Source organism: Chiloscyllium punctatum, chromosome 6 (assembly GCF_047496795.1).
Source record: "Chiloscyllium punctatum isolate Juve2018m chromosome 6, sChiPun1.3, whole genome shotgun sequence".
NCBI lineage: Eukaryota > Metazoa > Chordata > Chondrichthyes > Orectolobiformes > Hemiscylliidae > Chiloscyllium > Chiloscyllium punctatum.
Genome location: NC_092744.1, coordinates 127,566,795 through 127,638,883, shown reverse-complemented (window position 1 = coordinate 127,638,883; position 72,089 = coordinate 127,566,795). Strand labels below are relative to the sequence as shown.

Genomic DNA, 72,089 nt, shown 5'->3' with positions numbered 1-72,089 from the left:
TGGAACTTTTTTCCAGTGTCTCTTTGAATAACACATTGTGCAACTGGCTAGGGACATAACTATCTCAGAGCGACCGTTGTGTGATGAAACTTAATGAGTAATTCACCTGGGGAGATCCTCTGGGAAATTGTGTAAAGTGCAGTTTAAAGAAATATGGAGTTTTAAAATGAATCACAGAAAGGACAAGCTACATCTGGAAAAAAAAACCAGCCAATGATATGAGTTTGAGAGGCGAACTGAACAAGATAAACTGGCTTACCAGACTGAAATATGTGTCTGTAAATGAACAGTGGAAAACATTTGAAGAAACAGTGTAAATCAATCAACAAAATGACATTGCACTGAAATAGAAAATCCTCAGCAAGAAATTCCCACCCATCCTCATTCAGGACAAAATGGATCATATCAGATTATGAGGCTTAGACGATTACCACAAAGTACTCAACATCCTAAAATGAGAAAGAGTTTAAGCAGTAAGTGTTATAAGGTTGCAAAGGGTCTGCTACCGGGGGAGGGCAATGTGAAGAGGAATCTTTTTCAGGCTTTAATGACACGAGAGGAAAGGGGAGAGGTGAAGGTGCTGGAGGTGGTGAGAGTGTTACAGAGTGTGGCCAGGGCCTGAACGGTGTTACAAAGCCAGTACGGATTGCTGCAGCTGGAGGGGTTTGCAGAGGTAGGGAGGGACATATCTATTTTTATTTACTCGTTCATGGGATGAGGGTGATTGGACCAGCATTCTTTGCTCCATTGCTAATTACCCAGAGGGTAGCTCAGAGTCAGCCATATTGCTGTGGGTCTGGAGTCACATGTAGGCCAGACCAGGTTAGAATGTCAGATGCCCTTCCCTAAAGGAGGGAGATACTGAAAAGACAGGGGCTGGTTTCCCTGGTGTGTCGGAGGCTGAGCGGTGACCTTATAGAGTTTTACAAAATTATGAGGGGCAAAGACTTTTCCCTATGATCGGGGAGTCTAGAACTAGAGGGTATGGGTTTAGGGTGAGAGGGGAAAGATATAAAAGAGACCTAAGGGGCAACCTTTTCACACAGAGGGTGGAACGTGTATGGAATGAAGTGCCAGAGGAAGTGGTGGAGGCTGGTACAATTGCAACATTTAAGAGGCATTTGGATGGGTATATGAATAGGAAGGGCTTGGATGGATATGGGTTGGGTGCTGGCAGGTGGGATTACATTGGGTTGGGATATCTAGTCGGCATATTGGGTTGGACAGAATGGTCTTTTTGCATGCTGTACATCTCTATGATCCTATGACCTGATAAGGTCCTGGGGATTTATCCACCTTGATGCATTTTAAGACATCCAGCACCACCTCCTCTGTAGTATGGACATTTTTCAAGTTGACACCATCTATTTCCCGATATTCTATATCTTCCATGTCCGCCCCACAGTAAACACTGATGTAAAATACTTGTTTAGTATCTCCCCATCGTCTGCAGCTCCACGTGCAGGCTGCCTTGCTGATCTTCAAGGGGCCCTATTCACTCCCTAGTTACCATTTGTCCTTTATGTTTTTTATAAAAACCCTTTGGAATCTCCTTAAAAATATTTGTCCAAGCTATCTCGTGCCCCCTTGTCGCCCTCCTGAATTCCCGCTTTAGTACACTCATATTGCCGTTATACTCTTCTCAGGATTCACACTCTCTCCAGAGATATGTTTACTCCTTTTTCTTCACTGAAACCTCAATTTCTCTCCTCATCCAAACTTTCGTACACCTATCAGCTTTTCCTTTCACCCTAACAGGAATACTGTACACTGTCTCTGGACTGCTGTTTTAATTTTTAAAGGTTTCCCAATTTCCAGTGATGAACGTTTCATTCTCTCAAAATGGAAACTCCCCAATTCCTGCATCTCATGAAACCGCCGATTAAAAATAATGAGAAAATAAAGAACTTTCTAAAGGAAGGCTTTGATGAGGCGAGCTCTGCTCAGTCACGTAGATCTGGAGGTTACCACATGCACGGAGAGTGCTTTCTACCAGAGCAGCACCAGGTCAGTGTCAGGCACAAAGACAGAATGGGCAAATAGATTCACATCTGAACTCACATCTCCCAGCCTGGCAACCTGAATCTGTGTTCAGCCATTCTGGAGAGTTATGCAGATATCAGAAGTATTGCTGTGGCAAATAGAGGTTTCAGTAATTTTGAGATAAGATACTAATAAAGGAGGTTACAGAGGTAAGGAGAATTGTCTGGACTTGAAGAGGTTTCCCAGTTTACGAGTGTTGGAGGGATTGGAACAAGTTATCAAGATAGGGAGGGTTTAAGATTGAAGGATTCCGCCGAAAACATTTACAGGGAGAAAAACAGGAATCTTGACAGTGTGGAGGAACAGAAGAATCTTGGGGTCCACGTCCATTGATCCCTCAATGATGGTACTCAAGCTGATAGCCTTGCTCAGAAGGCATGTGGTGTGTTGCCTTTTATTAGCAGGGGGATTGAATTCACGAGCGACGAGGTTATGCTGCAGATTTATCGATCCCTGGTGAGACAACACTTAGTATATTGCATTCAATTCTGGTTGCCTCATTATCAGAAAGATGTGGAAGCTTTAGAAAGGGTGCAGAGGAGATTTATCAGGATGCTGCTTGGACTGGAGGGGAGATCTTATGAAGAAAGTCTGAGGGAGTTAGGGCTTTTCTCATTGGAATGAAAAAGGATGAGTGGTAACTTGATAGAGGTGAACGAGATGATGAGAGGCTTAGATAGAGAGGATAACCACATACTTTTCCCATTGCAAAATTGGAAATGATGAGGTGGCATAACTTGAAGGTGATTGGAGGAAGATTTACAGGAGATGTCAGAGGTGGGTTCTTTACACATCGTGTAGCAGGTGCGTGGAATGCACTGCCAACAGTAGTAGCAGAGTCCGATACATTAGGGACATTTAAGCAATTCTTAGATAGGCAAACGGATGATAGTAAAATGTAGGGTCTGTAGGATAAAAGTTCAGAACAACATTAAGGCCGAAGGGCAGGTGCTGTGCTGCACTGTTCTCTGTTCTAAATAGGGAGGGTTACAATGGCACAAAGAGGTTTCAGAAAGCTGGAGAGATGGGATCTGAATGAAGAGACTCAAACAGGAAGGGTTGCTAGGGTTGTCGAGGGTAACAGAGACAGCAAAGGTTTGATCTGGAGCAGACGACCTAAACTGGGAAGGCTGTGGGGACCGGAGGTAGTTTCACAGGGATGGAGGACCACAGAGCCACAGGAGGTTAGAGCGCTATAGGGCCTGCAGGAATTCATGGAGATGGGGAGTTTGGGAGGGATGAAGCAGTTTACAGGCACAGGATGTTGGTAGAATGGGGTGTTTTACACAGACAGGAGTGTTTTAGGTGAATGGAGCAGATTGTGGGAATCAAGACGGTTTTATAGCTTAGAAGAACACACAGAAATATGGAGGTCAGTCGTGACTGAGAATGTTTATAGTTATAGAAAGTGTTAGGTTCTGAAGGTTATTTAGATATGGAAGGTGTGGATATTTTTACAAGGAGATAAGGACAGCCAGTTTGGTTGGAGACATTTTCACATATAGGGAAGCATTAGTAACCTCCTGCAGGTTAGTCAAAGTGAGAAAGTTTGTAGGGGAGGGTGGCATTTACATAGTTTGAGGTGTAAGAGCTGGAGAAGATTATGGAGATGAGTAGATGGATGGAGAGACTGGAGGAGCTTACATTGACAGGGTGGGAGATAGCCACGGGAGGATGTTACACAGATAGTGAGTCTTATCGGAACTGGATCAGGAGAGTAACAGCCATTGGAGTGAGTTCTACAGATCATGACTGCAGCAAGGATCTGAGAGGATTGCAGGGTCCCCACAGATTGATCGTGTCTTTCGGGATGGAAGAAGATATGGATAGATTAAACCCAATGTATTTTGTTTTCTTTTTCCTGAACAGAGCCTCAATAACCCTCAGCAGACAGGAATCCCGAAACCTGCCAGTTTGTCCCTTCACCCAAACAGGGATATATTGGCCCTGGATTCTTAAGATCACACTTTTAAAACCCTCCCGTTGGCCAGTCATTCCTTTTCCTTCAAACAGACTCACCCAATCTATGGTCATCATAATGTGGAGGAGCCGGTGTTGGGCTGGGGTGGACAATGTTAAAAATCACACTACACCAGCTTACAGTCCAACAGGTTTAATCGGAGGCACTAGTTTTCAGAGCACTGCTTCATCAGGTGGTTGTGGAGCACAGTCATAAGGCACGAATTTATACCAACAGGATAGCACTGTCATGGAATGTAATATCAAACACATTTAGTTTCAGCCTTTCACCTTTTAGGATGATCACCTACACCTTGTGCTTTGAACTAAAACTGTTGGACTGTAACCTGGTGTTCGCTGATTTTTAATTCACAAGGTCCTGCTAATGGCCCCAAACCTGGCCCTGCTTCACTTTAAGGCCTTAATCTGTGGACTTGTCTGATCTTTTTCCAAAGCTATGTTAAAATGAAGACAGTTGCGGTCACTGGACCCAAAGTGCTCTCCGACTGACTATTCAGTCACTTGCCTGACCTTGGTTTCTGAGAGAGGTCCAGTGTTGCACCCGCCTGAGTAGAGTTAGGCCTTGTTAGAGGTACATCTTGATTTATGAAACTTTCTTAGAAACGTTTGACAAATTGAACTCCGTATGGGCATTTTACTCTGTGGGTGGCCCAGTCCATCCAGGGGAAGTTAAACTCGCCAACCTATACTACATAATTATTTCTATCGGTATCTGCAATCTCTCTACACCTCTGCTCCTCTAGTATTGTCTGTAAGTACTGTTGCCATCCCCTCCCTTATCAAAAGTCCAATCCCCCTCCTCACTCACTTGTCCTTCTATCAATCCTGTAGCTTCTGTATCCTGGAACACTGAGCTGCCAGTCCTGCCCTTCTCTCAGCCATGTTTCTGTTATGACTATAATATCCCAGTCCCCAGAGCTTATCCATGCTCTGAGCTCGTCTGCCTTACCAGTCAGGCCTCGTGCATTGAAATAAATGCATGTTAAACCAGAAGACTTTTCCCTCCCTTGGCTGTGCGCCAGGATATCCAGAATAAGAAACTTGTTCGCGGTGGTTGATGCATTTTCCCCCGACTGGCCAATGGTACCTCTCTTACTCAGAGTCCCTGCCTATCTAGTTTAAACCCTCCCCGAGTAACAGTAACAAATCTCCCTCGCAGTGACCCTGGTGTCCCTCTGCATTAAGTAAAACCTCTTCCCACCTTGTACAGGTCACCTCTACCGCAGAAGAGATCACAATGATCCAAATATTACCACTCCACCAGCTCCTCACCCACACATCTATCTAGCCTATCTTTCTATTTCAATCCTAATCGGGGCATGTGGCACTGGGAATAATCTGGAGATCACTTCCCATGAGGTCCTACTTTTTAACGTCTTACCTAACTCCTGCTACTCATTTCACAGGACCCCATCCCATTGCCTAAGTCTGTCATGTGGACTAATGAGCACAATATCCTCTGGCTATTCACCCTCCCCTTCAGAATATTCAGTAACCGTACAGGGACATCATTGACTCTCGCACCCTGGAGGTAGCACACCATCCTGCGGTCACTTCTGCAGCCACACAGTCTCCTGTCTGTCCCTCTCACAACTGAGTGTCCTATCAGTATCACTACCAATAGAGAGGATCTGGCAAACATATACTGGGAGGACTACCTGCAATTGGGTCTAAATTTGGAAAGTGGGAGTATGTTAAAGTGATGCAGTGAGAATTCAGGCCCAGTGTGTTCATGATGAGGGAATAGTAAAGGCAGAAAGTCCACCGATTACTGATCAAGCGATATCATGAGATTGATAAAGAAAATACAGTGCAAGAAAACCAGGTGAAGCCATCCAAAAGTATAGGGACTGGAAGGGGGTCCTTAGAACTGAGGGGAAAACAATGACCATAAAATCTCCTTGTCAGATACTATTCAAGAAAAGTCACAAGGTATATTATCAGTATAGTTAGAATAAGAGAATAAGGGGAAAGAGTGAGGCCTACGAGAAACCAAAGGGACAATCAGTGCATGGAGCCAGAGGAAGTAGGTGAGGTCTTCAATGAATACTTCCCATCTGTATTCACACAGGAGAACGGCTTCGTAGCCGGGGATTTCAGTTGGGATGGTAAGGCTCTAGAACATATTAAGATCGATAAAGGGGAGGTATTAAATGTTTTCACAGGCATAAAGGTGGAGAAATCCCCAGTGCCCAATAAAATGTATCCTATGGCTGCTATGGGGGGTAAGGGAGGAGATTGCTGGGGCACTGGTGGATATATTTAATACTTTGCTGGCCACAGGTGAAGTGTCAAATGATGAAGGATATCTAGTGTGGGTCCTTTGTTCAAGAATGGCAGCAGGGGTGGGGAGAGAGGAAGGACGCGTGGTGGTGGGTTTTGATTGCATGAAACATCACAGCAATACTTAGACAGGACATTCCTGTGGGATCACCCACTGTGTTGGAGGAACTGTGAAATAAGAATGGGTCATCACTTTGATACGAGTGTACTGACCCTGAAAAATCCATGGCAGACTGAGGAACAAATATGTCGGGAGATCTCAAATATCAATCATAATAAGAAGAATGTTATGGTCGGGGTTTTGAAACTTTCCAAATCTAGATTGGCATTGCCACTATTCAACGTTAGGAACGGAGAAAGTTCGCAATTGAATTCCAGAAAACCCCCAAACAGTATGTAAATGTCCCAACTGGAGAAAGATGCAAAACCTGACCTCCCCTTGGGAAACAAGGTAGGGAAAGGGACTGAGGTATTTGTGGGGGAGCATTGAGCCAAAGTGAATCCAATTCTATTAGTTTGAAAACAGCGATGGCAAAGGACAGGCCTGGTCAACAAGTTCAAGTTATGAAATGGGGTCAGCCCAATCTTTATCGTATCAGCCAGGAACTTTCAAAAAGGGAAAGGGAGGTCAGGCAAGTGAGAGTATTTTTAAAGTGAGATAAAATGAGCGATCAGCGCCAGCATGTTCCTTTTTGTGTGCTGGTCAATGCTGACAGCATTCAGAAACACTGGCTGTCTATTGAGGTCTGGTCAAGGAAAAGGGGCCACATGTCATCTATAGCCAGCTGGATCAAGGGAATCCCTGAGGAGAATAGGGGCTGCAGGAATATACTTTGGGTGGAAATCAGGAATGGAGGAAGTGTGAGGGGGTCGGAGTGATGGTGATGGAATTAGTGTCAGGGGGTCAAGGTGACAGCGATGGAACGAGTGACGGGTCTAAGGATGACGGAGATGGAGTGAGTGTGACGGTGTCATGTTGATATTGATAGAGTGAGAGTGAGTGGGTCAGCATAACAGTGATAGAGTAAGTGCGAGGGGTCAGGACGATGGGAATGGAGTGAGTGTGAGGGTTTCAGTGTGACAGTGATTGAGTGAGTGTGGTAGGGTCAGGGTGATGGTGATGGAGTGTGTGTGAGAGGGTCCGGGTGATGGTGTTGAAGTGAGTGTGAGTTGATCAGGGAGATGGTGTTTCTGTGAGTGTGAGGTGGTCAGTGTGACCGTGATGGAGTGAGTGTGATGGATTCAGTGTGATGGTGATGGAGTTACTGTGAGGCGGTCAGGTTCAAGGATATGGAGTGATTGTGAGGGGGTCAGGGTGACCATGATGGAGTGAGTGTGAGGGAGTCAGGGTGACGATGATGGTGTGAGTGTGATGGGGTCAGGATGACGGTGATGGAGTGAGTGTGAGAGGATCAGTGTGATTGTGATGAAGTGAGTGTGAGGGGGTCAGGGTGACGGTGATGGAGAGAGAGAGAGAAAGAGAGAGAGAGAGAGAGAAGGTGCTGCATGCAGCAGTGAGAATGGTGGAGCATGAGCCTGGTTCGGGGGTCGGTGCTATAACAGATATACAGTGACTGTGAGGTAGCAGAGAGAATACAGTGACCCTTATCCTGACAGGGCAGGGAAGGTTATTGATGTTTGTCCTGTGTTGCTGGACATTTCTTCAGGGTGTGGAGCTCAGAACATGCTCGGTGGGTCTGGTGGTGTCGCCCCCTTTGGGAAGAGAATGGTCCCCCTCTGTACTAGCCCATCCACCAGGACCTCCGTGCCCCTATTGACAAACCGTGGTGTAATTGCCCCTTATCTGCCATGCTCAGGGTAAACTGTGCAGGGCAGCTCCAAACTGAGAAAGCTTATCTCTGTGCCCTTTGGCGTTTTAAAGTTGACAACAGTGGCAGGGATCACGGAATATCCAGGGGTATCTGGACAATGGTGAGTAGCTCCAGCCATGATGGGTGGGAGGATCGGGCTGGTATTGAATGAGAGTGACACCATGGGGTTGGGGGAGGGGGGGGGTTAGTGAATGAGGTGAGTTTGTTAAGATAGCACCAGGAAATAGCTCAGCCTCGTGCAGACGATCCCTCTGTCACACTCGGGAAAATAAAACAAAGATAAATTATTGTTAGAATCTGTCAATTAGTCACAGATTCTGCTGAAACCAATTCCAGTTGCAACTCACACTTACTCCATCACTGTCACCCTGACCCCTCACACTCACTCCATCACCGTCACACTAACCCAATCACACTCACTCCATCACCATCACCCTGACCCCTCACACTTACTCCATCACTGTCACCCTGACCCCCTCACACTTACTCCATCACTGTCACCCTGACCCCCTCACACTCACTCCATCACCGTCATCCTGACCCTCTCACATTCACTCCATCACAGTCACCCTGACCCCCTCACACTCACTCCATTACCGTCATCCTGACCCCCTCACATTCACTCCATCACAGTCACCCTGACCCCCTCACATTCACTCCATCACAGTCACCCTGACCCCTCACACTCACTTCATTTCCATCATTCTGACACTCTCACACTTACCGTCACCCTGACCACCCACACTCACTCCATCACTGTCACCCTGATCCCCTCACAATCACTCCATCAACTTCACCCTGACCCCCTCACATTCATCCCATCAGCGTCACCCTGACCCCCTAACACTCACGACATCACGGTCACTCTGACCCCCTCGCACTCACTCCATTAAATTCACCCTGACCACCTCATACTCACTCAATCACAAACACCCTGACCCCCTCATACTCGCTCTTTCACCGTCACACTGACCCCCTCACACTCACTCCATCACCGTCACTATGGCCCCTCACGCTCACTGCATCACTGTCTCCTTGTCCCGCTCATTCTCACTCCATCATTTGCCACACACACACACACAACCACACACTCACTCCATCACATTCGCCATGACACCCTCACACTCACTCCGTCACCCTCACTATTAAACCATCACAATCACTCCATCACCGCCACCGTGTCACTCTCACACTTAATCCATCACCCTCACACACTGATCCCCTCACACTCACTCTATCACGGTCATCCTGACCCCCTCACAATCACCCCATCATTCTCACACTGACCACTCACACTCACACAATCACAGTCACCCTCACCAGCTCACACTCACTCCATCACCCTCACCCTGAACCCCTCACACTCGCTCCATCACCATCACTTTTACACACTCACACTCACCCTGTCACCATCAGCATGACCCCCTTACACTTACTGCATGACTGTCAACCTGACCCCCTCACACTCAATCCATCACCGTCACCCTGACCGCGTAACACTCACTCCATAACCTCACCCTCACCCCCTCGCACTCAGTCTATCACCATCACACTGATCCCCTCACACTCCCTCCATCACCGTCACACTGATCCCCTCACACTCACTCCATCACCGTCACACTGATCCCCTCACACTCACTCCATCACCATCACACTGATCCCCTCACACTCCCTCCATCACCGTCACACTGATCCCCTCACACTCACTCCATCACCATCACACTGATCCCCTCACACTCAGTCTATCACCATCACACTGATCCCCTCACACTCCCTCCATCACCGTCACACTGATCCCCTCACACTCCCTCCATCACCATCACACTGATCCCCTCACACTCCCTCCATCACCATCACCCTGACCCCCTCGCACTCAGTCTATCACCATCACACTGATCCCCTCACACTCCCTCCATCACCATCACACTGATCCCCTCACACTCCCTCCATCACCGTCACACTGATCCCCTCACACTCGCTCCATCACCATCACACTGATCCCCTCACACTCCCTCCATCACCATCACACTGATCCCCTCACACTCCCTCCATCACCGTCACACTGATCCCCTCACACTCCCTCCATCACCGTCACACTGATCCCCTCACACTCCCTCCATCACCGTCACACTGATCCCGTCACACACCCTCCATCACCGTCACACTGATCCCCTCACACTTCCTCCATCACCGTCACACTGATCCCCTCACACTCCCTCCATCACCGTCACACTGATCCCCTCACACTCCCTCCATCACCGTCACACTGATCCCCTCACATTCCCTCCATCACCGTCACACTGATCCCCTCACACTCCCTCCATCACCGTCACACTGATCCCCTCACACTCCCTCCATCACCGTCACACTGATCCCCTCACACTCCCTCCATCACCGTCACACTGATCCCCTCACACTCCCTCCATCACCGTCACACTGATCCCCTCACACTCCCTCCATCACCGTCACACTGATCCCCTCACACTCCCTCCATCACCGTCACACTGATCCCCTCACACTCCCTCCATCACCGTCACAATGATCCCCTCACACTCCCTCCATCACCGTCACAATGATCCCCTCACACTCCCTCCATCACCGTCACACTGATCCCCTCACACTCCCTCCATCACCGTCACACTGATCCCCTCACACTCCCTCCATCACCGTCACACTGATCCCCTCACACTCCCTCCATCACCGTCACACTGATCCCCTCACACTCCCTCTATCACCGTCACACTGATCCCCTCACACTCCCTCCATCACCGTTACACTGATCCCCTCACACTCCCTCCATCACCGTCACACTGATCCCCTCACACTCCCTCCATCACCGTCACACTGATCCCCTCACACTCCCTCCATCACCGTCACACTGATCCCCTCACACTCACTCCATCACCGTCACACTGATCCCCTCACACTCCCTCCATCACCGTCACACTGATCCCCTCACACTACCTCCATCACCGTCACACTGATCCCCTCACACTCACTCCATCACCGTCACACTGATCCCCTCACACTCACTCCATCACCGTCACACTGATCCCCTCACACTCCCTCCATCACCGTCACACTGATCCCCTCAAACTCACTCCATCACCATCACACTGATCCCCTCACACTCCCTCCATCACCGTCACACTGATCCCCTCACACTCCCTCCATCACCGTCACACTGATCCCCTCAAACTCACTCCATCACCATCACACTGATCCCCTCACACTCCCTCCATCACCATCACACTGATCCCCTCACACTCCCTCCATCACCGTCACACTGATCCCCTCACACTACCTCCATCACCGTCACACTGATCCCCTCACACTCCCTCCATCACCGTCACACTGATCCCCTCAAACACACTCCATCACCATCACACTGATCCCCTCACACTCCCTCCATCACCGTCACACTGATCCCCTCACACTCCCTCCATCACCGTCACACTGATCCCCTCAAACTCACTCCATCACCATCACACTGATCCCCTCACACTCCCTCCATCACCATCACACTGATCCCCTCACACTCCCTCCATCACCGTCACACTGATCCCCTCACACTCCCTCCATCCCCGTCACCCTGACACACTCATACTCATTTCCTCACCGTCACCCTGACCCCCCCTCACTCACTCCATCACCCTCACAGTAATTCCCTCACAGTCGCTCCCTCACCATCACCCTGACCCCCTCACACTCACTCCATCACCGTCACCATGATCCCTTCACACTCACTCCCTCACCATCACCCTCACAAACTCACACGCACTCGATCACTGCCACACTCAACCCCTCTCACTCGCTCCATCATTGTCAACCAGACCCCCTCACATTCACTCCATCGCCCTTACCCTGATCCCCTTACACTCACTCCATCAGCGGCACCCTCACAAACTCACACTCACTCAATCACCGCCACACTCAACCCCTCACACTCGCTCCATCACCATCACCCTGACCCCCTCACACTCGCTCCATCACCATCACCTCTTCTTTGAGTCCTAGTGGTCGCAGTAGTCTGGCTGTCAGTTCCAAAATGTTCTTGATGTATGGGAGTATGACTAGTCCTTTGGGTCATGGCATGTCTTCATTCCGTTGTCTTTTCCTTAGGCATCTGTGGATGAAATTGCGTGGAGTTTGACCCCACCCCGCAGCTCACCAATACGATAAACAACACACTGAGAAACCTACATAAAGAAATGGACAGATAACCAGGTTTGACTGACAGAGAATGAAAACTGAAAGCAACAACACCCTCGGATTCTATGAACTACCCAATGTGCACAAACCAGACATCCCACTCAGACCCATAGTATCACTACCAGGGACACCATCACACAAACTGGCTAAAGAACTACAGCAGAAACTGAAACACCTGATCAGCGGATCCAGACACTCTGTACAGTCAACACAGGAATTCTTGGACATCATCAGAAATACACACATAGACAAGGAAGAAACTATGGTCTCATTCGATGTCACGGCACTGTTCACCTCTATTGACAAAGCCCTAGCCAGAGAAACAATAACCAACCTGCTGGACATACAGAACAGACAACAGGACGTTGGACCTATCAACAAAGACGTCATTCTCACACTACTCAACCTTTTGCCTCACAACACACTTCACATTCAACAACCAAATAGATGAACCCACGGGCTCACCGATCTCTGGACTCATAGCAGAAGCGGTAATGCAAAGATTAGCACAAACACTCTTACCACAAATTCAACCCAAACTCTGGGTCAGATATGTAGATGCCACCTTTGTAATCATTAAAAACACAGAAATAGAGAACACACACCGGATCATCAACGCCACACTCACAGGAATCCGATTCACTAGAGAGGAAGAAAAGGACAACCAACTCCCATTCCTAGACGTGACGATACAGAGAACACCGAACGGAGAATTCACCACAAAGGTTTACAGGAAATCCACGCACACGGATCAAGTCCTGAACTACGAAAGCAACCACCCGAACACACACAAAAGAAATTGCTTCAGGACACTGTTCAAAAGGGCCACAACACACTGCAGTACACCAGAATTGCAAAAGAGGAAGAAGAACACCTATACAACGTATTCGCCAAAAACGCATACCCCCACAATTTCATGAGGGATTATCTGTATGGATTTGCTAGACGACTGTCCTCTGATATTTATGAGGGCAGTGCAGATGATGTGGTTTATATGGAGTTCATTAAGCTCTTTGACAAGGTCCCACACGGAAGGCTGGTCAAAAAGGGAAGATCCCATGGGATCCAAGGTAAGTTGGTGAATTGGGTCCACAATTGGTGGAGGGTTGGTTTTGTGATTGAAAGCCTTTGCCCAGCGGGTGTACCACAGGGATCTGTGCAGGAGCCATTGCTGTTCATTATGGACATTAATCACTCGGATGTGAAAGCAGAAGGTAACATTAGTAGGTTTGCAGATAACCTGAAAGGTGAGGATGTTGTCCACAGTGAGGGGGATGGACTCAGTTTGCTGTCCGATATCGATGAGATGATAAACTAAGCAGAGTAATGGCAGATGGAGTTTACTTCTGATCACTGTGAGGTGATGCACTGTGGGAAGTCTAATAAACGAATGATATACGTCATGAATGGTAGGTCCTCCTGGAGTACTGACGAAAACAGGGACATTGGTGGGCAAGTCCATGGATGTCTGAAGGTGTCAGCACAGGTAGACAGGGTGGGGAATAGACCTGAACTGGGAGCTGGAGGTGGACCCACATCCTGGTGGGGAACGTTGCTGGAGCTGCTCGAGAGGATTTAAACTCGTCTGGCAGGGCTGTGTGACCCCAAAGACTCGTAAGGCCAGAAAGAAAGTTGAGGCTGGTACAAAGGTTCAAGAGAGGAATATAAGTAGACAAGGCAGGCAAGAACATAGCAGACAATTATGGAAAATTGGTGGATTAAACTGCAGTTATTTCAATACAAAGGGCCAGACAGATAAAGTAGATGAACCCAGAGCATGGATGGGAACATGGGATTGGGATCCCATAGATTTTACAGAAACACAGCTGAGGGAGCAACAGGAGCAGCAGCTCAATATTCCGGAGACAGATGCGACAGGAAGGATAGAACAGGAGGCAAAAGAGGAGGAGAGCCTGTGGTTTTGATTGGGTGAAACATCCCAGTAGTACCTAGAGGGAGTATTCACGTAGGATCGCCCAGTTAAACGATATTAGTGGAACTGAGAAATAAAAATTGGTCATTAGTTTTCTACGGTCGGACTACAGCGATAGGCAATGGGAGATGGAGGAGCAAATATGTCAGGAGATTTCAGATATCTCTTAGAATAATAGGGTTGTAATGATAGGGGATCTTAACCGTTCCAAACCTGGACTGGGATTGCTACTAAGTTAAGCATTTGGATGGAAGGAATTTATTAAGTGTGTTCCGAAAACTCCCAGTCATTATGTAAGTGGCCCAACTGGAGAATGGGGCTAAACCTGACCTCCCCTTGGGAAACAAGGTCAGGAACGGAACTGAGGTGTTAGTGGGGGAGCACTTTGGAAAGTTACCACAATTGTATTAGTTTGAAAATAGCGATGGAAAAGGACAGGCCTGGTCCACAAGTTAAAGTTATTCAATGGAGCAAGATAGTGTTAGACATGAATTTCTAAAGCAGATCTGGGGAGGCTATTTGCAGATAAAGGGAAGTCTGGCAAGTAGGAATATTTTAAACCCGAGATAAAAGGAGCGTTCAGCGCCAGCGTGTTCCTGTTAGTGTGCAGCTCAATGCTGACTGAATAGGAAACACTGGCTGAGTTTTGAGGCTGTGGTCAAGAAAAACGGGGTCACATGTCAGATATAATTGGCTGACTCAAGGGAATCCCTTCAGGACAATCGGGGCTGAAGAAATACGCTTAGGATGGAAATCAGGAATGTAAAAAGGGAACACGAGATAGCTTTGGCAGAGAAAGTAAAGCAGAATCCAAAGAGACTCTACAAGTGTATTAAGAGCAAAAGAAGAGCTCGGGACAAACCCGGTCTCCTTAATGATCAATGAAGGTAACGATGTGTGAAACTACAAGATCCGAAACAAATATTTCACTTTGGAACTTACTGTGGATAAAGACTGGGCTGCTCAGGGAAACAAACAGTGTTTGGCCTGACTACTACTGGAATACTGTGTATAATTCTGGTCTCAATGCCATTGGAAGGATGTTGTGGAACATGAAAGGGTTCAGAAGAAATGACCAAAGATGTTGCCAGGGTTGGAGGGTTTGTGCTTCAGGGAAAAGCCTGAATGGGCTGGGGCTGTTTTCACTTGAACATGGGAGGCTGAGGAGTTAACCGATAAAAGGTGTTTAAAATCATGGTGGGCATCGACAGGGTCAATAGACAAGGTCATTTCCCCAGGCGAGGGAAACATTTCAAAGGGGTCTAAAGGACAACTGGCTCCCGAAGAGTGGATGGAATAAGCTGCCAGAGCAAATAGTGGAGGCTGATAGAAATACATTTCAAAGGCATGTGGATGGATGTATGAATAGCAAGGGTTCAGAGGGATATTGGCAAAATTGTGGCAAATGTGACTAGAAACATCATGCAGGATTGGTCCGAAGGGCCTGTTTCCGTGCTCTACATCTCTATGACTCAATGTCTTGAAATGAGTCCACATTATAGAAAAGGAGGAGCTGGAGGTTTTAAAACACAAATTTAGATAAATCCCCAGGACCTGATCAAATGGATCTCAGGAAATTGTGGGAAGCTGGTGAAGAAATTGTAGGGCCTTCAACAGAGATATTTGTACCATAGAGAGCTGCATGTGATAGGCTGGTAGACTGGAGGGTGGCATTGAGGACAGTGAAGAAGGTTTTCTAAGATTACAATGTGATCCTGATGAAATGTGTGAATGGCTTATAAACTGAAGATGGAGTTCGATCAGAATAAATGTGAGGTAATGCATTTGGTACAACAAACATGTGCAGGACTTATACAATTAATGGTAGGACCTTCAGTAATGTTGTTGAACAGAGGGACCTCAGGGTTCAGCTACATATTTCTTTGAAGTTTGCAACATGGAGAGACAGGATAGTTTTAAAAAAGGTGCTGGCCTCACTTGCTTTCATTGCTCAGTCCTTTGGATATCGGAGTTGGGAAGTCGCATTGAGATTACACAGGCCATTGGTGAGTCCTCTTCTGGAATACTGTGTCCAGTTCTGGCCGCCCAGTTATAGGAAGGATATTCTTAAGCTGGAAAAGGTTGGGAGGAGATTTACTGGGATGTTGCTGGGTACGAAAGGCTTCAGTATAAAGAAAGGCTGAAAACGTTGGTATTTTTCACTGAAACCTGAATGGTGACAGATGACCTCATAGACGTTTATAAAATCATGAGGGGGTAGATAGAGTCAATGGGAGTTGTCTTTTCCCATGGACAGGGGAGTTTCAAGACAAGGCACTACATTTTTAAGTTTCGAGGAGTGACATATAAAAAGAAAAGACATGAGGCACATTGTTACACAGAGGGTGGATTGTGTGTAGAATGAACTTCCCAAGGAAGGGGTGAACATGGGGATAATTACAATGTTCAAAAGACATTTGGATTAGTACAGGAATAGGAAAGGTTTGAAGAGATATGATCCAGGAACAGGCAGGTGGGATGAGATCCGTTTTAGAGTATGGTTAGCGTTAACCAAACAGTGTGGTATGACTTTCTGACTATGATTATAATGTTGTGTCATTAATTAAGAAAGGCTGCAAGAGAAAGCCAGGAAACTACAGACTATTGAGCCAGACATCAGGGTGGGTCAGTTGTTGGAGGTCATTCTGAGAGGTAGGCCTTACATGAATTTGGAAAGATAAGGCCTGATTACGGACAGCCAGCATGACTTTGTGCGTGGGAAAACATGTCCCACATACTTGACTGGAGTTTGCTCAGAAGGCAGAGCAACGGACGTTGTTTCTGGCTTCCACAAACCCTTGTTCAGGGTGTAGCATGATACATTGGTTAGTAAGGGTAGATCACAAGGGATCAGGGAGAGCTAGCCAAACTGGATACAAAATGGGATGACAGTGGGAGACAGAGGGTGGTGGGAGAGGGTTGTTGTTCAGACTGGAGGCCTCTGACCAGCAGTGTGCTGTAAGGATTGGTGCTGGGACAACTGTTGTGCACCATTTACATTAACAATCTGAGTGAAAATATAGGAGTCCCTGTTCGTATGTTTGTGAATACCAAGATTCGTGGAAGAGTGGGCAGGGAATATAGTTATCAAAGGGGATGTTAATCAACTGGGCCAGTGGGCCAAGGAATGAAAGATGGAATTTTATTCAGGTGTTGGATTTAGATCAAACAAACCAAGGAGGACTAACACAGGTAATGGTTGGGACCTGGACAGTGTTGTAGAAAAGGGAGAGACCAAGGGGTGCAGTTACATTGTTCCTTGGACTGGTATCACAGGGTGACAGGGTGTTGAAAGCGGCAATTGGCACACTTGTCTTCATTGGTCAGAGCATTGAGTACATGAGTTGGAGATATTGGTAACATTGCAGTCTATATTTCTCCTGGGCAGGGGAGGCCACGGGGTGACGTTATAAAGATTTATGAAACCATGTCGGGCCAAAGTAAGGTGAATTGCCAAGGGTAGGTGAGTCCATAGCAGGAGGCATAAACGTGAGGTGAGACAATAAGGATTTAAAGACGGAGTTGAGGGGCAACATTTTGCACAGAGGATGGTGCAGAGACGGAATGGACTGCCAGAGGAAATGGTAAAAACAAGTACAATTACAACATGGAAAAGACACTCGGGCAGGTACATGGAGAGGAGAAGGCTTGAAGGGATATGGGCCAAACACAGCCAAACACGACTCATTCCATTTAGGAAACCTCGGCCGAAGAGTCATGCAGCACAGAAACAGATCCGATGTCTCCAGTTATTGGAGAGGAGACTATCGAGACAAGGCATGTTGTAGAGACTGAAGCAAGTTACAGCGATACGGATGGTCATCTGGACTAGAGGTTTCAAATATGTGAAATAATTGGTGAGGGGGGAGGAGATGACAGAGATAGGAACTGTTATAGGAGTTAGAATGATTGAAGACACTGGTCCTCAATACAAGCCATAGATACAGTGTTGGAGAGGGAATAGGGAACAGAAAGATCCCAGGCAGCATTACCATCCTCTCGTGGGAGGCCTGCTTTCCCCTCAGTTGTTCTGATGCTCCCTAAGAAAGCACAGGCCTGGACTGATAACTGGGAACTCCCGATGCTGTCTCATTACAACAAAACTTGCAGCAGGCATGGTGATTGAGCCTGGGTTGTGTCTGTACTGTGCTCCCCCTCCAGCACTTTATGTCACGTCTTGTTAGCTGATGTTTGGATTCCCCTTATTACTTTCTGCTCTGTGCACTGGAATGATCTTACCTGGCAGCAGGATTTATTGAAGGCTCCCTGACTTTGTCTTTCTGGCTGACCAACCTTCGTCCCAACCAGCAGTAGGCAAGTCTATTGAGTCAGAAACTCCATGAGTACCTGTAGAAGACACAGAAATAGACAGAATGGGAAATTAGACTAATGCTTTGAGGGTTACACATATAGAATGGCACTGAGCCCACAGAGATCTGGAAGATCCCAGTCTCCATTCCTGACCTGTGCTCTTCAAACTTCCAGTGTACGTCCCAGTGCAACATGAATCAAAATCCTTTCTTCCTGCACACTTGTTTGACCCAGCACTCTGGTGATGTGACTCCATGTGCTATCCCTCACTGTGTGGGTCTAATTGCTGCCTCTGTCAGCGTCTCTCACTCTTGAAGCGACTCGAGATCATGAGCCAACAGAATTCTCCACTCCAGAGGCTTAACGCTCCATTATATATTGAGAATGATCAATCCTGAAGTGTTCACTCTCCGAGAATGCTTTGGCCCCGCTCCTCACTCACTCTGGTTAGACGAGCGGCCGCTGCTGAGTCCTCCTGTTCCGCCCCTTCCTCCCAATTGCGGAGTTGATTCAGGCGCGACTCAGCAGGCTAAGGGACAAGGGAAGTTAGAGTCGTTGCCTTGTGATGTGGTGAAAATATCCCGAATATTGGATCGAGAGGCCTGAGTTCATTTCACAGCTTGTGCAGGTGTGTGTAATAACGACTTTATTAAGAAAAAACAAGGGAAGGCAGGAACAGTGTAAAAACAATAGAACATGCAAACAATGTGGTGGGGCTCTCAATGCTCTGGTGATTATAGCCTTTACCATGTGTTTCAGGGCCCCAGTGCATCCCAGTACAGACTGTGCCACTTCTCCTTGTGCACAGCCAGATTCCACGATTGTGGGGCAAAGTGATGTGGTGGGGTACGGATTCTGGATTAGTGGTGCTGGAAGAACACAGCACTTCAGGGACAATCTGAGGAGCAGTAAAATCGACGTTTCGGGCACAAGCCCTTCATCAGGAATAAAGGCAGAGAGCCTGAAGCATGGAGAGATAATCTAGAGGATGGTGGGCTTGGGGCGAACGTACCATAGAGTACAATAAGTGATTGGGGAGGGGATGAAGGTGATAGGTCGGGAGCAGTCGGAGGATGGAGTGGATAGGTGGAAAAGAAGATAGGCAGGTAGAACAAGTCAGGACAAGTCACTGGGACAGTGCTGAGCTGGAGGTTTGGAACTGGGATGAGGTGGGGGAAGGGGAAATGAGGAAACTGTTGAAGGTTGCCCTGGGGTTGAAGTGTTGTGAGGCGGAAGATGAGGCGTTCTTCCTCCAGGCGTCTGGTGGTGAGGGAGCGGCGGTGAAGGAGGCCAGGACCTCTATGTCCTCGGTAGAGTGGGAAGGAGAGTTGAAATTTTGGGCCACAGGGCAGTGGGGTTGATTGATGCAGGTGTCCCGGAGATGTTCCCTAAAGCGCTCTGCTCGGAGGCGTCCAGTCTCCCCAATGTAGAGGAGACCGCATCGGGAGCAACGGATACAATAAATGATGTTACTGGATGTTCAGGTAAAACTTTGATGGAATTGGAAGGCTCCTTTCGAGCCTTGGATAGAGGTGAGGGAGGAGGTGTGGGTACAGGTTTTGCAATTCCTGCGGTGGCATGGGAAGGTGCCAGGTTGGAAGGGTGGGTTGTGGGGGACGTGGACCTGACCACATAGTCATGGAGGGAACGGTCTTTGCGGAAGTCAGAAGGGGGTGGGAAGGGAAATATATCCCTGGTGGTAGAGTCTGTTTCGAGGTGGCGGAAATGTCGGCCGATGATTTGGTTTATGCGAAGGTTAGTGGGGTAGAAGGTGAGCACCAGGAGCGTTCTGTCCTTGTTACGTTTGGAGGGGTGAGGTCTGAGTGCGGAGTTGCGGGTTGTGGACGAGATGCATTGGAGGGCATCTTTAACCACGTGGGAAGGGAAATTGCGGTCTCTAAAGAAGGAGGCCACCTGGTGTGTTCTGTGGTGGAACTGATCCTCCTGGGAGCAGATACGGCAGAGGCGGAGGAATTGGGAATACGGGATGGCATTTTTGCAAGAGCTAGTGTGGGAAGAGGTGTAATCCAGTTACTGTGGGTTTGTAAAAAATATCAGTGTCAAGTCGATCATCATTAATGGAGATGGAGAGGACCAGGAAAGGGAGGGTGTTGTCAGAGATGGTCCAGGTAAATTTAAGGTCAGGGTAGAATGTGTTGGTGAAGTTGATAAGGTGGCGCCAATGCGGTCATCAATGTAGCGGAGGAAGAGTTGGGGAGCGGTGCCGGTGTAATTACAGAAGGTCAACTGTTCTACATAGCCAACAAAGAGACAGGCATATTTGGGGCCCATACATGTTCCCATGGCTACCCCTTTGGTCTGGAGGAAGTGGGAGGATTCAAAGGAGAAATTGTTAAGGGTGAGGACCAGTTCGGCCAAACGAATGAGAGTGTCGGTGGAAGGGTACTGTTGGGGACTTCGGGAGAGGGAAAAACAGAGGGCTTGGAGGCCCTGGTCATGGTGGATGGAGGTGTAGAGGGATTGAATATCCATCGTGAAGATGAGGCTTTAGGGGCCGGGGGCACTGAAGTTTTGGGCGTTCCTGGACTGGGGGGATAGGACAGTGTCGTGGTAGGTAGAGATGAGTTCAGTGGGGAAGGAGCATGCTGAGACAATGGGTCGGCCAGGGTGGTCAGGCTTGTGGATCTTGGGAAGGAGTTAGAACCGGGCAGTGCGGGGCTCCCGGACTGTGAGGTTGGAAGCTGTGGGTGGGAGATCTCCTGAGGTGATAAGATTCTGTATGGTCTGGGAGATGATGGTTTGGTGATGGGGGGTGGGGTCATGGTCGAGGGGGCAGGAGGAAGAGGTGTCCTCGAGTTGGCGTTTGGCTTCAGTGGTGTAAAGGTTAGTGCCCCAGACTACCACTGCACCCCGTTTATCTGCTGGCGAAATGGTGAGGTTGGGATTGGAGCAGAAGGATTGGAGGGCTGTGCGTTGTGAGGGTGAGATGTTGGAGTGGGGGAGGGGGGTAGACAGGTTGAGGCGGTTAATGTCCCGGCGGCAGTTGGAAATGAAGATGTCGAGGGCAGGTAATAGGCCAGCGCGGGGTGGCCAGGTGGATGCAGTGTGTTGGACGTGGGCGAAGGGGTCCTCGGAAGGTGGGCAGGAGTCCTGATTGTGAAAGTAAGCTCGGAGACGGAGGCAACGGAAGAATTTGTTCGACGTCACGGCGTGTATTAAATGCATTGATGCGTGGACGGAGGGGGATGAAGATGAGTCCTTTGCTGAGGACTGATCGTTCGTCCTCAGTGATGTGAAGGTCTGGAGGGATGGTGAAAACTCGGCAGGGCTGGGAGCTGGGATCTGGTGTCGGTGTGGAGCTGGGAGTGGGGGCGGAGCCTGTAACTGGAGTGGGGGGAGGGAGGTGGAGTCATGAGCAGGGTTCCACCTCCATTCCCCCCACGCTGACGTCATCATCCTAGGAAAAATACTTCCATTGTCTACCTTTCTAATCCTCTGATCATCTTGTATGTCTCTATCAAATCCCCTCTCGCCTTATTCTTGCCAATGAGAAGAGTTTCAAGTCTCTCAGCCTTTCCTCACAAGACCTTCTCTCCAGACCAGGCAATGTTCTGATAAATCTCGTCTGCACCTTTTTCCAATGTTTCCAGATCCTTCCGGAAATATGGGCACCAGAACTGAACACAATATTCCAAGTGTGGCTGCACCAGCGTTTTGTATAGTTGCAGTATGGTATTTCAACTTCGGAACTCAATCCCTCCATGAATGAAACCTAACACACCGTTTGCCTTCTTAACAGCACTATCAACCTGGGTGGCAACTTTCAGGGATCTATGTACATGGACTCAAAGATCCCTCTGCACACCACACTACCAAGATGTTTTCCATTGACCCAGTATTCAGCCTTCCTGTATTCTCAAAGTGCATCACCTCACATTTAGTTGCATTGAACTCTATTTGCCACCTCTCAGCCCAATTCTGCAGTGTATCCAAGTCCCCTTGCAACCTGTAACGTTCTTCCACACTGTCCACTACTACACTGACTTTAGTGTCGTCTGCAAATTTCCTAATCCATTCAACTATACGTGCAGTGGTCCCGAAACAGATCCTGGTGGCACATGACTAGTAACTGGACTCATCACGTTCGCCTCATACGCAAAAGGTCCCAGTTTGAAACTGGGCAGAAACTCCTTTGTTCTTCAACTGCAGCCTTTTACATGGACAAGAATGGAGCTTTCTTGCTTGCTTTCCCATCTGCAAACCTGCCTTCTAAGTTGCTTGAACAAATCTGCTCTCGTAGTGAGGCTTGCTTCTATGCCTCTGCATTTTCTCCAACAGTGTACTATGTGGAACCTTGTCAAAGGCTTTACTTTTGTCCATGTGTACCACGTCAAATGCCCTACCCTCATCTACAAGCTTGGTGACCTTCTCAAAAAACTCAATGAGGTTTGTGAGACATGACCTGTCCTTGACAAAGCCAAGTTGACTATCTGAAATCAAATTGATGTTTGCCAGATGATTTTAAATCTTATCTCTTATAATCCTTTCCTAAACCATTCCTACAACAGAAGTAAGGCTCACTGGTCTATAATTACCTGGATCATCTCTACTGCCCTTCTTAAACAAGGCACAACATTTGCAATCTTCCAGTGCTCTGGTCCCAAATCTGCAGACAATGACAACTTAAATATCCAATCCAAAGGCTATGCTACCTTCTCCCTAGATTCTCAGAGTATCCTTGGATAAATCCCATCCAGCCCTGGGGACTTGTCACGCCTTCCAGCTTTGATAATACCTGTTCGTAACTAACTTTGATAATTTCTAATCTAATATCTCATACCTCATTCTCCTCCTCTACAATGGTCTCCTTTTCCTGAGTAAAACCCAATGAGAAATGTTCATTTCGCATCTCTCCGATTTCCACAGGGTCACACTCAACTTCCCATTCTGTCTGTGATTGGCCCTATTCCTACCCTAATCATCTTGTTAATCCTCACATACCTATAGAAAGCTTTAGGTTTCTGTTTTATTCTATGTGTTAAAGACTGGTCGTGTCCTCTCTTTGCTCTTTTAAACTCTCTTTTTAAATCCTTCTTAGCTGATCTGTAATTCTCCATCTCCTCATCTGAACCATCTTGCCTCATCAACACCTAAGCCTCCTTATTCTTCGTAACAAGAGATGCAGTTTCTGCAGTAAACCAAGGTTCCCTTACCTTATCACTTCCTCCTGCCTGACAGGGACATACCCATCAAGGACACGCAATATCTGTTCCTTAAACCAGCTCCACATTTCCATTGTCTGCATACCCTGCATTTTGCTACCCTATTCTGTGCATCTAATTCTTGCCTAATAGCATTATAATTGCCCTTGCACCATCAATAACTCTTGAACTGTGGCATGTATGTATTCCTTTCCATCGCTAAACTAAACTTAACTGAATTATGGTCACTCTCTCCAAAGTGCTCACCTACAACTAAATCAAACACCTATTCTGGTTCATTACCAAGTACCAGATCCAATGTGGCCTCCCCTCTTGTCGGCCCTTCAACATACTGTGTCAGGAAACCCTCCTGTACACATTGGATAAAAACCGATTCATCCAACGTATTAGAGTTATAGCATTTCCAGTCAATTTTGTGGAAGTTAAAGTCCCCCATAATGACCACCCTGTTACTTTCACTCCTATCCAGAATAACTTTGCTAATCCTCTCTTCCACCTCCCTGGTGCTCTGCAGAGGCCTATTTTTTAAAAAAAACTCCAAGCAGTGTGACCTCTCCTCTTCTGTTTCTAACCTCAGCCCACGCTACCTCAGGAGACTAGTCCTCATAAAAAGTTCTCTCAGCCACCGTTATACTCTCCTCGACTAATGTGACATGCATGGGCCCATTGCAGTGCTTCAAACTCCATGAGGCAGCCATACCCTCAGACAGACAGACTCAGTCTGGAACCTCCTCTGTCCTTAAGACCTTATGCACTGCCTGTGCTCCTCCATTTCCCCTTTGCACATTCCCTTTCCAACCCACCCCACCTGCATCGCTCCATGAATGATGCTGTCAAGTGCAGAAGTCTGTGGAATACCCTCCCTAACCTTCTCTATCCTCCTTTAAGATGTATTTTAAAATCATTCTCTTTAATCAATGTTTTGATCATCCATGAAGCACCTTAGGAGATTTGCCATTGTAAAAGATTCCATACAATGCAAGTAGTTGTTGTTATTGCTGTACATTAGGAGAAACAGGAATGATGCTTTCAAAATTCTAACAAGAAAGTCACTGACAGGTGTAGTGTGCAGGTCACCAAACAATAACATCACATTGGGATGGGCAATAAACAAAGAAATAACTATTGCCTGTAAAAATTGCACAGCTATTATCATAGGGGATTTTAATCTACATGTAGATTGATCGAACCAGCTCAGTCAGCGTAGCGGTGAGTTTATTAAGTGTATCCATGATAGTTTTCTTGAACAGTATGAAATGGAACTGACAAGGGAGCAATCTATCCAGCATCTGGCCCTGTGCAATGAGACAGGAATAATTAATGACCTCAGAGTTAGGGATCCTCTTGAAAGAAGTGATCACTGTATGGTTGAATTTAGAATACATATGGAGATTGTGAAGATAAAATCTAATACCTGGGTCCTGTGCTTCAACACGGGGAACTACAATAGAATAAGGGAGAACCTGGATAAAGTAGACTGGAAACAAAGATTTTATGGTGGGACAGTTGATAAGCAGTGGAAGATTTTCAAAGGCACTTTACGAACAGTATTTACGAACGAAAGGGACCGTATTGTTGAAGAGGAGAGTGTGAAACGGACTGGTAAGCTAGAAGAGATACTTGTTAGGAAGGAAGATGTGTTGGACATTTTGAACAACTTGAGGATAGACAAGTCCCCCGGGCCTGACGGGATATATCCTAGGATTATGTGGGAAGCAAGAGAGGAAATTGCAGTACCGTTGGCAATGATCTTCTCGTCTTCACTGTCAACGGGGGTGGTACCAGGGGACTGGAGAGTAGCGAATGTTGTGCCCCTGTTCAAAAAAGGGAACAGGGATAACCCCGGGAATTACAGGCCAGTTAGTCTTACTTCTGTGGTAGGCAAAGTAATGGAAAGGGTACTGAAGGATAGGATTTATGAGTATCTGGAAAGACACTGCTTGATTAGGTACAGCCAGCAGGGATTTGTGAAGGGTAGGTCTTGCCTTGCAAGTCTTATTGAATTCTTCGTGCAGGTGACCAAGCATGTGGATGAGGGTAGAGCAGTGGATGTAGTGTACATGGATTTTAGTAAGGTCCCCCATGGTAGGCTTATGCGGAAAGTCAGGAGGCATGGGATAGAGGGAAATTTGGCCAATTGGATAGAAAACTGGCTAACCGGTCGAAGTCAGAGAGTGGTGGTAGATGGTAAATATTCAGCCTGGAGCCCAGTTACAAGTGGAGTTCCGCAGGGATCAGTTCTGGGTCCTCTGCTGTTTGTAATTTTTATTAATGACTTGGATGAGGGAGTCGAAGGGTGGGCCAGTAAATTTGCAGATGATACGAAGACAGGTGGAGTTGTGGACAGTGAGGAGGGAATTTGTCGTTTGCAAAGGGACTTAGATATGATGCAGAGCTGGGCTGAGGAGTGGCAGATGGAGTTCAACCCTGCCAAGTGTGAGGTTGTCCATTTTGGAAGAACAAATAAGAATGCGGAATACAGGGTTAATTGTAGGGTTCTTAGTCAGGTGGAGGAACAGAGGGATCTTGGGGTCTATGTACATAGATCATTGAAAGTTGCCACTCAGGTGGATAGAGTTTGTAAGAAGGCCTATGGTGTATTATCGTTCATTAGCAGAGGGATTGAATTCAAGAGTTTTGAAGTGATGTTGCAGCTGTACAGGACTTTGGTTAGGCCACATTTGGAGTACTGTGTGCAGTTCTGGTCGCCTCACTTTAGGAAAGATGTGGAAGCTTTGGAGAGGGTGCAGAGAAGATTTACCAGGATGTTGCCTGGAATGGAGAATAGGTCGTACGCGGATAGGTTGAGAGTTCTTGGCCTTTTCTCATTGGAACGGTGAAGGATGAGGGGTGACTTGATAGAGGTTTATAAGATGATCAGAGGAATAGATAGAGTAGACAGTCAGAAACTTTTTCCCCGGGTACAACAGAGTGTTACAAGGGGACATAAATTTAAGGTGAAGGGTGGAAGGTATAGGGGAATGTCAGGGGTGGGTTCATTACCCAGAGAGTGGTGGGGGCATGGAATGTGCTGCCCGTGGGAGTGGTAGAGTCAGAATCATTGGCGACCTTTAAGCGGCATTTGGATAGGTACATGGATGGGTGCTTAATCTAGGATAGAAGTTCGGCACAACATCGTGGGCCGAAGGGCCTGTTCTGTGCTGTATTATTCTATTGTTCTATTGTTCTATCTATTGTTCGTGCTCAACAATGGCATATTCCAGTGAAAAGGAAGGACTGTAAGAAAAGGCATACTCTGCGATGGGTATCTAAGGAAAGCGATCAAATTGAAAGAGATGGCATGCAAAATGGCCAAAAACAACCTGAAACTAGAACTGGTAAAACTTTAAATGTCAACAGAAAGCCACAGAAGAGCTATGAAGAAACGTAAGTTAGAACATGAGAAAAATAAACTCGCACAGACTATAAAGACAGATAGCAAAATTTTGAATGAGAAAAGAGTAGCTAAAGTAAATGTTGGTTCTTTGGAAAATGATAAGGAACATTTCATTATGGGATATCACAGTGGAGGAAACCAATATCCTGCCAATGATTAGCAAAGAGACAATGATAGGTGAGGATTTGGAAACCATCATTATTACGGAACAGCTAGTGTTGGAGTTAATTGAGTTAATGACAGAAAAGTCTTCTGACCCTGATGGAATGCATCCCAGGGGACTAAAGGAGATGCCAGGAGAAATAGCAAATACACTGGCAGTAATTTTCCAAAATTCGCTGGACTCTGTGGCAGTCCCAGCAGATTGGAAAGCAGCAAAAGTGATGCCACGTTTTTAAAAAGGAGGTGGACAAAAGGTGGGGAATTATACACAAGTTAGCTTATTCTCTGTAGTGGGAAAGATGCTTGGGTCTATTATCAAGGAAGAAATAGCAGGGAATCTTAATAGAAATTGTCCCATTGGACAACAGAGCATGGGTTCATGTAGGGCAGGTGATGCTTCACAAATCTTTTGGAATTCTATGAAGACATTTCGAGCAAGGTGGACAACAAGGACCCAGTGGATGTGGTGTACCCGGATTTCCAAAAGGCCTTCAACAAGGTGCTGTGCAAGAGGCTGTTGCATAATATAAAGGTGCAGGGTGTTAGGAGTAGAGTATTAGCATGGATAGAAGATTGGTTGACTAACAGGAAGCAAAGTGTGGGGATAAATGAGTACTATTCCGGCTGGCAATCAGTGACTAATAGTGTGCCTCAGGGATCAGTGTTGGGACTGCGATTATTTAGAATTGATACAGATGATTTGGAGTTGGGGACCACATGCAGGGTGTCAAAGTTTGCATCTGACACTAAGATGAGTCGCAGAACAAAGTGTGTGGAGGACTGGGAAACTTTGCAGAGAAACATAGATACAGAGAGTGAGTGGGCAATGGGCTGGCATTTGGAATAGAATGTTCATAAATGTAAAGTCATACTCTTTGGTTGGAGTAACATTAAAAAAGAGATTATTACTTGAATTTTAAAAAGTTGCATCATTTGCTATGCAGGGGCACCTGAGTAACCTTCTGCATGAAGGTTGGTTACCAGGTACAACAATCAACTCAGAAAGCAAATGGAATGTTGGCCTTCATTGCTGAAGGGATCGTGTTTAAAAGCAGAGGTTATGTTCCAGCTGTATTGGGTGCTGCTGAGGACACACCTGGAGTACTGCCTGCAGTTTTTGTCTCCTTACTTGCTCAAGGATGTACTGGCCCTAAAGGGGGTGCAGAGGAGGTTAACTCGGTTGATTCCGGAGTTGAGGGGGTTAGCTTAACAGAGACTGAGTAGATTGGGATTATATTCATTGGAAATCAGAAGAAAGGGAAACATATAAAATAATGAATGGAATGGATAAAACAGAAGTAGTGGGAATGTTTCCACTGGCAGGTGAAGCTCGGACAAGAGGGCATCACCATAAGACTAGAGGCAGCAAATTTAGGACTGAATTGAGAAGAACGTCTTGACCTCTGTGGTATTCATTGCCCAGGGAGGTAGTTGATGCTAGTTCAGTAAACGTTTTTAAAGCTAAGGTAGCTTTTTTTTTAAAAAAATGAAATAATTAATTAATTAAGGGATATGGTGAGAAGGTTGGTAAATGGTTCTGCGTCCACAAAATGATCAGCCATGATCTTAATGAATGCCAGAGCAAGCTCAAAGGGCAGGACGGCCTTCTCCTGTTCCTAGTTCTTTTGTTGTTATATTTTGCATTCCTCCCACACTCTTGACTTTCAGGTGCTGGTGTTAGATTAGGATGGACAAAATTAAAATTCACAGAACACCAGGTTATAGTCCAACAGGTTTATTTGGAAGGACTAGCTTTGCAGCTTCTTCATCAGGTGGTTGTGTGATTTTTAACTTTGTGTCTCACTCTTGTAACTGATAAACAGCAACAAAAGCCACGAAGCAGTGTGCATGCTCCAGGCAACAATGGGCCCCTGGTAGTTGATGTCAGCAGAAGACCAATAGAAAGGCAGGGGCACAGCTGGAGGACCTGGCGGGGCATTTGGTCCTCCGACCAATCAGAGTAAATGAAAGACGGGACTAGACTATACCACCTGATCATCCTTGCGGTGGGCGCGGATGTGCGGGACGTGTGGATGGAGAGCTGTTGGTAAGGAAAGAAATAAACAGCAGGAAGCGGGAGGGAAATGGTATTGGTATGGGCTGAGAGGTTTTACAAACATTTGGTGCACATCGGAAAATACAAATTTGAAACTTACAGTCCTGTTTTTGCAGTAAACTGGAAAATAACCTCATTGTGTGATCGCTGCCATCTTTATTCGGGGCAAAGATTCACTGGACACGTGCGCGGCTGCCAGCTTTGTTGGGGGCAAAGTTCAGATGTTTGTATGTATGTGCCCTCCCTGGTAGAGATTCATCGGGCAGGATTTACCCAGAGCACATTCAAACCCAGAGAAATTGATGTTTTTTTTTTCTCTTGGATTTGTTTCTTCATCCATTTAAATGATTTGGATGTGAATAGAGCCGGTTCTGTTCGTAAGTTTGCAGATGACACCAAAATTGGAGGTATTGTGGACAGTGATAAAAGTTGTCTCAGAATACAATGGGATATTGATCAGATGGGACAATGGGCTGCGGAGTGGCAGATAGGGTTTAATTTAGATAAATGTGAGGTGCTTCATTTTAGAAAAGCAAATCAGAGCAGGACTCACACTGAATTGTAAGGTCTTGGAGAGTCTTGCTGAACAAAGAGACCTTGGAATGCGGGTTCATAGTTCCGTGAAAGTAGAGTCACAGGTAGATAGGACAGTGAAGAAATTGTTTGGGATTCTTCCCTTCGTTGGTCAGAGCATTGAGTAAAGGAGCTGTACAGGACATTGCTTAGGACACTTTTGGAATATTGTGTGGAATTCTGGTCTCCCTCTTATCAGAAAGAGGCACTGAAACATGGAAGATTTGAGAATTGATTTTTTAAGGATGTTGCCAGGGTTGGAGGATTTGAGTTGCAGGGAGAGGCATAATAGGCTGGGGCCATTTTCCCTGGAGTGTCAGAGGCTGAGGTGTGATGTTGAAGAGGTTTATAAAATCGTGAGGGGCATGGATAGCGTAATTAGACAAGGTGTTTACCCTGGGGTGGTGGAACCCAGAACGAGAGGATATAGGTTTAGGGTGAGAGGGGAAAATTCAAAAGGAGCCGAAAGGTCAACCAAAATTGTAACATTTCAAAGGCATTTGAATAGGAAGGGTTCAGAGGGATGTCAGTCAAGTGCTGGCAAATGGGAATAGTTTAGGTTAGAATATCTGGTTTGCATAGATGGGTTGGACTGAAGAGTCTGTATTGGTGCTAGACATCTTTGACTGTGGGATCATGAAAGTGAACATTGCTCTGATTCACCTCTGGGCTCCTTGATGTCCACTTGTTCATTATCTAGCTTCCTCAGTCTCATGTTTAGTATTTTACTATTACGTTCACAGACCTTTTTGTAAATGGATTGTCCACTGCTGCCCGACTCCTGACCGTATGCTGCTCCATTATCAGGTTATTTTTTCCACAATATCTTTGACAGTCAAGAATTCTTGTTTTCCAATAGTGAGTGGATTTTTCTTCCATTTCTGACAGTCAAATTCTGCACCATTTTCAATCCATATAATTCATATTGCACTCCCTGAAACATCATGCGTATTTTCTCCTTCCACAGATACCAGTGATCATTGCCAAAGCCCTGTTGCCTGTGGAGAGGGTGATGTTTGATTTCCTTGTACAGCTGCAGTTTGAATGGTGAAGGTGCTCCCACAACGTGGTTGAGTAAGAGACATTACAGACTAATCACTCAGCGATAGTGAAAAGTAGAAGATATCTGTACAACTCAACATGTTTTTAATTTCACAAAAATATTGAGAAATTTTGACATAAGGCTACAGCTGGAGAATATTATGTCCAGTGACCAAAACCATTGCCAAATAAGCAATTTTTCAGGAATGCCTTAAAGGAAGAAAGCAGATCTTAGAGGGTGGGAATTCCAGACCACATTGCCTTGGAATCTATAGAAACAGTCACACAGCTGACCTCAAAAATAAACACATCATTGGGAGTCTAAACTAAGTTCTTGAGATATGAAAGGGTGTGTGGTGCAGGAAGATAGCAATGATTACAGCCAGGAATTAAGTCAAGGGTGTGAAAGTAAATTGTTGTTGCTTATAAATGGGAGCCTTTTGATGGACCAGCAAGTTTTGGTACAAGTGAGCACTTGGCCGGTAGAGCTTTCAATATTCTGGAGATTATAGGGAGGGTGATTGTGGGATGCTGGCCAGGAGTGGGTTAAGATAATGAAATCTAGAGTTAACAAAATAAATGAATGAGAGTTTCTGTAAATGAGCTGAGACTGTGGTGAGGTCAGGTGATTACACTGAAGTCGAAATAGTGGTCTTGGAGTGGGACTGGGCTATCACCCTCGCCTCACCTCTGGAACTCAGCTGTTTGTCAGTTTGTGAATCAAGTCTGTAACAAGATCAGGAACTGAGTGGCCCTGGCAGAACCCAAACAGGGTCTCACAGAAGGTTATTGCTGAGCAGCTGCGAGACAGCACTGTTGATGACACTGCAAAGTGAATGTCGACTGATGGAGGGAAATTGGCTGGGTTGACTCTGTCCTGCTTTTTTGTGTTGAACATCCTTGAGAAATGTTCCGCAATGTCAATAGGTGCCAGTGCTGGACTTGTCTTGGTGGGCAGCAATTTCTGCAGCACAGCCATCAGTATTATTGCCACAATGTTGGTAGGGCTGACAGTCTTTACACTACTTCTCCATTTCTTGATCTGATTTGAAATAAGTTTTCAACCAAGTTGATTCACGTCTATGATGTCAGGGATCAATGTAGAAGGCTCATCCACTTGGCACTGTTGGCTGAAGATTGCTGCAAATGCTGTTGTCTTGTCTGTTGCATGGATGTGTGAGACCCCTCCATCTGTAAGGGTGGGGATATCTGTGATGCTTCCTCCAGTGAGTTGTTTAATTGTCCATCACCATTCCTGACTAGGTGTGGCAGAACTGCAGAGCTCAGATCTGATCCATTGGTTGTTGGATCACATAGTTATATTTGGTGTTGCTTGCGCTGTTTGGCATGCAGGTTGGGTAGCTTCACCGGATTGGCACCACATTTTTAGGTATGCCTGGTATTGCTCCTGGCATGCCCTGCGGAACTCTCCATTGAACTAGGGTTGATCCCCTGGCTTGATGTTAATGGTTGAGTGGGGGATATACCAGGCCATGAGATTTCAGATTGGGCTGGAGTACAGTTCTGCTGCTGTTTTGGCCCACAGTGAGACAGAAGGGTCAAGAGGGCTGATTGTGTTGTATTTTCCAGTGCATTGGTAGATATAATGTGGTCCATCCAGTTTCATTCCTTTGTTGAGACTGTGCAGTGATTAATACAATGAGTGATTTGATGGGTCACTGACAGGAATGCAACTTTTAAAAAAAGGTTTTGTGATTTACACATGAAAGAAGTGAAACTATCATGGTATTCGAACAGATGAAAGACTCAACAGACAATCAAGGTATGTTTCAATGGATAATTTCAGTTACAACACACTATACATTTTTGCTATAAATTCTATGCCTTAGAATTGTGCCCTCCACAATCACCTGATGAAGGAGCGGTGCTCCGAAAGCTAGTGTGTTTCCAAATAATCCTGATGGACTATAACCTGGTGTTGTGTGATTCTTAACTTAGAATATGACAGCACTACGAACAGGGCTGCATGTTTACAGGCTCAGTCCAGTTAATCAATACATTCGGAAGGATTTCCTCCAAGTTTGATGACGCAATATTCGTCAAAACCGTCAACTTTGACCCGCAATGTTGCTCTTAACAAAAACTTCAGGCTGACACAAAGCTCCCCACCCCACTGCAATGTGGTAACTGGGCCCGGCCCAGGAATTGGAACTGGGACATTTGTGGACTGTGATCTCAAAGGACACGAATAAACACAATTCTGACAGATTAGTTCTCAAAGATGAGTAGCAATGTTGAGACAAGGCCAGTGGTATGCCGCCTTGGAATTAGCTTAATTGCATTTCTTATTTACAGTCGTGTTTTGCAAAGTCTAAAGAACTATATGTTTGTTTTCCATGGTTGGAGAGTTTTATTCTAGTTGATCACAGTTGCTGCCTCTCGCTCCCCAAGTCAAATCATAGGATCTATAACAAAACAATAAACTGCAGATGCTGGAGATCTGAACCCCAGAAACAAAGTGCTGGAGAAACTCAGCAGTTCTGAGGGCATCGGTGAAGAGAAAAATAATGTTACATTTCAATTTCAGTGACTCTTCGTCTGAACAGACAAAAGGTCACTGGACTTGGAGCTTACAATGTTTTATTCCCCTCAGAGATGCTGCTGGACCTGCGGTTCTCCAGCACTGTGCTTTCTATAGTGAACTTTATTTACAAAACCGATCAGAAAAATACTAATCTCCAAAAGTGAAAGGTTCATTGCAAACGTGAGCATAGTTTCCACACTTGAGTTACACAAGTTGTCTCAGTTTAAAAACAAGATTTAACTCAAAGTAATATTCTATCTCAAAATTAGCCAAGTTGCAGCAGTAATAAAGCTCCTCCACCCAATAAGGCACTTCAGCACAACAGCCTGCAGTGTTGCACACAGCCACCTTTACCAAAGAATGATCACATGTCACAAAATTGAAGGCCGGGAGCATGTCTCTTTCAAGGAGCTGAAGTCAAACTCTCAATTTTTGGAAAGATTTTTATTAAACCTGATTGAACATTTAAATCTCAGAGCATAATCTTTGCTTTTTTAAACAAAGTGTGTGGGAAACATCCCACATCTTGTTAAAGGTTCAGTTCGGTCTGATACATAGAGCCAAAGGTCAAGCAAACATCACACTTTCCATTCACTTCTACAAAGTGCTGACATCACATTTCTTCAGGATTTAAAGTATTTTATACATTGTTTGTAAACTCATTTGTCACGTTAAAGAACTGGACAATAAATGTCATTGTATGCAATAAGAATGAAGCCTGTGACAGCAGATTTATCTTTGGAAGGCAGTGTGTGTGCTTTCTAAATTCTGGGAGCACTTTGGGAGACTGCTCCCAGATGGTGATAGTGAGCATACCTGGAATGCACTGTTTAGATCTGGGAATCCATGGGAGACAATCTGTGGTTTCACTAATACTTGGCTTGTGTTGTTGGTGTACAGTAAGCAATTCATAAGTTACTTCTGTATTGTTGTTGACTACCCGAATGGTATTCAAATCTGCCAGGTTGCCTTCAATAGTGTAAATGCACATATCCATCTTAAACCCTTTCTACTGATTATCAGTTTATTTTACTTTATCAGCACTTGAAATACCGACTTTTTTTTTCTCCCAACGTTGGTTAAAGGAATCACAAGTTCATTCATCCAAGTTAATTTTGTAATCTTTCACAAAGAAACAAGTGAGAACAACATATAGCTGAGTGCAAAACAAAATACTCCAGCTGCATGATATCTGGGAAAACTCTAAAGGTGAGGCACTGATACTGCACAAATTTGTGAGCAAGGTTTCAATTACTGACAATAATTTGGTAATGTCTTAGCCTTCCCATAGTTAAGGTAAATGTGAGATATCTGAATTTCATGAATTGGTTCCTATTGCACTTTGATCAACAAAAATTATTCTTAGTTTAATCTTCTCAAAGGAGAAAGTGACGACCAAAGAAGCTGGACATCAGAGTCGAAAAGTGTCATGCTGGAAAAGCACAACAAGTCAGGCAGCATCCGAGAAGCAGGAGAGTTGATGTTTTGGGCATAAGCCCTTCATCAGGAATCACAGGCTTCAGAAAAATAACTGGCATAGACTTATGCCAATACATATGTCGAAGGGTCAGACCATGTTACTATCAGATTCGAGACTAATTTCAGATTTGGTACCATTCAGTGCAACATTTCAGTATGATATTTACATATGTACCTAAAAGAGAAGTTGTCTAAAAATACAAGCTCTAGAATGATTATTGAATTAAACCTGGAAATAAAACTGGTGAACAAGAATGGCAAAGTGAAGTCCCATCAGTATCACCTTGGGCAGTGTGAAGTAAGAATTTGACAACAGAGTTGCCACTTTGGTGTAACCTGCAGTCTGGCCAAATTGCAGCAAAAATCTGTTCAATTTTATCTGCAAACTATTGATTGCAAAATCCTCCTTGCACAATAATGAGGCAGCATTTTGGGATGTCATTTTTAAAATATATTATTTTCAAATTTACTGACAATTAAGAGTGATCACTTGGTGCTGTCTGCATTACACAGTACGAAAAGGAATTAACAAAAAAAATTATAACCAAAATTCAGTAACTAATTCATTGATATTGCATGGGTCCAGCATTTATAAGTAGTCAATTTTTAAAAAGAAATAGAGATACGTTTAGTGACTATATTGGAGTACAGTCAAGGTTCTTACTGAACAGTGACAAGATTGGACAGAGTCCGCATGGACTTAAGAGAGGCGAATCATACTTAGCAAATCTACTGTAAGAATCTACAGAGTCAAATATTAAAGTATGAAATTGCAGGACATTTAGAAAAGCTTATCATTAAACATGGTAGACTGGGTTTTGTGAAAGAGAAACTATATTTGACAAATTTATGACAGTTCATTGAGGAGATAACAAGCAGGGCTGATAAAGGGCAATCTAATGATGTTCTGTATTTGGATTTTTAAAATGCAAATGATAAAGTGCTACATAAAAGTTAATTGCACAATTTAGGAGTTCATGGTATCGGCGTAATGTGTTAGCATGGATTGAGGATTGGTTAACCACACTGGCTGTTGCTGAGTCCTCACTTGCAGTGCTGTATACAGTGTTAGCTCCCATATTTAATAAAAGATAAACTAACATCAGAGACCATTCAAAAAAGATTCACTTAGCTGCTTTGAGGACAAAAGGGTTGACCTATCAAGAATAGATAAGCAGGGGTGATCTAATGGAAACAAGATTCTGAGGAGCTCGACAGGGTAGATGTTGACTAGATCTTTTACCACCAGTGAAGTCTCAAACCAGGGGACATTACATAAGGGAACATTCATTTTAGAAAATGTAAAGAATTTGTTTCTCTCAGTGAATGGCTAGAATTTTCTCGACCAAAAAATTGTGAAAGTTAAATGTGGGAGGGAAACAGTTGGGTTACTCTTTGGAGGGTTGTTCTGGCTTGTTGGGTTGAAGGGCCTGTTTCCACATAGTAGGGAATCTGTGATTCTGTCTCAAATTATTTTAAAAGAGGGCAGATAGATTTTTGAAATATTGAGCAGTTGAGGGCTTTGCGGATCAAGCATAAAAGAGGTGTTGAGGTCTGGATTGGCCAAGCTATGATCTGATAGAATGGGGGAACAAGCTGAAGGCAATGAATGCTCTATTCCTGTTCTGATTCCTTGAGGCTCCGTTTCGTGTTTTTTTGTTGTCTCCAAAGAAGAGTGTGATACAATGTGCTAAAGATCTCAGATGTTGTGAAAATGGGGTGTTTATGTATTGATTCATAAATCACAGCTATACAGTCATGAGTGGGAAGGCAATTCCCTCCATGAATAAAGAAAATCTACTGCAGAGCTCACACAAAGGGATCCTTCCCCTCAGTAAACTCTCCCATCGCATTACCCAACATATCAGCAAAAGCAGGCCGCACTGCGCATGCTCCACCTAACACAGTGACCCGCGGGTGATTGATGTCAGCACCGGACCAATGAAAGGACGGTGGGCGGAGCTAGAGAACCGAGCGGGATGTTGGTCTTCCAGCCAATCAAAGTGAATGAAGGGCGGAGCTAAACTAAACCATGTGATCACCCTCCCGCGCGGCGCAGAGTCGCTGTAATAAATGCTCGGCAAGTTATGGAGAGAAAGGATACGGTAAGGAAAGAAATAAACAGGGAAACGGGAGAAAAACTGTGTTGCTATGAGCGGAGAGGTTTTACAAACAAGTTGTGGACGTCGGAAAACACAAATTTGAACGTCCCAGTCGCGTGTTTGCAGTAAATTAGGACTGGCCTCAGCGCGGCTGCAGACCTGAGTAAGCGCCGCCATCTTTATTCGGGACAAAGATTCACTGGACACGTGCACTGCCGCCATCTTTGTAGGGGGCAAGGTGCAGCCAGGCGCATGTGCAGCCTTTCTCTAGTACAGAGTCACTGGGATCATAGCAGCCAATCCTGCTCTGATTCACCTCTGGGCTCCCTCATAACCACTTTGTCAATATCTAGTTTCCTCAGTCTCGAACCATAGGTGTATTTTTGGTCTGTTTACTACTGTATTATTACTTTTATAGACCCTTTGTAAATGAGTTTTTCACTGCGGCCCAGCCCCTGACCATGTACTGCTCTACTATCAGATTACTTTTATCTTGAATATTTTTGACAGTCAAGAATTCTTTTTTCCAATAGGCAAGTGTATTTTCCTTTCATTTCTGACGATCAAATTCTGCACCATTTTCATTCCCTGTAATCCATTTTGCACTCCCTGAAACATCAACTGTGTTTCTCCTTCCACAGATACCAGTGATTAATGCCAAAGCCCTGTTGCTTGTGAAGAGGGTGATGTTTGACTTTCTTGTACAGCTGCAGTTTGTGTGGTGAAGGTGCTCCTACAATGTGGTTGGGTAAGTGGCATTATAGATTATTCATTCAGTAACAGTGATGATTTGAAAATAATGTCCAAATCAACAACAGTTTGTATTTTTATTATCATGCTTATAATTTCTCAAAAATACTATTGAGAACTTTAGACATAAGGCCAGAGATGGAGATTTTAGGTCAGGTGACCAAAAGCATTGCCAAAAAGCAGGTTTTGAGGGATGTCTTAAAGGCAGACCTGTGAAGTTTTGGCTGCGAATTTCAGACCAAGCTGCTTCAGCAACTATAGAAACAGCCACACAGGTGAAGTAATGAATTAACAAATGGTTGGGAGTCTCAAAGAAAATGGGTTGTCGAGGTCTCAGTGTGTGTGGTGCAGGGAGCTAGGGATTATCACAGTCAGGAATTAAATCAAGTGTGAGAATTTTAAATTGAGGGATATTGGCCAGGTGCTGGCAGGTGAGACTAGATTGGGTTGGGTTATCTGGTCAGCATGGACGGGTTGGACCGAAGGATCTGTTTACTTGCTATACATCTCTATGGCTGTATGTTGATTATAATTAGGAGCCTTTTGATGAATCAACAAGCAGAGATTTAGACTTTCTTGAGTTTACAGGGAGGTTGAATGTGGCAAGCTGGCCCTGAGTGTGTTTGGAAAATGAAGTCTGGAGATAACACAAGGTGGATGAAAGTGTATGAGGTGAGACAAGGGTGGAATCAGCTAGAAATAGTGGTCTTGGAGTGGGACTGAGTTATCACACTCACCTCACCTCGCCTCTGGGATTCAGCTGGTTGCCAGATTGTGAATCAGGGCAGTAACACAATCGGGAGCTGAGTGGCCCTGGTGGAGCCTAAAATGAGGGTCGCTGATCTGACTGTTGCTGAGCAGCTGCTGCTTGGTAGCCCTGTCGATGACATCTTCCATCACTTTACTGCTGGTCGAGTGTGGACTGATAGATGGAAATTGCCTGGGTTGGATTGCCCTGTGTTTTTGTGTTGAACATTCCTGGGCAATGTTCGACATTGTCGGTAGATGCCAGTGCTGGAGCGGTACGTGGCTTGGTGGGTGGCAAGTTCTGGAGCACAAACCATCAGTATTATTGCCAGAATATTGGCAGGGCCTGTAGCCTTTGCACTACTTAACCATTTCTTGATGTTATTCAAACTCAATTGAACTGGTTTAAAACTCACATCTGTGATGTTAGAAACCACTGGAGAAGGCTGAGATGGATCATCCCACTTTGCTCTTCTGGCTGCAGATTGCTGCAAATGCTGTCATCTTATCTGGTACATGGATGTGTGAGGCCCCTCCATCAGTAAGGGTGGGGATATCTGTGATGCTTCCTCCAGTGAGTTGTTTAATTGTCCATCACCATTCACTACTGGGTGTGGCAGAACTGCAGAGCTCCGATCTGTTCCATTGGATGTTGGAGCACTTAGCTCTGTTGTTTGCTGCTGATGCTGTTTGATATGCAGATAGTCCTGCTTGGTCGCTTCACCCAGTTGGCACTTCATTTTTAAGTCTGCCTGATGCTGCTCATGGCATGCCCTCCTTTCCTGTCCATTGTAATGGGTGAGTGCGGGATGTACAAACCCATGAGATTACAGATTGTGCTGGAGTACAGTTCTGCTGCTGTTGATGTCCCATAGTGCCTCAGAGATACCCAGTTTGAGATCCTACATCTCTTCAAAGTCTATCCCATTTAGAACGGTGATAGTGTCACTCAACACGATGGAGGTTTTTCTCAACTTTAAGGCAAGACTTTGTCTCCAAAAGGAATGTGTGATGGTCGCTCGTACTGATACTGTCATGGACAGATGTTTCTGCAGCTGGTCAATTCATAACAATGAGATCAAGTATGTTTTTCCCGCTTGTTGGTTCCCTCACCACCCGCTGCAGACTCAGTTGAGCAGCTATACCCTTTAGGACCTGGCCAGCTCAGTCAGTATTCTATTGCAGAGCTAGTCTCGATTTTGGACATTGAAATCCTGTACCCAGAGTACATTTGACACCATTTTATTGCCTCAGTGCTTCCTCCAAATGTTATTCAACATGAAGGAGGAGTGATTCATCAGCCAAGGGAGGACGGGACGTGGTAATCAGCAGGAGCCATGAGACTTCCTGGTCTCCGGAGCCAATGCTGTGTACTCCCAGGGCAAATCCTCCCTGTCTGTACACCACTGTGCCACCACCTCTGCCTGGTCTGTCCTGCCGGTGGGACAGGACATATCCAGAGATTTCAGGAGAAAGTGAAGACTGCAGATGCTGGAGATCAGAATCAAGAGTCTGGTGCTGGAAAAGCACAGCAGGTCAGGCTGATGAAGGGCTTAGGCTAGAAACATCGATTCTCCTGCTCCTCGGATGCTACCTGACTGTTGTGCTATTCCAGCACCACACTCTCGATATCTTGGGATGGTGATGGTGGTGTCTGGTCATTGTTTGTAAGGGATGATTCCGTGGGTATGACTATGTCAGGCTGTTCCTTGACTAGTCTGTGAGACAGCTCTCCACATTTTGGCACCAAAAACCCTATGTTAGTGAGGAGGACGTTGCACCATCCGAGAGAGCTGATTCTGTGGTTGTAATTTCTGGTGCCTTGTTAGTTGCCAACTGGTCCATCCAGTTTCATTCCTGTGTTGAGACTTTGCAGTGATTAATACAGTGAGTAGCTGGCTGGGCCGCTGTCAGGTTGGCAGGATTTTTTCCGCCAATGACAATGATTTCATGGAGATCAGGAGATTCCTAATACGTTGTTTTTTTTTTCTTGAATTCAGATGCCACCATCTGCCAAGATGGGATTCAAACCAGGACTTCAGTCGTTTGTTTTAATATTCTGGATAAAAGCTAAATACATCAGGTTTGTTCACTCATTTTAAATATCACTAACCCTGGTTTTGTTTCTTTGTAAAACACTGCCCATCATCCTGTCTCCTCCATCCTCCCCTCCAACAACGAGTGAGGAGCACATGGAGTTTCTCTGTCACTAAGACTGAGATAATCCGATCTGCTGTTTCTCTCCCTCCCACTAGCCCACTGAGCCCAACTGCCTCACGTGGTGTTCCTGGTTTTTGTCCTAAACCTACATCTTTCTCCAGTCTCTTGTCAAGCCTTATCAAAGTTCACCTTGACCCTTTACCCTAATCTCACTAAACTCACTTTCCAACTCTCTTTCCTCCGCTGCCGCCTCATCAACCCCCCCCCCCCCCCTCGCCAATTCATGTATATTGTTCCTTGTTCTGTCTGTTGGTCTTTTCTGGTTATGTCCTTCTCTCCCATTCTGTGAAAAACTAACATTTGACCTCACCGTTGTTGGAAAATCCTGCTCCATCTCCACACTCCCTTTCCTTTCTGAAATCCTTGCATTTGGTGTCCCTCAACGATCTATCCTTGGTCTCTCCTGTATCTCACGTACATACTGCCAGGAGGTGATATCATCCAAACACACTGTGTTAGGTTTCACATGTACACTGACGATGCCCAGCTCTCCCTCCCCATCATCCCTCTCCATTACTCCACTGTTACTCAGTTATCAAACTGCTTACCACATTCCTACTACTCGATTAGCTGCAGTTTCCTCCAATGAAACATTGTCATGGTTAAACCCATTGCCTTACCTTTACCTTTCTGCTGAGCCCCTCCCTCTCACTGGGAACTCTCTGAGGCAGAATGACACTCTTCACAATATTGCTGTTATATCTGACCCCAAGGTGACCTTCTGATCAGACATCCACACAATCACAAACACCAGGAATTCCAATCTCTTAAACGTTGCTTTTCTCCACCTCACCCCAGCTCCATTGCAACTGAAACCCCTTACCCGCGCCTGTGTCACCTTAAACTTGAATCCAAAACCGAACCCTTGATTCCGTGACTCATAATCTGGTTTCACACTCCCCTCTCAGTATTTACCCTCAGACACATCCTCTCAGTATTTATCCTGTCAAACCCCTAAAGAATCCCATCTGTCTCAATGAGATCACCTCTCTTTCTCCAAAATCCAGTGAGTAGAGTCCCAACCTTTTCAGCCTTTATTTAAAAGATAATCCCTCCAAACCAGGGATTATCTCATTGAATCTTCCCTGAAATGCCTCCAATAAAGTGACACATTTCCTTATCTAAAGGGACCAAAACTGCTCTCATTACTGCAGATATGGTGGTCTCACCAGCACTGCCACACGTTACTCTCAGGTAGAGACCCCAAACTCTAATACTGAAAACTTTTGAAACAAAACATTCGATTCCCCTTCCTGATTCCCTGGTGTAACTGTGTGGTAGCTTTCTGTGTTTCCTGAACAATTACCCCAGGTCCCTTTGTGGTGCAGCTTTCTACAGTTTCCACCATTTAAATAGTACTTTGTTCTTTTATTATCTCCTCCAAAATGAGCAACTTCCCATTTTTCCCAAGTTACACCCCATCTGGCAACTTGTTGCCCCCTTCTCCTGTGCATCTCTCTCTTTTCATAATCCTCTTAGACCTTTACAGTTATGCCTTTTCTAGGAGATATCCCCCCTTCCCATTCTTCCAAGCATTTACTGGGAGCACTGGGCAGTGGGAAGCAGACAGAGTTGCTATCTTTTTAGGGATACGCTTTGGAGTGATTGAGAGGATCTTCCTACCCATTGGTCAGGATGGAGACAACTTGCCCATCGTTAGGCATTAGCCTTTCACACCCATGTCTTATTGATGAGGCAGAGCGGCAGCACGGAATGAAAGAAAAGAAAGTAATTCTTGTTCCCCATAACTCACTGACCCTTGGATCATTTTCTCCAATGTGTCAAAGAACTGCTGTGTTCAGTCACATGAGATCTCAAGTTGGAATCTCCTAGAAACCCACAGATTTCCCTCTGAGTTGACTGCTGATGTCCTCTAGGGTAATATGTACAGTAATCCTGGGCCATGAGGAGGGGATGGTGTGAGTTTCTAACTTGAACTGAGAGTGACAGATTTTATAAACTTGTATTACGGGATATTACAGGTGGACATTCAGATGGTGATCTCAGTAAATATTCTGCTAAACTCTGATTGAATTACTCAGTATATCAGTATCTGGATATTCGCATTGTGTGTGTGAGTATTGTGTTCCAGATCAATCCCATTTGCTGCTTAAAAATTCTCCTTTTAATCATCGCATTCTCTCAAAAGGTCTCCCCAAACCTTCAATGTGTCATGTAATCCTTTTATGATGACCTGATGAGTGTAAGGCTTATTATTCGAATGTGTAATTTTTGTATAAGGATGTCTCAGAGAGGGAGCAGAATATTCTTAAAGGGGAGAATAACCATTTTGAGGGTATCCTGTTGTTTATTGGTATCAATGACATAGGAATTGAAGAGTTCACATTATTGGATCATTGGAATCTCTTGTGGGGTAGAATTGACCTCCATCAGAAGGATGGATTGTACTGGCACTGGAAGGGAACAGTGGCTAGTGCTATTCAGGAGGCATTAAACCAGTGAAGGAATGTGGGTAAACCCAGAGAGAGAGTGAGCGAAGAGCTAAGTATGACGCTGGTACAGTTCAGACGTCAAACAGTCAAGGCAGACAAGGGCAAGGAACAGAATGAGCAGTTACACTGCATTTATTTCAATGCAGGGGGCAGAGGAGCTCAGGGTATGGTTTTGAACATCGCACTGGAATATTATAGCAATTACAGAGGCATAACTTAATGATGGATAGGACCAGCACCTTAATGTTCCACTGTATAGATGCGATAGCAAAGATAGAAAGGGGGCAACAGAGCAGGGGGAGAGGTATTTTTGATAAGGGATAACATTACAGCTGGGCTTCAAGAGGGTATTCCTGGGAGTACATCCAGGCAGGTTATACAGGTGGAACTGAGAAATAAGAAAGGGATGATCTCCTTATTGGGATAGTACTATTGACCCCCCCACCCCCCCCCACTTCCCCAATAGTCAGCAGGGAGTTGAGAAGCAAATTTACTAAGAGATCACTTTTCTGTAAGAATACTATGGTTGTGTACAAGACTTGACCTTCTTTGTTATTCATTCACAGGATGAGGGTGTCACTGGCTAGGCCCAAAGGGCAGTAAAGAGTCAACTACATTGCTGTGGGTCTGGAGTCACATGTAGGCCAGACCAGGTAAGGATGGTAGATTCCTTCCCTGAAGGATATTAGCGAATCTGATGAGGTTTCTTTTCGCAATAATCAACAATGGATTCGTGGTCTTTAATAGATTCTTAATTCCAAATTTTTATTGAACTCACATTCCACTGTCTGCCGTGACGGGATCCAAACCCTGGGCCCCAGAACGTTACGTGGGTGTCTGGATTATCCATCTAGTGATAATCTCACTAGGCCATTTGGCAGGGTGAGTGACTGAGGTATCCGTGGGGCAGCACATCAGCACCAAAGATCCCATGGTCTCTGCAGAAGATAGAAAGGGCTGGGGAGGGAGATATATCTCTGGTGGTGGGGTCTGACTGTAGGTAGCGGACATAGCAGAGGTTACTGGAGATTAGTGGGTGGCAGGTGAGGACCGGGGGATTATATTCTTATTGTGGTTGGAGGGGTGGGGGGAAGGCGGAGGTACAGGAAGTGGAGGATATGCGTTGGAGTGCATTGTTGATCAAGTGGGAGGGAAATGCGGTCCTTGAAAGAGGAAACCTTTCTGGGATGTCCTGGAGTGGAATTGCTTCTTCTGGGAGCAGATATGGCAAAGGCGGAGGAATTGGGAGTACAGGATCACGTTTTTACAGGAATATACTCGAGGCTAATCAGGAGAGCAAAAAGGGGACTTGAAATATCTCTAGGAAATAGTTTAAGGAGAATCCAAAGAGATTCTACAAATACTTTAAGGATAAAATAATAACCAGACAGAGAATAGGACCCTTAAAGATCAACAAGGCCATTTATGGAACAACAGGTTGTGGGAGAAATACTATGCTCTTCTATTCTACAGAGTTTGGAGAAATAAGTAGTGATAACTTGAAAAGTGTCTATGTTACAGAGGAGGAAGTACTGGATGTCTTAAACAGTAGCAAGGTGGATAAATCCCTAGGACCTGATCAGGTGTATCCCAGAAATTTGTGGAAAGCTAGGAAGGTGTTGGCAGTGTCCCTCCCTGAGGTATTTATATCATTGTTTGTGACAGGTGAGGTGCTGGAAGATGGGTGCCGTTATTTAAACAAGGTGGGAAGGAAAGGCCAGGGAACAAGAGAACAGTCAACCTAATGTCAGTGGTAGGTAAGTTGTTGGAAGGGATTCTGAGGGACAGGATTTACATGTATTTGGAAAGACGAGGATTGATTAGGGTTAGTTAACATGGCTTTGTGTGTGGGAAGTTCTCTCTCTCTAACTTGATTGTGTTTTTTTGAAGATGTGACAAAGATGATTGATGAAGGCACAGAGTGGACGTTGTCTATATGAACACTGAACGATGTTCCACAAAGCAGACTGGTTAGCAAGGTTAGATAACATGAAATGTTGGGAGAACTAGCCATTTGGATACAAAACTGGCTTGAAGGCAGGAGGCAGAGGGTGGTGATGGAGGGTTGCTTTGTGGACTGGAGGCCTGTGAGCAGCATTGTCCTGCACGAATGGATATTGGGCCCTTAAATAAATGACTTGGATGTGAATGTATGAGATATGGTCAGTGGGTTTACAGAAGACACCAAAATTGGAGGTGTAGTGGACAATGAAGAAGGTTAGTTCAGAATGCAACAGTATCTTGACCAGATGGGCCATTGGAGCGAGGAACGGCAGACTGGGTTCAATTTAGACAAATGTAAGCTGTTGGATTTTGGAAAGGCAAGTTAGGGCAAGACTTGTACACTTAATGGTAAAGTCCTTGGGAATGTTGCTGAACATAGAGACAATGGAGTGCAGGTTCATTGTTCCTTGAAAGTAGAGTCGCAGGTAGGCAGACTAGTGAAGGTGGTGTTTGGTATGCTTATATTTATTGGTCAATGCATTGAGTACAGAAGCTGGGACGTCAAATTGTGGCTGGACAGGACATTGATTAAGCCATTTCAGGAATTATGTTTTAAGTTTGAAATTCCCTGTTCTGGAAAGGATGTTGTGAATCTTGAAAGAGTTCAGACAAGATTTACAAAGACTTTGCTAGGGTTGGAGGATTTGGGCCACAGGGAGAGGGTGAATAGGCCAGGGTTAATTTCCCTGGAGAGTCAAAGACTGAGAGGTGACTTCATGGAGATTTATAAAATCATGAAGGGCATGGATAAGGTGAACAGCCAGGGTCTTTTCCCCCCAGTTAGGTGGGTTCAAAACAAGATCACATGGGCTAAAGTTGAGAGGGCAAAGATTAAAAACGGATCTAAGGGGCAAAGTTTTCAAGCTGTGTGTGGTGTATGTGTGGAATGAGCTGCCAGATGAAGTAGTGGAGGCTGATACAATTACAACATTTGAAAGGCATTCGATTGGGTACATGAATAGGAAAAGTTTCCAATGATACGGACCAATAGCTGGCAAATGGGGCTCCATTTGTTGGGGATTCCTAGTTGGCATCGACCAATTGGTCCAGAGGTCTGTTTCTGTGCTGTACATCTCTATGACACTAATAAATGAAAATAAGATGTGTTCCTCTTTTGTGGAGAGCTAGCAGAAGCACAGATAATTGTCCTTGGAGCTGAGAAGGTTAAGCAGTGATTTTGACCAGGTGCAAATTTGTTTCTAGGATATCTAATCTGCAGAGAGAGGGGAGAATTGTTAACAATGTCACAATTTTAGTAACTATTTTCAGGTAATTGGCAAATAATGTGAATGTGAACTTTTTTTATTCAGTAAGTTCTGAGTATCTGGAACAGTCTGAATGGCAGCTGGACACAGACTCAGCAGTTATTCATAATCAGATTTGGAATTTTACTATTTAAGGGAAGATTTGGGGGGCTATGGGCAAAGGGGAAGGGAATTGGGACAGATTTGCAGCATCTCCAGAGGGAGAGGGTACATCCCAAATGGGCTGAATAGCCCCAGCCCCTGTGCTCTGTGATACTGCCCCATTTACTGTGAATGTTGAAGCTCATCCCAGGGCAGAGAGAGGGAGGATCCCACCACTCACCTCACAATGGGCCCCGATGATTGATGTCAGCGCAGGCCAATAGGGGGCAGAGGGCAATACTGGAGGACCAGGTTGTACCAGTTTGTCCTCCAACCAGTCGGAGGGAATGAGGGCATCCTCAAGGCTGGAACTAAAGAAAGGCACCTATCGCAGAGATTTGAGAAACTGGAGGACATGAGATAGGGAGCGTTCTGTGGCTGGTGAGGAATTATATAAATAAGGAAGAATTGTGAGGCTGGATGAGGTGACAGTGATCGGGAGAGTTGAGGATGGAGGAATTTAGAGTTAGTGAGGATTAGACTCCTAATGTTATACAGCAAGGAAACAGGCCCTGTGGTCCAACCAGTCCATGCCGACCATAATTCCAAACTGAACTAATTGTACCTGCCTCCGCTTGGTCCGCATCCATCCAAATATTTCCTATTATGTACTTATCTGAAGGTCTTTTAAATATTGTAATTGTATTCACAGCTACCACTTCCTCTGGAAGTTCATTCCACACGTATAATTTTTTTAAAAAACCCTAATGTCTTTTCTGAAATCTTTCTAATTTCTTCTCAAAATGAATGCACCCGAGTTTTGAATCTCCCTCTCCCCCGGCTATTCACCTTATCTACACTCTTTCTGATTTTGTAAACCTCTAATAAGGTCACCCCTCAACCTTGTGCATGCCAGTGAAAAAAATTCCCAGCCTATCCAGCCTCTCCTTAGAACACAATCCCTCCATTCATGGCAACATGCTGGTAAATCTCTTCTGAACCTGCTCCAATTTAATGATATCCTTCTTATAACAGCACAACCAGAACTGGACAGAGTATTCCAGAAGTGGCCTGCCCAACGTCCTGTACATCCTCAACATATAGTCCCAACTCCTGGACTCAAAGGTCTGAACAATGAAGGTAAGTGTGCTAAGCACCTTCTTAACCACCCTGTCTACATGTAACACACACTTCAAAGATCTGAAGCCCTCGGTCTCTTTGTTCCCATATCACTACTCAAGGCCCTACTTCTATTGAGTGTAAGTCCTACCCTCGTTTGTTTTGTCAGGATGTTATATTTTGCATTTATTCCAATCCAAAAAACTTTTGAGTATAAAGGCAGTAGGAGTATAATTAAGAGGGAAATCAGGAGGCAAAAAAGGGGCATGAGATAGCTTTGGCAAATAGGGTTAAGGATAATCCAAAGGGCTTTTGTAAATACATGAGGAACAAAAGGCTAACTAGGGAGAAAATAGAGACCCTCAAAGATCAGCAAGGCAGCCATTGTGTGGAGCTGCAGGCGATGGGCGAGATAGGAAACAAGTATTTTGCATCCGTGTTTACTGTGTAGATATAGAATGTGGGGAAATAAATGGTGACATCTTGAAAAATGTCCATATTACAGAGGAGGAGGAGGAGGTGCTCAATAAGTGGCTAAGGAGCAGGTGCAGGGGAAAAGGATTCACGTTTTTTGGGTCGTTGTGATCTCCTCTGGAGTAGAGTTGACCTGCATAAGAAGGATGGATTGTACCTGAATTTGAAGGTGTCTAATATCTAGGCAGGGAGACTGGCTGGTGATACTCGGGGGGCATTAAACCAGTGAGGGAGTGGGTGTAAACCCAAGAAGATAGTGAGAATAGAGGTATGTCTGAGGCTGGTACAGTTCAGAAGTCAAATAGTCAAGGCAGGCAAGGGCAAGGCACAGAATGAAGTCGGACTGAGCAGTTGCACTGCATTTACTTCAATAGAAGAGGCCTGAAAGGGAAGGCAGATGAGCTCAGGGTATGGTTTTGAACATGGCACTGGGATATTATAGCAATTACAGAGGCATCACTCAGGGATGGATAGGACTGGCAGCTTAATGTTCCAGGGTATAGATGCTATAGCAAGGATAGGAAGGGGGACAAGAGAGGAGGGGGAGTGGCATTTTTGATTTGGGATAGCATTATGTTTTTGCTTAGGGAAGATATTCCTGGGAGTACGCCCAGTGAAGTTATTTAGGTGGAACTGGGAAATAAGAAAGGGATAATCACCTTATTGGGATTTTCTGCAAGGATTTCATCTGAGTCCTCTGGTTTCCTCCCACAGTCCAAAGATGTGCAGGTTGGGTGGATTGTCCAGGTTGAATTGCCCACAGCGTCAGGGATGTGCTGGTTTGGTAGATTATCCAGTCTGAATTGCCCATAATGTTCAGGGATGTGCAGGTTGGGTGGCTCTGGGAAATGCAATGTTACAGGGGGAGGTTAGGAGGCTCTCCAGGTCAGTATCAATGTGATGGGCTGAATGACCTGCTTCCACACTCTTGGGAGTCTCTGATAATTCTACTAGTTTTAAAATAGTTACAGAAAATAATATACCAGATCTAAACGTTAAGGTTCTGAATTGGACAAAGGCCAATTTTGATTGCACGAGGCAAGAACTTTCATCTAGTCCCTCAAGCCTGCTCTGCCATTCAATAAGATCAGGCCTGATCTTTTCATGGCCTCAGCTCCACATTCCTGATCTCTCACCATAACCCTTAATTCTTTTCCTGTTCACAAATCTACATTTTGCCTTAAAGGCATTCAAGTTGATAACGTCAAATGATGCACTCGGCAGGGAATTCCACAGATGCACAACCCTTTAGCTGAAGAAGCTCCTCCTGACCTCAGTCCTAAATCTGCTCCCCCTTATTTTGAGGTAATGCTCTGTAGTTTGAACCGACCCCAGTGGAAATAGCCTCCCTGCTTCTGTCTTATCTACTCCCTTCATAATTTTATTGTTTCCTATCCAACCTCCCATTCTTCTAAATTACAATGATTGAGAAAACTGGTTCTGTAATCTCTCCACATACACCAACCCTCAACTTCCAACTCAAACTAGTGACCCTCCTCTGTACTCCCTCCAGTGCCAGCACATCCTTGCTAATGTAAGGGGACCAAACCTGTACACAGTACTCCAGGTGTGGCCTCCCCAGCACCCTGTAGAGCTGCAGCATAACCATCCCTCTAGCAAAGAAGGACAATATTCCCTTCACTGCCATAATTACCTGCTGCACCTGCAAACCAACTTCCTGTGATTTATGCACAAGGACACCAAGCTCCCTCTGCACAGTAGCCTGTTGCAAGTTTTCACCATTTCATCATCAGTTTGCTGTTAGTCCGACCAAAATGGATGACCTCACATATCCCAACATTGAACTCCATCTGCCAGATCCTTACCCACTCACTTAACCTATCTGTATCCCTGTGCAGACTGACAGTGGCCTCTGCAGACATTGCTCTACCTCATCTTTGTATCAAATATGAACTCTGACACCGTACACTTGGTCCTCAACTCCAAAACATTTGTGTAAATTGCAAACAGTTGTAGTGCCAACACTAATCCAAACACCCATTTATTCTCATGCTTTATTTTTTGTTGGTTAACCGATCCAGTATCAATGATAATACATTACCCACAATGCCATGCATTTTTACCTTATTCAGCAGCCTTTTGTGTGGCAACTTGTTGAATACCTTCTGGAAATCCATGTACACCACATCCACCGAGTCCGCCTTGTCCAACGCACTCGTCGTATCCTCAAATAATTCCAGTAAATGCGTTAAACGTGACCTGCCTTTCATGAATCAATGCTGTGTCTGCTCAATGAGACAATTTCTACCCAGATATCTCACCACTACTTCCTTGAGAGATTCAAGCATTTTCCCCACTACAGAAGTTAAGCTAACGGGTCCTTTTTGAAAAATAGTGGCACCACATTTGCAGCTTCCAGTCTGTCAAAACCATCCCAGAATCCAACAAATGGTAGTGAATTATCACGAGGTCTATTTGTTATCCCCCCACCATCTCTTCTAGTCCCTGCGATGCATTCCATCAGAGCCTGGATACCTATCTACCTTTAGGCTGTTATCTTTCCCAACATTACCTCTTTACTGAGAATGATTGCTTCTGTATCCTCATCTGCCATTGCCTCCATAGGCCTGCGACAATGAGAGTACACTGACAGTATGTTCCTGTTAAGGCCAAGGCTGGTAGGTGTAAAGAATGCTGCCTGACGAAAGATATTGTGGGTCTGGTCAAGAAAATGAAGGAGGCATATGGCAGGTACAGAGAGCTGTGTTTGTGTGAATCCCTAGAGGAGAATAGGGGCAGTAGGAGTATACTCGAGGTAAACCAGGAGGGCAAAAAGGGGACATGAGATAGCTTCAGGAAATAGGCTTAAGGAGAATCCAGAGTGATTGTACAAATACACTAAGGACAAACGAGTAACCAGGCAGAGAATAGGTACCCACAAAAATCATCAAGGCTGTCTGTGGAACCGCAGGAGGTGAGAGCGATTCTGTCTGAGCGGAGAGGTTTTACAAACAAACTGTGCACGTCGGAAAACACAAATTTGAACGTCCCAGTCTCGTGTTTTCAGTAAACGGGGAATTGCCTCAGTGTGGCTGAAGGCATGAGTGTGTGCCGCCATCTTTATTCGGGGCAAGAATTCTCTGGACACATGTGGAGTCACCAGTTTTGTAGGGGGCAAGGTGCAGCCAGGCGCATGTGCAGCCTTTCTCTGGTGCAGAGTCATTGGGCAGGATTTACACAGAGCACATTCAAACTCTGAGAAATGGATGTCTATTTCTGGATTTGTTTCGTCATTCATTTAAATAATTTGGTATCGTAAATGAGTTTACAGGTCATACAAAATTGGAGGTATTGTGGATAATGAAGAAGGTTACCTCAGATTACAATAAGATATTGATCAGATGGGGTTTAATTTAGGTAAATGTGATGTGCTGCATTTTGGAAAAGCAAATCAGGGCAGGACTTGTACACTGAATGGCAAGGCCCTGAAGACGTTTGCGCAACAAAGAGACCTTGGACTGCAGGTTCATAGTCCTTGCAAGTCAAGTTGCAGGCAGATAGGATGATGAAGAAGGTGTTCAGTATGTTTTCCTTTATTGGTTTGAGCATTGAGTATAGGATGTGGGAGGTGATGTTACTGTACAGGACATTCGTTAGGCCACTTTTGGAATATTGTGTGCAATTCTGGCCTGCCTCCTATCAGAAGGGTGCTGTGAAACTTGAAAGGTTTCAAAAAAGACTTACAAGGATGTTGTTAGGGTTGGAGGATTTGAGGTGTCGGGTGAGGCATAAAAGACAAAGATGCTCCGGTGTTAGAATCATGTAAGTGTTGGTCCCTTAACAGCGCATCAATGAATATTCATGCTCTATGCATATATCTACATGAACACAGGCCACTCACAATATGAACACCTATCTCCCACTCTGTGCCTACATTCCTTGTCTATGTGCCCTTTCCTGCTTCCCTTGTAACATTGTGGGTCTGATTACCCTCCCTGTACTGCAGCTATTCCCCTGTGTTTCTGTGTTTGCCTCAGTTCTCATGGCCCAATTCAGAATGTGGTTAGAATTATCTCCCACTGAGAGTCCCATGTTTATAATTACAGTTAAATAGGGTCCCATGTCATCTTTTAAATACATCAAACCAGTTTCATCATCACTGGTTGGGGTTTGGTAATCCCCCGTGGCCCTTACACACCTCAGGCTTCCTCTTTGTATGATCCTCGATATTACCCTTGGTTCCCTGAGTCACCAAGGTTATTTTAGCCCATTCAACCTGTCCCCTCCCCAGTGTGTTCCTGTAATATCTGTAAATGCCTGGAGCCACTGATCAGCTGTGCATTGGGGGAACGGACTCTCACCCTCATCCTCTCATTGCAGGGACAGATTCTGCTGTACATTTCAGGGCATCTTGGCCCGAGGGAGGGTCCGTACATCATCTTCGGTGAGACTGTGTACCTCTACTAATTCATCCATATTGTCCCAATAAGGCCCATTATTACCATTTCTCTATCAGGCTGGGTCTTCATTCACCAACATCTGTTATTCAGCGGGTGAACGGTTCAGGTTTCGTTTCTGTCAGTTCCCCTTGTTGCTCCCTACTGTCTCTCCAAGTTTGAGCTTTGATGCCCAGTGGAGCCATAGACAGGGCCTTCTGGGCCTTACAGGGTGGTGGGTGATCCCACCCATTGCCGTCCCTCTGTCCATTCGTGTGCGCTTTGTCATCATCCTCACTGCCTTCTGAGGAGAGCGGGGCACGAGGTACCTCCCCCCACTGTTACTACCACCTGGCCTCACGTCTGAGAGCCACCACCTTCACTTGTTCCTGTTTCCCATAATAATTCAACACATCCTGTCATTCCTGGAATAAAACAGCAAAATGTGAATTTGGTTTTATTTGAAATAATTTGACATTCACTTTGACATATCTATAGAGGTGAGAATTGTACTGTGATTATTTAAGTGAATTTAACGTGATCATACAATGAAAATAACTCTGATAATCAACGACAATGAATGAACTGAATAATATGTGATTATTTGTACCAGTTCTTGCATTGAAAATTCAATTTTATTTTAATGCTTGTCACCCATTGCACCGTGGGCATTGTTATTAGGGAATAAAGTAATGGAAGGATATCAGAGAAAATAAATAGACTTTAATTTTAGCTTCACTGCAATAATGAACCAAAACAATATTTGGAAATATGATTAAACTACATAACAAAGTTTCCAGTGTCATTATTGACATGAAAACAATTTTAGTTTGCAAGTTGCTTTGCTCTAAGAATACTTGGAAATGAATTGTGATTATGAATTGACCATTTAAAATATATTTTGAAGAGAATAGTCAGATATATAGTTTTGGAGGCAACTTAGGAAAGGAAATAAATATGTATACATTGGTATTAATAGTTTTAAAATGTTTGGAAGTTGACTAGAATTATTTGATCGAGAGAGGCTGCATGATTATTAAGACTAATTCACCTTTTTCATTTCATTGTTGGTTTCACTGGAATCTGTTATGGTCTAAGCTCTTGTTGTGTGCAATGGACTGTCACTAATAGCTTAATTAACCTGCGAGTCTCAGATCAGGTTTCCATTGTAATTCAGTCTGTAAGTGAGCAACACACCTGCTTTTCTGAGGGGAAACAGAGATTCTTTTCAAAGGAAATAAGTGGCAGTTCACACTGAGAATGGTTTCTACCACACAGCATAAACAGGGAAGTGTTTTTCTGAAGAATTTCATTGTCTATCTATAAACTGATGGTACATGTGTTTGTCAGTTTGTGGAGGATTCAGCACCTTTGTTTTGAGCTGGTTTTATACAAGCAGTTGGTTCATTCTGTCTTTGCCAAGAATGTTGTTTACTTTCCCCTTTTACTGTGATTCTGCAGGTTAGAATATTCTGAGAGTCAGTAATATTCAATAACTGAACGTTGAATGATTTTGACTCTAACAGAGCAGTGGCATCTCTCCCTACCTTCCCACTCTCTGTGGGTTAATTTTAAGCCTGGCCTGCCTGTTTAATATCTGAGGTCATGAGGTGTTGGAAAGATCAATGTGACTAACTCCATCAGCCATATATCGGTGGGATATAGTGGAATATTGTGGGATCCCTGAGGTAACTGGATCCAGGAGTACTGTTTTCCTCAGCCAGTAAATGCCAGCCTATTTTGGGATTCCAGGTCCACAGGTATGGACCAGAACCCATTCACAATATCAAGGGCGGAGACTATATCCTGTTGCGATTTCAATCCATTAAATACAGTAGTGTGGTTCGCTAATGTAGGATACTCTTTCGTGGCGGATTTACTGAGTGAGGTATACTCAATAGTGAGGTGGGATGAGCTGTCCGGCTTCTGTGAGTTAGTCTGGGATACTGTCCGTCTGACTATTCACTGCTTTTGTCAATCTGTTACTGTCACAATTACTGCCTCCTCAGCTTTAATGGGATCCGGTTTGTGTGGGGAGTGAGAGGGCCCTTGATCTTTACAGGATCTACAGGTAATAACCCACATTCCTGTTTGAGTTACCCACACTGCTGTTTGGGTCCTAGCTATAACTCCCCAGATTCCCTGACTGTTCCAGTCTCCCTGCAAGGTAACTACTCTGGAGATGTCGACTCTCCTTTGCTTCCTGTCCCAGGCCTGTTCAGGTTGTTCCCATATTACAGTTTGTGTCTCTACATCAATAGTTGGTCCTAACTGTTCTAAACTTGCAACTCCCAGAATGGTCCCTTCCTCAGTTTCCCACAGCCCACATCTGAATATATTTTGCCATATGCATGATCTGCGTCGGGAGAAGTTTATTTCATCCAGCTTCCTTGATTCCTTCTCCGACTGCTCTCATTTTGGTAATTGAGGTGGTAAGGGACAAATCCATATCAGTCATTGATATAGATGCTCCTGTATTAATATTTGTTCTGCTGGTTCGCAAACACAGCGTCAAAGAATATTCATGTGCCTACGTGAACACATGCACACACACAATGTGAACATCTATCTCCCTCTCTCTGCCTATGTGCCCTTGGCTATGTGCCCTTTCCTTCTTCAATTGTAACATTGCCAGTCTGGTTACCCTCCCTGTACTGCAGCTATTCCCCTGTGTTTCTGAGTTTGCCTCAGCTCTCATGGTCCAATTCAGAAAGTGGTTAGAATGATCTCCCACTGGGAGTCCCATGTTTATAATTACAGTTAAATGGGGTCCCAGTTTAAAAACAAAAAAAATGATGTCATCATCACAGGCTGGGGTTTGGTAATCCCCCGTGGTCCTTACACACCTCAGGCTTCCTCTCTGTATGATCCTCGATATTACCCTTGGTTCCCTGAGTCACCAAGGTTATTTTAGCCCATTCAGTCTGTCCCCTCCCCAGTGTATCCCTGTAATATCTGTAAATGCCTGGAGACACTGATCGGCTGTGCACTGGGGGGGACCAGCTCACACCCTCACCCTCTCATTGCAGGGACAGGTTCTGATGTACACGTCAGGGTATCTTGGCCTGAGAGATTTTGGCCTGACACCATCATCGGTGAGACTGTACCTCAACTAATTCATCCATATTGTCCCAATAAGGCCCATTATTACCATTTCTCTATCAGGCCGGGTGTTAACACACCAACATCTGTTATTCAGCAGGTGAACTGTTCATGTTTGGTTTCTGACAGTTCCCTTTGTTGCTCCCTACTGTCTGTCCACGTTGAGCTTTGATGCCCAGTGGTGCCATGGACATAGCCTTCTGGGCCTTACAGGGTGGTGGGTGATCCCACCCATTGCCGTCCCTCTGTCCATTCGTGTGCACTTTGTCATCATCTTCTCTGCCTTCTGAGGAGAGCGGGGCACTAGGTACCTCCCCCCACTGTTACGACCACCTGGCCCTTTGGCTTTAAGGCCTCACGTCTGAGAGCCACCACCTTCACTTGTTCCTGTTTCCCATAATAATTCAACACATCCTGTCATTCCTGGAATAAAACAGAGCAAAACGTGAATTTGGTTTTACTTGAAATAAGAATAATTTGACATTCATTCGACATATCTATAAAGGTGAGAATTGTACTGTGATTATTTAAGTAAATTTAACGTGATCATACAGTGAAAATAACTGATAATCAACAACAATGAATGAACTAAATAATATGTGATTATTTGTACAAGTTCTTGCAATGAAAATTCAATTTTATTTAATGTTTGTCACCCATTACACCATGGGCATTGTTATTAAGGAATAAAGTAATGGAAGGATATCAGAGAAAATAAATACAGTTTAATTTTAGCTTCACTGCAATAATGAACCAAAACAATATTTGGAAATATGGTTAAACTACAGATCAAATTTTCTAGTGTCATTATTGACGTGAAAACAATTTTAGTTTGCAATTTGTTCTGCTCTAAGAATAATTGGAAATGAATTGTGATTATGAATTGACCATTTAAAATATATTTTGAAGAGAATTATCAGATATATTTTTGGAGGAAATTAGGAAAGTAAATAAATATGTACACATTGTATTAATAGTTTTAAAATGTTTGGAAGTTGACTGGGATTATTTGATTGAGAGAGGCTGCATGATTATAAAAACTAATTCACCTTTTTCATTGCATTGTTGGTTTCACTGGAATCTGTTATGGTCTAAGCTCTTGTTGTTTGCAATGGACTGTCACTAATAGCTTAATTAACCTGCGAGTCCCTGATCAGGTTTCCATTGTAATTCAGTCTGTAAGTGAGCAACACACCTGCTTTTCTGAGGGGAAACAGATTCTTTTCAAAGGAAATAAGTGGCAGTTCACACTGACAATGGTTTCTACCACACACCATAAACAGGGAAGTGTTTTTCGAAAGAATTCCAATCTCTATCTATAAATCTAATGGTATCTGTGTTTGTCAGTTTGTAGAGGATTCCGCCCCTTTGTTCTGAGCTGTTTTTATACAAGCAGTTGGTTCATTCTGTCTTTGCCAAGAATGTTGTTGACTTTCCCCTTTTACTGTGATTCTGCAGGTTAGAATATTCTGAGAGTCAGTCATATTCAATAACTGAACATTGAATGATTTTGACTCTAACAGAGCAGTGGCCTTGTTTTCAGCTAATTATTCACTTTCCATTTCCTGGTTGTGTTGAATGTTACAGAAACAGGCTCTGAGCAATGTTTCCATTCACTTGTGTTGGAGTCACTGACAGCCACGTGGTCAGTCAGTTTCAGGCTGATGGATCAGTTTCTCTGTCCTATTAGATGGTGGTCACTTGCTCAGTTTCTGATGGCTCACCTCAGTGTCAGTCCAGCTGCTGAAACCCTCCATCCAGTATTTGTTCCCTCTCACAGTGACTACTCCAATACAGTCCCAGCTTGTCTCCCACATTCACCTCCACATCCTCATGATCACCTCAGATTCTACTGTCAAGGACACATTCAGCAAGTTGTGTAAGACATCTACTTCAGTTTTAACCTGATCGATATTATGTTTAGAAAGATCATTTCAAAATTTGGTTCACTGCTTCTTCAGGACCTTCCTGAAGCAGGGCTCATGCCCGAAACGTCGATTCTCTTGCTCCTATGATGCTGCCTGACCTGCTGCGCTTTTCCAGCAACACATTTTCAGTTGTAATTGTATTAACCAGTTTATTACAAGTTACTGACAAAATATTTTAAGAGGAGCTGCTATTGGTGTTGGAAATGCTGCTGGATGGTATAATAGAGGGCTGGAGGAGAAAGTGAGGACTGCAGATGCTGGAGATCAGAGCTGAAAATGTGTTGCTGGAAAAGCGCAGCAGGTCAGGCAGCATAAAAGGAGCAGGAGAATCGACGTTTCGGACATATGCTCTTCTTCAGGAATGAGGAACGTGTGTCCAGCAGGCTAAGATAAAAGGTAGGTAGGAGGGACTTGGGGGAGGGGCGTTGGGAATGCGATAGGTGGAGGGAGGTCAAGGTGAGGGTGATAGGATTCGAATGGAGTGGGGGCGGAGAGGTCAGGAAGAAGATTGTAGGTTAGGAAGGTGGTGCTGAGTTCGAGGGATTTGATTGAGACAAGGTAGATGGAGGAGAAATGAGGAAACTGGAGAAATCTGAGTTCATCCCTTGTGCTTGGAGGGTTGGGGTGAATACAGTACTCGGTTTTGATGAGAAAGTTGAGCAATGTAAGATTCTTTTATCTTTGTTAATAAGAAGAGGCAGAGATTGCAGGTAGGACATCCACAAGCATCCTCCCTCACCACCACTGAAGCTCAGTAGCGGCAGTGCCAATCAAGCGGGCTGCTTTATTCCGGATGGTATCAAGTTCCTTGAGTGTTGTTAGGGCTGCACTCATCCAGGCAAGTGGGGAGTATTCCATCACACTCCTGACTTGTGCTTGGTAGCGTTTGGACAGGATTTCAGGAGCCAGGAGTTGAATTACTCTTGTAGCCACTGTGTTTATGTGGTGAGACCAGTTCAGTTCCTGATCAATGATAAGCCACAGGATAATGTTGATAGTGGATGTTCAGTCATGGTAACACCATCGAATGTCAAGGGATGGTGGTTAGGTTATTTCTTATACGTGATAGCCTGCATTTGTGTGGCATGTATGTTACTTGCCTCCTGTAAGCCCAAGCCTGGATACTGTCCAGGTCTTGTTGTACTTGGACTTGGACTGCTTCAGTACCTGAGGAGTTAATTATTTATTAATATTAAATACTCATAAGATTATGCAAATTCCTTTTTCTATCAAATATCATGGACTGTATCTTGTGGTCACTCTCATATTCATTTTCATTATCTTTTTATTTTCTTCCTAATTCAGACACAAATGTTTGAACATCGATCAGAATAAAATTTCATAAATTAAGAACACATGTTTCTACAAGTAAACTCATTGAATGAAATGCATTACTTCTGTATTGTCTGCATTTTGACAAAAATATAAATTCTTTTCAATAACTATTGAATGGCTCATTTATTGTCCTCAATCCATCAATCTAAGTATTATATTTCAGTCTTCAGTTTACCGATCTTAGTGTATGTCTAATCAACATCAGAGCAAAGTGTTTTTAAAATATTGAGTCAATTTATTTGTTCAGAATACAACATTTATTATGAATTCATTATCCTTATAATAATTGCAGAATAATTTGTCTTCCTAACGTGTATCGTCAGATCCATATATTATTTTAATCCATATTTTAATTTAATCCATTGCAGCAATGCTATTGTTTTCAGGTCAACTGTCCCACAATGGAACCAATCATTTTGCATTCAACATGCTTTGCAAACTGACTTTTGCTCATTTGAATAATCACAGTAATCTCAGCCTTATGAATTCAGAGAACTGTAACTACTTTTCACTGCAAAAATTCCTGTTCATGTCTGCGCATTGCACAGTCATGTAGCGAAATTGAATCTCTCCTTCTTCTAAGTGTACTGATAGATTTTCGAAAATCTGAGTGTTGCTAATATCTAATTATTTTTCAGTTGTTGGGGGTATAAATGTCTAATAATGGCTCAGTACATGAAGTAATGTGAAGATATTGCAATGTACAAACTCACAATGATTGTGAATATCAATTTTTATTTTAACCATGGAAACACAGTTGAATTGATTTAATTATATTTCACTTCAATGCTCACATGCATTGTATTTCTAATCACAATAGGAGCGAACTATTTCATGTGACAAAATTATTTAAAATTCATGTCACTTTTTTATGGACACAAAATAGAATTAACACCCGTTTGTTCTTTCCTTAACCAATCACAGTGAAGTTTGAATTGTAGAATGCTAGACTGATACAGCACGGAAACAGGCCATTCAGCCTAACTTGGCATTCCGGCCAGGTTTTCTAAACTAAACTAGTCCCATTTCCCTGTGTTTGTCCCATAACCCTTTGGACGTTTTCTATCCAATAAACTGTCCAAAAGTCTTTTAGATGTTTTAATTGTGCCAGCCTCTGCTCTTCCTCTCACAGCTCATCCATATATGTGAAACACACTGTGTGGATAAGTTGCCCCTCAGACCCCTTTTAAATCTTTCCCCCTCACCTTAAAAATTATATATACTGTAGAATCTTTAAGACTGCAAAGTTATTCAAAGTTGAGAGGTATTTAGAAGCAGAGTAATAACATTCATACTTTGTGAAGCAAATAAATTCAAGATGTTGTGATCATTATAATGAACAACATTTACAAGTTGAGACAATGTTGGTTGAAAAGAAGTTCAATCGACACTTAGATATTTTTTAATCAACTCTGAGGTGTTTTGACACATCTCTGTTGAAGGTGGGAATTGAACCCATGCCCCCTGGTCGACTAGTACACACATTACCAGAGCCCTGCATAATATTCCCATGCAGGAAGGGCAGGACTATAATCACATACTTACTGTGTTTATTCACAGGGAAAACTACTGAGATATTTATTGTTATAATTGGACTAGGATTGTATTAGACAGTTCCAGAGTGTAATGGATCGATAAAAAGAATTAATTATTTCTAATAATGAAGGAACGAAGCAACAATGATCTTAAATAAACATAGATCTCATGATAACCAAGTAAGTCAATATGTTTGAAGCAGTTATTCATCTGCATAAATAAAAATTAACACGCTTTGTAATGCACATGAAATGGAAATGAAGCATTAATCATTCAATGTGACTACTCAGCGAAAGACAACTTTCCTCATTTTCAAAAAATTGTGATTGCTAAGAATTCAAGATTTATTGTAAAAGCATAGAACAAACATTTGTTAATTCTGGTTTATTTACACAAGAAACTCGGAAAATTTAAATAATGTTTAACATGAAAAATACTTAGCTCTTATTGTAATTATCAGATATATAGAAATGTTAGAATTGAAGTGAAATACAATCAATACAAGAATGTAAACAAAACAGTGGATGCTGGAAATCACAAGCAAATCAGTAATTACTGGAAAATAACTCAGCAGGTCTGGCAGCATCTGTGGGGAGAAATCAGTGTAAATACTTTTGGGCCAGTGAACTTTCTTCAGACTGCATTCTTGCTCACAACCAATTCAATCCAGCTAAGTTTAAACACTTAAAATTATTTTTGCTAAGATTAAGAGATTGCAGAGTGCAATATTGTTTACATCAGTTGATGTATTGAGCCATAGATCCACATCGACAGCTGGAGATATTGGATTTCAACAATGTTTACTGGTTAGATATTGACAATAATTAGTTTTAAAATGGCTGATAACAAATTTAAGAATGATGAGAAAACTCTTTTTGCAATGTAATTGTGCAATATGTTGGAAAAAAATGAAATATTTATGTGAAAAATAGTTAGCCATCTCTTAATTGATAAGACTGTTTACTGATCCTTCCATTAATATGAGAACTCAAATGAAAGAGAATGAGATAGTTAGATATTGGATGAGAAAACTTTGGTTGATTGCAGGTGAGTTGACCTGAAAAGAATGCTAATATTTCATTACGATACTGACACTAAGAAATAATGGATTCAACAAAAGTGTTAATCTCATGATGGTGTGTGAATTGAAATAACAATTAAACAATAATTGACGTTAGAACTCAACACTGAAAATGATTGAATATTAACAAAGCAGTTTGTACTGGACATTCATTAAGATCAGTAAACTGAGAATTAAAACATTGGGTTAATTTAAAAACAAAAATCACACCTTCGAAGATTATTCATCAGAATTGTTCTGTCATTGAAAAAACCTCATTTCCTCAAGAATTCTGCATTTCCCTCATTACCTGTCTTTTTTCCACAGGTACCTGTACTGGAACCCTTCTGCTTGTGATACAATTATAAGGAAGTGAAATGGATTAAAATCGAATTGTGGGAGTTAATAAGTTCAGTGCAGTTGGGGACAATGTAGAGGGTTGTCATATAATGCAGCAGGAAAAAGATAAATTGCAGATATGGGCAGAATAATTAAAGGTGAAGTTTAATCCATACAAGTGTGAGGTGTTTCACTTTGGAAGCTCAAATGTTAATGAAAAGTAGATAGTTAATGGCAGGACCCTAACAGCTTTATTATTGAAAGGGATCTTGGTGTTCAAGACCATGGGTCCCTGAAAGTGGTTAGGAAGGCAAATGGCATGCTTGCCTTTATTGCTCGGAGAACTGGTTACAAGTGTCAGGAAGCCATGTTGTAACTTTATAAGACTTTGGTTAAGGCATACTTGAAGTATTGTATTCACTTTTGTTCGCCACATTACAGGACAGGTATGGAGGATTTGGAGAGGGTACAGAGGGCTTTTACCAGGATGCTGCCTGGATTCGGAGAGGCGAGAAAAAACTCAGATTGCTTTTTTGTGGAGTGGCGGAGACTGGAGGAAGACTTGATGGAAGTCTCTACAATCATGAGGTATGTAGATAGGGTTGACGGTCAGAAAGTTTTTCCCAGAGTTGAAGCATCAAAAACTATGTGACATGCATTTAAGGTTAGGGGGAAAGTTCAAGGGGCATGTAACGGGCAATTTGTTTTTACACAGGGAGTGGTAGGTATCTGGAATGAACTTCCAATGTTGGTGGTGGAAGCAGATACATTAAGGCTCTTTAATGTTCATTTCGATAATTTGGAAGGATATGGACCAAGAGTTGGCAGAAGGGATGAGTTTCTTTTGCATTATGTTCAGCACAACGTTATGGGCCAAATGACCAATTCCTGTGCTGCAAGGATCTGTGAACTAACGTCTAACTCATATGACATTTAATCTAATCCATATTTAGCCACTGGTGTCAGAAATAGGAAGGAAATAAGTAGAGAACGAACTTGACTACAATCTAAAAATATAATCAACTAAATTTACAGAGGTAATGTTTTTATATTTGTTCTGAATTATCAGATTAATAACTTTGATGGAGATGTGTCGAAAATGTTTGCAGTTACTGATGTTCTGACCCAAAATTACCCTTGTTAAACTGAAGATTGGACCAGAAACCTGTTAGAAAACTTGAAAATATTCAGTTAAGGTGAGATGCACCTCATAATTTAATCCATTATTTCTTACTGCCAATACTACAATAACAAAATCTTTCAGCTCTGCAACAAAAAGCAGTGATTTCCGTCCAATGCTCTTTATAAGTAACTGAATGCTACTCGTTTCAACAATCAAAGTAAACATAGCCTCATTGATTAAGAGATGTCTAAGGCATTTCACTAAGAATTACTGTTTATGTCGACACATTGCTCGTTCAAACAGCAATGTGAGATTTCTCATTAATATTCAGTTCACTGACAGCATATTAATAATTTAGTTATTGCTAATATCTAATAATTGATCATTCCAGTAAGGGGTATAAAAGTGGAATTATGGCTCAGTACATGGAAAGATATTGTTGTGTCCACTCTCCCAATTGTTGTGAATATCGATATTTATTTTGATTTGATTTGATTTGATCATATTTTCTTCAACATGAAGATTTATTGTATTTCTGATCACAGGAATAGTTAAATACTTTAAAGCTAAAAAAATTCAAATTTGTGACTTTTTTGTCAACAAGAAAAAAGAATTTACATGCGTGTGTTCTTTTCTTTATCAGAGTAAATTTTGAATTGTTGGAAGTTATACATATGTGTAAGGAAGGGGAGCTGCCTGCAGCTGAATAGTCACATTGAATGTTTTTTTTGTGATTACATCCTGCTGCTAAGCATTCTAGTTATCTTTTCATTGTAAGAAAAACGGCTTTAAACACATTCCGCAGTCATATTTTTCATGAATTTACAATAAGCGCATGATATGTGCATTTATCTTTCTTTCAATTGTCATGATTTTAATTTTTAAGTAAGTGCATATATGCTTAGTACCATCATTATTGGGAATTACTATTTCATTCTCAGTCCATTACACACAGAAACAGTCTAATTAATTCCCAACCCGATTATCGGAATGAATATTGATTAGTTTTCATTTGAGTAATCACAATTGATTATAATCCCACCCTTCCTTGTTAGGAACATAATGAAAGACACTTGTGGAGCTCTAGTAGTGTCACACTTATGAGACTAGGAGGTGTGGGTTCAGTTCCCTTCTCCAACAGAGATATGCCAGAGCAGCTTGGAATGGTGATTAGAATATATCTAAGCAGAGTTTGAATTGATTTTCAACCCAGTTTTGGATCTGCTTCTGTCTGTTGTTCATTCCAATAATCTCTTAATCTGCAATTTATTATCTTCAGGTCATTAATAACATTATGTATCATATTACATTATATCCATTTTTTAGATTTGAGGACACTGCAGTTTTTAAAATTTTAAAGTATCTAAGTAATGAAATTCATTTTATTTAATCAAAATACATTCGGGTATTATTCATATGGTGGGCAACAGGATTTTACTTCCAGTCAGCTCAAGAATGTTCAAATATTGTTTATTCTGTGAACTTAATTCTGCAGAAGAGTTTCAATAAACATTTAACACATCATTATTGTGCATTTCAACACCTCACGTACACCAATCCTTATTCTCTAGTCCGAGCAGATGAAGAGATGAAGATCGCTTGATGAAGAGGGAGCACCTTGAAAGTTAGTGCTTCCCAATAAACCTGTTGGACTGTAACATAGTGTCACGTGATTTTTAACTTTCCTCACCCTAGTCCAACTCCGGCATCTCTAAATCATTGTTTCACAAAGGAATTCTCATAATTTTAAAAAAGAAAATATGACTTTAATGAAGAACTTTACGCGATTATGAATCCCTTCCTGTATAAGCAAAATATCTCAATGTCAATGAAATCAATGGTCACACAATATGGCACTTACAGCCACACAAATGTCTTCCTGGTCATCTAATTACTGCTTAGGAGAAAAACCGGAGTAAGTCTCTTATCGTTCCTGAGAATAAAAGCCACAATAAACATTTGGTAACCAGTTCTATCCGATAAATGCATTTGATTTCTTACATTTTGGTTCAGTAATTGCAGACAAAATAATTAGCTAAAACCAATAACTATGCTTTATTACAAATGATCGAGGATGCTAATATCAACATATGTAACAGCTTGCCAATCAAGGTTCCAGTTGAAGTATTGCAAAACAAAATAATTTAACTTTGGCTTACTACAACTGTAGGTGAAAACCTGTTGATTTTGCGCATTAAAAACCTTTATCTGCTTATTCAGAGAAAATACTGAAAGGTGGCACTGTAAATTTAATTTATTTTGACTTTCTTTCACGAAAACAATCATGTGAATTGCTTCTCATTTTCTTACTAGTTCTGATACACATGTCAAAATATTTATGATATTAGCTCTTTATGCATAATGAAAGAGTTTTCTCTGCAAGAACGACATGAAGATGTTCAAGGTCCTCTAATTACTGTTGAGCAGAATACTCTTCATAGGGGTCTTATTATCTTGAACCGATGCTTATTATGACCTTGATTTTATTTCTGACTGGTGTTTTGGTGACTGATGTGTTTTCAAACCATGTGCAATGCATAAGGATTTCTTTCAATTTGTTATAAGAAACAAAACTGCTTTCCATGTTGATTTCTAATTATATTTTACTCCCGAGTTATTTGTCAATGTGCAATAATCACAAAATTATGGAAGCTCCCTGAATCTTATGTTCACTGCAATATGCACTTTCACTATCTACTTATTTACTTCCTACGTCTGACATGAATGTCTAAACATTGGTCATGAACAAAAAGTTGTAAATTAAAGCTACATCTCAATAAGCAAACCAATGGATGGAAACATGTAATTCTTGTAATCCTGCATTTTTGAACCAAAAGCAATTCTGCTGAATAATCACTGAATGGCTCATTTTTCTGAATCATAAAGCTAGCTACCATATTAAATTTCTCAGTTTACCAATCTTAATGAATATCTAATCATCATCACAACAAAGTGCTTTTAAAATATTGACTTTTTTTTAGATTACAACGTAATTTTCCAGTCACTGCCATAACAATAATTTGCACAGTTGTTGGAGTTAGTCTTTCTCATAAATATAGTGCTATTCGCATTTTAATTGCATTAATTGTTTCTTAGTACGAACACTACAACATAAATATCAATTTACTGTTCAGTTGAACGAACCCATAATGGAACCAATGACTTCCCGTTCGATGCCTCATTGTAAATATCTGATGATTGCTCATTTGAATGATTGCGGTAATCTCAGCCTGAAACATTCAGAGAACTGTAATTACTTTTCATTAGAATAATTCCTGGTCGTTTCTTCACATTGCTCAGTGAAATAATTAACTGAGAATTCTCAGTATTCTTAAATGAAATGATATAATTTTGCGAATTCAATTGTTGCTATTATCTAATCATTGCTCAATATAGTTCAGGGTATGACTACGAAATTATGGCTCATAAAGTAAATAAAATAAAGATTTTGCAGTGGGCATTGTGAATATCAATTTTTGTTTTGACCATGGAAACAGTTGAATTGATTTAATAATGTTTAACTTCAATGTTAACATTGACTGTATTTATAAACACAATCCAAGTTAATAATTTTTCGTGGAACAAAATCATTTAAAATTCTTGTGACTGTTTGAAGTGCAACAAAAGGAACTAACATCTCTTTATTGTTTCATGAAATAGTCACAGTTCATTTTTAACTTTGGGAAGTTGAACATTTCTGGAAAGAAGGGAAGTTTTCTTCAGATGAATAGCCGCATTGAGTGACTGATTCATTTATTTTCCTAATCATTTATGTTGCAAATGCATATTAATTTTCTTTTCATTGTGTGACAAACAGCATTGAACATATGGAACTATTTGATTGATTGAGTTTCGTTCATCAGTGTACACTGATCAAATGATTAGGTTTTTTCTTATCATGAATAATCACGAGATTCATATTTAATTAAAGTCATTATTGCTTTGTTACATCATTACTGTAAATTACTAATTCATTTTGTCAGTTCATTACACACAGGAAATACGCAATTAATTCCCATTCAAATAATTACAAGAAACATCTGATTAATTTTCATTTGAGTTGCCGCCGTAAGCATGTGTCTGGAGACCTGCCCTTCCCGGATGGTAACATTATGACGGGTCTTTGTGGAGCTCTGACAATGTCTCTATGACAAGGTCAGGAGGAATGATTTCAATTTCCACCTTCAGCGGAGATGTGTCAGAGCAACTCGGAAATTTCATTAGAAAATATCTGAGTATGCATTGAACTACTTTTCAAAACAAAATTAGATATTCTTCAATCTGTTCTGCATTTCAATCGTCATCATATTTCCTATTTATTTTCTTCAGTTCACTAGTAAAATTATGCATCTAATTCTGCTGGTTCTATATTCCTTGGAAAAATAGTTGATGATGTTGCAACCTTAAAGTTGGAAGAGTCTAAGACATGGTAATCATGATTTATTTTACTGTTTAAAGGAACCTAGTTCAAACGTTTCAAGCACATAAATACTTATTCTCCGGTAGTATAAAGAGGAAAATATTAACAGTCGAAATTCCTCTTTAGCAAAATAACCAAATGGAACTTCATGTTATTCATTGGTCAGCTGATCACCTACATTTATAACTAAATATTGCAATTCATCTAAATACTGGTATGTGCTTAGATCAAATTTATTTTCTATTTATTACTTATTCATGAATTGTCAGGAATTTATTTTTATTTTCCATTCACCTATTCATATTGAACGTAAGATTGACATGCTGTGAAACTATTGGCGTGTTTTCATTTGAACATTTAATTTGTCTTTCTCTCTCTCACTTATCTCACTTCATTCGTGATGGTTTCAATGTACCTTGCTAAACTTAAAATATTTTGTTGACTTTAAGTATTATGTTTAGCACTCACTTATCAATTTAATCCAAAATCATAGAATCATAGAATCCCTACAGTGTTGAAACAGGCCATTTGGCCCAACAGTCCACACTGACCATCTAAAGAGTAACCAACCCAGACTCTCCCTTGCTGTATTACTCGACATTTTCCCTGACTAATGCACCTAACCTAGATAAACACAATGACTACATACACTGGAAACCAGAGTTTAGATTAGAGTAGTGCTGGAAAATAACAGCAGTTTAGGCAGCATCCGAAAAGCAGGAAAATCAACGTTTCGGACAAAATCCCTTCATCAGGAATACAGGCTGTATTCCTAATGAAGGGCATTTGCCCGAAACGTCAATTTTACTGCTTCTCGGAAGCTGCCTGAACTGCTGTGCTTTTCCAGGACTACTCTAACAAAATATAATGCACCTAACCTGAAACATCCATGCATCATGGGCAATTTAGCATGGCCAACTCACCTCAGCTGCACACTTGTATACTATCACAATGTTATTGAAATCAATGATCACACAAAGCACGATACATAAAGCCACACAATGGTCTTCATGACCATCTAATTACTGTTCAGGAAATAATCTGAGTAATTGTCTTATTGTTCCTGAGATTAATCATCACAGTAAGCATCTGGTCATCATTCCCGCTAATAAATAAAATGGGTGTCCTCTGCAATTTCTGTTGAGTAATTATCCATGATACTTGTTGCTCAAAGCAGTGTCTATTCTTCATTTCGAGTGGCCAATGATTCTAACAGCCATTGATCTTGATCTTATTGTTACTGAGTGCAGTAACCACAGTAAACATCTGGTTATCATTCTTGCCAATAATTACAAGAGCTATCCTCTTACTTTTCAGTTCAGTAAATTATACATTATACTTGTTGCTGAAAGTGGTATTTATTCTTTATGACAATTGACCAAGGTTACTGACAGCAAGACATATTGATAGTCTTGATTTGTTCATGTTTTCAAACACGTTTTCAGGCCATATATTTCAAAAAGAAGTAATTTGACTTCGTTCAAATTTAAATGTAAGCATTTTCAGATATTTTCCATTCAAATTGTTTATTTGCTTATTCAGATCAAATTTGAATCTTGCCTCTGTAAAGTGAATATATTGTGCTTTCCATTCATGGAAGTACTCATTAATTGGTCCTCATTTTCATCTTAGATCTGATGGAAATTTGAAATACTGATTACAGTGAAAATTGTATGACTTATACATGAGTGGTTTTTAAAAGAAAATCACGAAAGGTGAGTTAGAATTCTTGAATAGCCTGTCGATTTGAATAAAGAAAACATTCCTTACAAAAAAACAAAGTTAAAAATCACACAACACCAGGGTACAGTCCAACATGTTTATTCGGAAGCACTGGCTTTCGGATTGCTGCTCCTTCAACCACCTGATGAACGAGCAGCGCTTTGAAAGCTAGTTCTTCAAAAAAATACCATGTTGGTTAATAACCTGCTGGTGTTTGATTTTTAATTTTGCACAGCCCACTCCAACACAATATCGGAGAGTGTTCATTTGAAACTTGTCTTTTCGTATCTTTCACTGAATTTACTTATTGCATAAGATTACACGGTACCTCAGTGGTTAGCAATGCTGCCTCACAGCGCCAGGGACATTGGTTTGATTCCCTCCTCGGATGACTATGTGGACTTTACACGTTCTCCACAAGTCTATGTGACTTTGCTGTGGTGTCCTCGCACAATCCAAAGATGTGCAGGTGAGGTGAGCTGGCCATGCTAAATTGCACGTTGTGATAAGGGATATATGTATTAGTCAGCAGGAAATGAGAAGAAATATGATCGGGAAAAGTGTTTGGGTGGGTTACTCTTTAGAGGGTGATTTTTTTCAGACAAATGGCCTGTTACCACATTGAATAAGAGGGGTGTTTTCATAGCGTCGCTAGAATTAAGGTGCGCCCTGAGACCTAAGCCATGTTGGGACTTGAAACGGAGGAAACGACAGAGAGGCTATAGAATTACGTCGCATCCATTTGGTTTTCTTTAAACCATCGAAGAGAAGGAAAATGTACACGGGGAGGGCGAGTGGGGAAGTGAGGCAGTTGCAGCTCTGGTGAAAGTCCAAAGGGTCCTCTGAGAGTGTAATTTCTTTCATTGCTGTTGCTGATTGAATGAGCCACTAACGTGCGAACTACTCCAAAACATGATTCAGGATCTCTGGTGCCAATTCTCGCACGTTGAATAACGACAGACAACTTCCAAATGAGCTCTTTCAGAGACGACTTTGGGGTACATTTGACAGACAGATTAGCTCAGGAATCCGTGGTGCACTGTGACACCAGCGCATCAGCTTCTTCCCTGTCTTTGAACCAAGCCGCCTGTGCAAGGAATGCAAATGCGGTAATGCTTTTCGTTAAAGGATCAAAACGCGGTAACTAAACTCTCAAACAGAATGGCACATGATCAGAACCAGGTCAGAGAAAAACTTTACAATGCTTTGCACAGTAATTAAATGCAACTGCATTACATTTCACTACGAGAGCAGATTTGTTTAAGCAAATTCGAAGGCAGGTTTGCAGATGGGAAAGCAAGCATGTAAGCTCCGTTCTTGTCCATGAAAAAGGCTGCAGTTGAAGAACAAAGCAGTTTCTGCCCAGTTTGAAACTGGGGACCTTTCGCGTGTTAGGCGAACGTGATGACCACTACACGACAGAAACCAGCCGCAGCGCCCCCTGCTGGGACTCAGTGGCATCCAGCACTGAAAGTTGAAGCCATTCTTCGTTTCAACTTTCTGTTTCCAATAGCTCGTTGTTGTCCAGCGTAAATGACAACTTGAAAACGTAAAAAAAACATGTGAAATTGATGACAAAATATAGACAAGGATGTGGTCAATGTTTGGACCTTAGGGCGAGGTGGAATAGGCTGGGACGACTTTCCCTGCAGCGTAACGGCTGCGACATGATCTAATGGAAGGGTTGGAAACTGAGTATTTACGTGTTTTACCCAAGTTGGGGTGCGTTAAAAACTCGAGAGCATAGTTTAAGGTGAGTGGGCTGAAATTGACAAAGGACCTGAGGCACATTTCCCACACAGAAGGTTGTGCGTGTTTGGAATGAGCTACCAGAGGAAGCGGAGGAGGCTCAGAAAATTGCAAAGGTAATCGGATGAGTTTCTGGATAGGATGGGTTTAGAGGGATTGGGGCCAAATGCTGGGGAACGGGACTTGTTTAATTTTGGCTATGTGGTGAGCATGGACGTGATACACCGAAGTATCTGTTTCCACGCAGTGTACCCCAATACCGTTGTGTTGCTCACACCTGCTGTAAAGGGTTCCTGTTTAGCGGAGCTTGCCAACGCAGTCTGTGGCACAGTCCTTTACTGTGTTCGATGCTCACGTGAAAGGTAGTATTGCGAAACACTGCAGAAAGGAACGACATCCTTACTTTTGCTCCGACTGACCATACTCTGTGAAATTTTCCCAGATCCTCAGTTGAGGATTTTTGCAGCTGGAAGTTACCTCAGAAACCCTGTTAACTCGTAAAGTATTGAGCGAATCGCGAAACAGAAAGCATTTAACACGGAACACAAACAAAACTGGCAAACCTAATACATTTTCAGGCACAGAGATGCATGAATGCTAAATGTGAGACAGTCCGGGGGCATGAGCCATAAAGTAATCTCTCATATAAGAACAGGACAATTCCAAACTACTCTTTCAAACATACTGCAGCCCGAGGGAACCACCACTTCCCAGACAATGCTGAAAAGAGAGAAAGAAAGAACCTAATAAGAATGGGCCATAAAAAGTGAATTTAACAAATAACAGTGTCGATTAGATTACCTTTCCCATCCGATGTCTCCAGGACGGAAATGAAGAAAGTGGGAGAAATTCAATAACATATGACATCGAAATAGATTGGAACGATTTTCTCATTGGCCAGAAAACCGAATGACGGCGAGTCGAGTCACCGTCGGACTCAGTTTCGCAACAGCGATGAAATAACAGTCTCCATTCGGTTCCAGTAAAAGCTCAACTTGCCTGGAACAGAAAGCAACAGTAGAGCTGCTTGCGATTTTCCGCGCGTGAGGCGAACACGATCACGACAGCACAGACACTTTGGAAAATTCGGCACTTTCCCACACCGCAGTCAATTACCCGGGAAGTAAACCCAT

The 72,089-nt window shown here is 43.3% G+C and overlaps 1 long non-coding RNA gene across 1 annotated transcript; it reads left to right on the top strand.

Moving 5' to 3' along the window:
- Nucleotides 1-37,079: 37,079 nt before the first annotated feature.
- On the top strand, nt 37,080-49,761 carry LOC140478561 (uncharacterized). The gene is made up of 5 exons (XR_011960818.1): nt 37,080-37,135; nt 37,774-37,880; nt 40,630-40,712; nt 43,869-43,955; nt 47,688-49,761. It is a non-coding gene; the product is annotated as an uncharacterized lncRNA (long non-coding RNA).
- Nucleotides 49,762-72,089: the final 22,328 nt, after the last annotated feature.